This window comes from Phoca vitulina, unplaced genomic scaffold (genome assembly GCF_004348235.1).
Source record: "Phoca vitulina isolate PV1807 unplaced genomic scaffold, GSC_HSeal_1.0 scaffold37, whole genome shotgun sequence".
Lineage (NCBI taxonomy): Eukaryota > Metazoa > Chordata > Mammalia > Carnivora > Phocidae > Phoca > Phoca vitulina.
Window position 1 is genome coordinate 3,672,090 of NW_022589740.1, and position 72,089 is coordinate 3,744,178.

Genomic DNA, 72,089 nt, shown 5'->3' on the forward strand with positions numbered 1-72,089 from the left:
GAGCGTGCTGACATATTCCCTCTCTGGAATATCAGAACAACTGAAAAACAAATCAATAGAAAAATGTTCAAGGATAATTTGATTCTTTCCAAATATCTGAAGGTATTTTAAAATATCTGTTACTGTAGCTTTCTCTAATACTTTAAGCGTGTACACAATGGTCACAGAGCAGGGGCTTTGGGATCTGGCAGGTATGACTTCATGTTCAGCCCACGTATGTACAAACTGGGTGCGTGGGTAAAATGAAGTTCATAGGTTAATGAGGTTGACTTAGACTTTACCTGAAGATTAGAGAACACTGGTTAGTGTCTAGGATATAACAAATTTAAGTAAATATTGGTAAGTCTTATTGTGGAGAATATTTTCTTTTTTTAATTTATTTTTTAAATTTTAATTTATTATGTTATGCTAGTCACCATACAATACATCATTAGTTTTTGATGTAGTGATCCACAGTTCATTGTTTTCATATAATACCCAGTGCTCCATGCAGTACGTGCCTTCCTTAATACCCATCACCGGGCTAACCCACGCCCCCAACCCCCTCCCCTCTAAAACCCTCAGTTTGTTTCTCAGAGTCCATAGTCTCTCATGGTTCATCTCTCCCTCCGATTCCCCCCCTTCAGTTTTCCCTTCCTTCTCCTAATGTCCTCCATGCTATTCCTTATGTTCCACAAATAAGTGAAACCATATGATAATTGACTTTCTCTGCTTGGCTTATTTCACTTAACATAATCTCCCCATGTTGATGTAAAAGTTGGGTATTCATCCTTTCTGCTGGCTGAGTAATATTCCATTGTATATATGGACCACATCTTCTTTATCCATTCATCTGTTGAAGGGCATCTCGGCTCTTTCCACAGTTTGGCTATTGTGGACATTGCCGCTATGAACATTGGGGTATATATGGCCCTTCTTTTCACTACATCTGTGTCTTTGGGGTAAATACCCAGTAGTGCAATTGCTGGGTCATAGGGTAGCTCTATTTTTAAATTTTTGAGGAACCTCCACACTGTTTTCCAAAGTGGCTGTACCAATTTGCATTCCCACCAGCAGTGTAAGAGGGTTCCCCTTTCTCCACAACCTCTCCAACATTTGTTGTTTCTTTCCCTGTCCATTTTTGCCATTCTAACTGGTGTAAGGTGGTATCTCAGTGTGGTTTTGATTTGGATTTCCCTGATGGCTAATGATGATGAACATTTTTTCAAGTGTCTCTTAGCCATTTGTATGTCTTCTTTGGAGAAGTGTCTGTTCATGTCTTCTGCCCATTTTTTGACTTGATTATTTGTTTTTTGGGTGTTGACTTTGAGAAGTTCTTTGTAGATCTTGGATACCAGCCCTTTATCTGTAGTGTCATTTGCAAATATCTTCTCCCATTCTGTGGGTTGCCTCTTTGTTTTGTTGACTGTTTCCTTTGCTGTGCAGAAGCTTTTTATCTTGATGAAGTCCCAAAAGTTCATTTTTGCTTTTGTTTCACTAGCCTTTGGAGATGTATCTTGAAAGAAGTTGCTGTGGCTGATGTCAAAGAGGTTACTGCCCATGTTCTCCTCTAGGATTTTGATGGATTCCTGTCTCACACTGAGGTCTTTCATCCACTTTGAGTTTATCTTTGCGTATGGTGTTAGAGAATGGTCGAGTTTCATTCTTCTGCATATGGCTGTCCAATTTTCCCAGCACCATTTATTGAAGAGACTGTCTTTTTTCCATTCCATATTTTTTCCTGCTTTGTCGAAGATTATTTGACCATAGATTGAGGGTCCATATCTGGGCTCTCTATTCTGTTCCATTGGTCTATATGTCTGTTTTTGTGCCAGTACCATGCTGTCTTGGTGATCACTGCTTTGTAATATAGCTTGAAATTGGGCAACGTGATGCCCCCAACTTTGTTTTTCTTTTTCAACATTTCCTTGGCGATTCAGGGTCTTTTCTGATTCCACACAAATTTTAGGATTGTTTGTCCCAGCACTTTGAAAAATGTCATTGGAATTTTGATCAGGATGGCACTGAAGGTAGAGATTGCTCTGGGTAGCATAGACATTTTAACAATGTTTGTTCTTCCAATCCATGAACATGGGATATTTTTCCTTCTTTTTGTGTCTTCTTCAATTTCTTTCATAAGTGTTCTGTAGTTCCTAGAGTATAGATCCTTTACCTCTTTGGTTAGGTTCATTCTGAGGTATCTTATGGTTTTTGGTGCTATCGTAAATAGAATCATTTCTCTAATTTCTCTTTCTACAGTTGCGTTGTTAGTGTATAAGAAAGCAACTGATTTCTGTGCTTTAATTTTGTATCCTGCCACATTACTGAATTGCTGTATGAGTTCTAGTAATTTGGGGGTGGAGTCTTTTGGGTTTTCCACATAAAGAATCATGTCATCTGAGAAAAGAGTTTGACTTCTTCTTTGCCAATTTGAATACCTTTTATTTCTTTTTGTTGTCTGATTGCTGTTGCTAGGACTTCTAGTACTATGTTGAACAATAGTGGCGAGAGTGGTCATCCTTGACATGTTCCTGATCTTAAGGGAAAGGCTCCCAGCTTTTCCCCATTGAGGATGATATTCACTGTGGGTTTTTCATAGATGGATTTTATGAACTTGAGGAATGTTCCCTCTATCCCTATACTCTGAAGAGTTTTGTTCAGGAAAGGATGCTGTATTTTGTCAAATACTTTTTCTGCATCAATTGAGAGGACCATATGGTTTTTTTCTCTCCTCTTATTAACGTGTTCTATCACATTGGTTGATTTATGAATGTTGAACCACCCTTGTATCCTGGGGATAAATCCCACTTGGTCGTGGTGGATGATCTTTTTAATGTATTGTTGGATGCTATTAGCCAGGATTTTGTTGAGGATTTTGGAATCCATATTCATCAGGGATATCAGTCTGAAATTCTCCTTTTTGATGGGGTCTTTGCCTGGTTTGAGGATTAAGGTAATGCTGGCCTCATAGAATGAGTCTGGAAACTTTCCTTCTGTTTCTATTTTTTGAAACAGCTTCAGGAGAATAGGTATTATTTCGTCTTTGAATGTTTGGTAGAATTCCCCTGGGAATCCCTCAGGCCCTGGACTCTTGATTTTTGGGAGGTTTTTGATCACTGCTTCAATTTCGGTACTGGTTATTGTCCTATTCAGGTTGTCAATTCCTTCCTGTTTCAGTCTTGGGAGTTTATAGGTGTCCAGGAAGGCATCCATTTCATCCAGGTTGCTCAGCTTATTGGCATATAGTTGTTGATAATAATTGCTAACAATTGTTTCTATTTCCTTGGTGTTCATCGTGATCTCTCCCCTTTCATTCATAATTTTATTAATTTGGGTCTTTTCTCTTTTCTTTTGGATAAGTCTGGCCAGTGGTTTATCGATCTTATTAATTCTTTCAAAGAACCAGCTTCTAGTTTCATTGATCTGATCTACTGCGTTTCTGGTTTCTAATTCATTGCTCTCTGCTCTAATCTTAATTATTTCTCTTCTAATGCATGGCTTAGGCATCGTTTGTTGCTTTTTCTCTAGTTCTTTAAGGTGTAGAGTTAGATGGTGAATTCGGGACTTTTCTATTTTTTTGAGTGAGTCTTGGATGGTTATGTATTACCCCCTTAGGACTGCCTTTGCAGCATCCCATAGGTTTTGGACCCTTGTGTTTTCATTTTCATTGGTTTCCATGAATTGTTTAAGTTCTTCTTTGATTTCCTGGTTGACCCAAACATTCTTGAGCAGAGTGGTCTTTAGCTTTCCAGTGTTTGAATTTCTTCCAAATTTTTTTCTTGTGATTGAGTTCCAGTTTTAAAGCATTATGGTCTGAGAATATGCAGGGAATAATCTCAATCTTTTGGTATTGGTTGAGACCTGATTTGTGACCCAGTATGTGGTCTATTCTGGAGAAAGTTCCATGTGTGCTCAAGAAGAATGAGTATTCTGTTGTTTTAGGGTAGAATGACAGCCTTGCCAGGTAAAGGATTCTTGGTTGCATGTTCTTCTCGTTTAGTACCCTGAATATGTCTTGCCAGGCCTTTCTGGCTTGCCAGGTCTCTGTAGATACGTCTGATGTTATTCTAATGTTCTTCCCTCTTTATGTAAGGAATCTCTTCCCCCTAACTGCCCTTAAGATAGTTTCCTTGGTTCTAAGATTTGCTAGTTTTACTATTACATGCTGGGGTGTTGGCCTGTTTTTCTTGATTGTGGGAGGGGTCCTTTCTGCCTCTAGGATGCGAATGTTTGTTTCATTCCCCAGATTAGTGAAGTTCTCAGCTACAATTTGCTCAAATATATCTTCTAGTCCTCTCTCTCTCTCCACCCCCTCAGGGATTCCTTTCTCAGGGTCCCTTAGTCCCTTACTCCTCCACCATCTTTTCCCCCCTCCTGGAGAATATTTTCTTAATTACAATGCATTCTAGCTAGCTATCTCTGGTCTGAAATGGGTGGATTAAAATAAAAATTTTTTTAAAAACCTGAGGAATCGATAAAAATAAGGTCCTCAAGTTTGCTTTTACAAGGTAAAGAGAACCCCAAGAACTGTGTCCCATTTTGCAGAATCACTGAAGCTACACAAACATAGACAGTAGCCCAATTTCATAATGGCCACACTTCCCAAGTAGAATTTCCACTTTGTCGGTGACAGAACACACCCACCTTTGCTGGGGAGCAAGATATTTGCTGTGATTTTTTTGAAATCCTCCCATCTCCTTCTTTCCTTTCCACAGCTGTCTCCAGGATAATCCCTGCTTGATCTCCCTAGATCTCCCCACTGCTGACTGCCTTCTTCATTCATCGCATCCTCTCAAAACCCTGCACACACCCCGAGCAAAATTCAACTCCCAGGTAATGTAGAGAAAGCTTCGTACATCATACCCATGCCTGCTTCCTTGCCAGTCTCCATTTGCTCCAGCGGAGCTGATCTCATCTACATAGAGTGGGAATTGATTAAATAAATGGGATATACCCAGACCACAGAATACCTTGTAGCCATTACTAAAATAACTGAATTATGTTAATCTATAAAACAGGCATGTGGGTTTAAGTACCACAAGTAGGCTGCAAGTAGTCTAATGCAGTTATGCTGCATACATATGTGTTTAGAAAGCTAGGTAACTCTCACATTCAGTTCATCTCCTTGGGTGGATTGAAAATGTATTCATTGATTATGTATCATCTACCATTTATTATTATTTCTGTTTGAATTTTGTACAAGTGTATTTTCTATTCACAAACAGTGGAAAATGAATAAATTTATTTTATAAGAAAAATAACATTCTGTAATTTGGTAATACAAAAAGGGAATATATCAAAAATAAAAATTAGATTATGAAATTATTTCCTCTAAAAATGGATTCTTTTTTCTGACAATTTAGTCATCAGAATTTATCTTTTAAATTGTGCTTTATGTTGATGCATCTTTATGTGGGCACAGATATAAACTCCTCACTTGAGATCCTAGGGAAAAAATAATAATAATAATAACAACAATAATGCAAAATCAAAATGTTAGAAGATGCTGTCAGTCCAAACTCTTACCATAATTAATGTAAAATTTCTCCAAAGCTATTATCTGTCAGTGAACATACCCCACCTACAAAAAAAAAAACACTTAGGCCTAAGTTGTATAAAATTCCATCTAGTGTTGCTTTTAATGGAAGATCCACCTGTATTTGCGCTTGTTAAGAGGCCAGCACCTCTCTTTCCAAGACAGCTCCACTCTCTCTCTTTGGAGGCCAGCACACCCTTCAGCCTCTTCCAATTACACTTTCTTACACCACTAAGTATCTGCACAGAAGGGCAGGTGGGAGGGCTCTGGGCTTCTGTTCTCTTCAACATTGTTTCATTGTTGAACGATCTTTTTGCATCTTTTGAGTTTTTGGCCCCCTCTTCTGGACAATCTGTTTCACAACGCCAATTTGCTTCCTGAAAGCGCAGCACATAGATGACTGAATGTTCTGGGCCAAATGAAATCAAAAACATAATTTCTAACAGTTAGAAGTAATTCTATTTCTGACGCCTGAGGTAAGTTGTTTGCTGAGTTCCTACAGGAATCAGAGAAGGGCTTGTGGGCTTTAACAACAAAAGCATCTGAAATTACAGCATGGTTTTTCAGCCCAGACCTGAGTACCCTCAGCTTGAGGCTCTGTGTCTAAGCATTCTGCTCTAAGTAACACAGAGAGACCGCAAAGGGGTTGCAAAGGCAACGTATCCAACATAGCTGCTCCTAAGGGACATGAGGTCTGGTGATATAAACAGGCTGGTGAAATCCAAATTCATCAGAGCACTATGGACTGTTTAGAGCCCTTACACACGTACTCTGTTATTTTACAATCACACAGGGGCTTCCCAGTAAGCCCAACAAAGAGAGGCATTGTGTCTGAAATGCCAGGGTAATGAGGCTTGGGGGAAATGGTTGGGGGTAGGGGTGTACCCTGGGTATTGCCGTTAGAGCTCTGGTCCCCAGGTCAGAGGGCTTGATTCCCTTTCAGGCTCTGCCACCAACAGGGTGCTAGACCCTTGTGGATCTATGCTTCTTCACGTGTAACGTAAGAGAACGGGGTCAAGAGTGGTACCTTCGGCTGTTGCTGGCTGCAGCTGTCTACAGGCTGCCCAAGCCGATGACGGAGATAAAACAAGTTCCTCTGTCTGAGAAGCTGGACTATACGAAACGTCTGTCCCGTTTTCACATGGCTCCCAGTGACTGGGTTCATCTGTAGGAACAAGCTGAAGCAACATAGGCAAACACAGGACATCTCACTGCATGATGAAAAGTGTTCACCACCAAACTCTTAGTAAAAAAGTTTGGCTTAAATATAGTGTGGAAAAAGCAAGTCTTGTTAACAGGGTAAGGAGGAGGCCAGTACTATACTTTGGCTCTTCTGATTTTGGCAGATGTTCCCAGACATCAGAAGTCCAGTGGGGATGTCATAATGCCAACACCACATTTTCATTGACAGCTTCATTATAAGCAGGCTCATTGTTCTTGTCAATGGATGATGGCCGTTCCAATGGGTGTGAAATGAATCTCATTACGGTTTTGATTTGCATTTCCCTAATGACTAGTGATACCAAGCAACTTTTCATGTACCTGTTGGTGATTCATTGATATTCTTTGGGGAAAATGTCTATTCAGGTCCTTTGCCAATTTTTTAATTTGATTATTTGGGGTTTTTTGCTATGTGTTGTATGAGTTCTTTATATATTTTGGATATTAATCCCTTATCAGATATATAATCTGCACATTTTTTCCCATTCCATAGGTTGTCTTTTCATTTTGTTGTCTGTTTTGATACCAATGTCATACTCTTTTGATTAATAAAGCTTTATAATATAGCTTCAAATCAGGAAGTGCAATGCCTCCCACTCTGTTCTTTCTCAGGATTGCTCTGTTTATTCAGGGTCTATTCATGATTCCATATACATTTTAAGACTTTTTTTTTACTTCTGTAAGATATGCTATTGGAATCTTGATAGTGATTGCACTGAATCCATAGATGGCTTTTGGTAGTATTGACATTTTAACAATATTAATTCTTCCAATCTATGAATGCAGGATACCTTCCCCTTCATTTGTATCTTCTTCTCTTTTTTTCATCAATATCATACAGTTTGCAGAATAGAGATCTTTTACCTCCTTAATTAAATTTATTCCTGAGTATTTCATTGATTTTGATGCTATTATAAAGGAGATCATTTTCTTTATTTCTTTTTCAGATAATTTGTTGTTAATGTATAGAAATGCTACTAATTTTTGTATGTTAGTTTTGTATCCTACAACTTTACTTAATTAGTTGATTAGATCTAACAATTTTTTGGTAGTCTTCAGGATTTTCTGTATATAAAATTATGTCATCTGCAAATAGAAAAAATTTTACTTCTTCCTTACCATAATTGGCATCTTTTATTTCTTTTTCTTTTCTGATTGCTCTGGCTAGGACTTTCAGTACTATGTCCAATACGAGTAGTGAGAATGGGCACCTTTGGCTTGTTCTTAATCTTAGAGGAAAAGCTTTAAACTTTTCTGCATCAAGTATGCTCTTAACTATGGGCTTGTCAAATATGGCCTTCTGTTATGTCAAGGTATATGCCCTCTATACCCACTTTGTTGAGAGTTTTTATCATGAATGATTGTTGAATTTTGTCAAATAAATTTTTTGTGTATTGGAAATATCCTATGATTTTTTTCTTTCATTCTATTCATGTGATGTATCATATTGATTGATTTATGTGTATTGAATCATCCTTGCATTCCAGGTTTAAATCCCACTTGATCATGTAAATGATCCTTTTATGTGCTGCTGAATTTGGTTTGCTAGTATTTCATTGAAAATTTTTGCATTTATATTAATGAGGGATATTGGCCTATGGTTTATTTTCTGGTGATGTCCTTTTCTGGCTTTGTTATCAAAGTAATGCTGGCATCAGAAAATGAATCTGAGAGTTTTCCCTACTCTTAATATTTTTTTTTTTAGAATATGAGAAGGATTAACATTAAATCTTCTTTAAATGTTTGGTAAAATTCACCAGTGAGGCCATTTGGTCCTGAGTTTTTCTTTTTGGGGAGATTATTGATTACTGATTCAATCTCCTTACTAGCAATTGTTCCATTCAGATTTTCTATTGCTTCCTGATTCAGTCTTGGTAGGTTGTATGTTTCTAAGAATTTTTCTATTTCTAGATTTTCTATTTTGTTGATGTATAGTTGTTCATAGTAGACTCTTATGATCCTTTGTATTTTTGTGATATCTGTTGTAATGTTAATTTCTCATTTATAACTTTATTGATTTGAATCCTCTCTTTTTTCCTAGGTTATCTTAGCTAAAGGTTTATCAATTTTGTTCGTCTTTTCAGAGAACTAACTCTTGGTTCTCTGATTCATTAGTCATTCAATAGAGTGTTCATTTCCATGTATTTGTGAATTTTCCAGTTTTGCTCTTGTAATTGACATCTAGTGTAATGCCCCATCACAAAGGATAATAGCTAGATTTTAATTTTCTTGGATTTGTTAAAACTTGTTTCATGGCCTAACATAAGGTTTATCCTAGGAAATGTTTCATGTGTACTTGAGAAGAATGTGTATTCTATTATTGTCAGAATATTTTGTATGTCTGTTGGGTCCATTTACTCTATAGTGTTGTTCAAATCTGCTGTTTCCTTATTGATTCTCTGTCTGGATGATGTATCCACTTTTGAGAGTGGAGTATTAAAGTCCCCAACTGTTATTGTATTGCTGTTTATTTTTCCTTTTTAGTTCTGTTACATTTTGCTTTATATATTTAGATGCTCCAATTTGGGGTACATAAATATTTGCAACTATTATATCTTCTTGATGTGTTGATCCTTTTATCATTATATAGTAACCTTCTGTACCTCTTTATTATTTTATTTTAAAGTCTATTTTGTCTTAAGTATAAGCTACCTATACTTTTTTTTTTTTTGGTTATTGCCATTTGCTAGAAATACCTTTTTTCATCCCTTCACTCTCAGTCTGTGTGTTTTTAAAGCTAAAGTGAGTCTCTTGTAGGCAGCATATATTACATCTTGTTTTTTAAACTTCAGCTGTTCTATGTATTTGAATGGAGGATAATCTGTTTATATTTAAAGTAATTATTAGTAGGTAAGGACTTACTATTGCCATTTTATTAATTTGTTTTCTGTTTTTTTGTAGATCCATTGTTCTCTGTTTCTTAACCTACTGTCTTTTTGTGTTGTGTTTTGTGGTTTTTTGATGTCTTTAGGTATCACTCTACTTGATATCTTTATCATGTTTTTTTGTGTAATTTCTACAGGTTTTTCTTTTTGTAGTTACCCCAATATCGTAAAATTATAACACCCTATTTTAAACTAATAACAGCTTGTCATTCTGGGATGCATTACTTTCATGTCTTTTGTTCTCTTCAAAATGTTGCAGGTTAAGGAGTGAATCTTAAATATATTGATTACATCAAAATACTCTTGGAGTAGGGAAGCCAGAGAAGTAGTATTCATTCAAAAACCTGTTAGTTCCAACTTATTTCTGTCTAGGAGGGCAAGACATTACCCTTTCACATATATTAGTTCATTTGGTCCATCCAACCAGGTGATATTGCCCTTCTTTTATGAAAAGAGATATTTAAGCTTACACATAATAATAAATAATTTATTATTCAGCATTTCTCAGACTGAAATGTCACTGGAACATGGATCATCTACTCCTAATTCAGTGGATACAAACAGTGCCTGGAACAGTGTTTTATGACACTCTGAAAACATTTGTTAAATATATTAAAAATTAATAAAGTGGACAATTGCTGCTCAACATTAAAAACTAAAATAAAATTTCAAAACAAATGAAAATGAAAAATAAACTAATAACAACTTAACTTCAATAAAATCCCTAAGCTTTACACTTCTACTTCTCCTTCCCCTCACATTTTAGGTTATTGAGTTACAATTTACATATCTCTTTTATTATGTAACTAATAACAGTTTATTGCTGTTATGGGTTTGTTTGTTTGTTTGTTTTGCTATGTTTGTTTTCTAAGTTTTAAACTGGAGTTATAAGTGAATTACACAACATCATTATCATGTTATAGATTCTAACTTTGACTGCATGTTTACCATTACCAAGGAGTTTTACACTACCTTCTAATGTTTTTATGAAGTTAGTTAGCATCATTTTACTTCCACTCAAAGAACTCCCTTAACATTTCTTGTAAGGCAGGTCTAGCAGTGTTTAATTCCCTCAGCTTTGGTTTGTTTGAGAAAGTTTTTAACCCTTCTTCATTTCTGAAGGACTGTTTCACTGAGTGTAGAATTCTTGATTGACAGGTTTTTTGTTTCTGCATTTTGAATATGTCGTCCCATTCTCTCCTGGCTTGAAAAGTTTCTGTTGAAAAATTCATCTATAGCTTCGTGGGGATTTCCTTGTATGTAACTTCTCTCTTTTCTCTTGTTGCCTTCAAAATTCTTTCTTTGTATTTGACTTTTGAAAATTTAGTTCTAATGTGTATCTGGGTAGCCATATTCAGGTTCAACCTATTTGGGTCTCATGGATTTTGATGTCTGTTTCTCTCCCCAGGTTTGGGAAGTTTAATTGCTTTAAATATAGTTTCTATCCCTTTATCTTTCTCCTATCTTTCTGGAATTTCCTTAATGCAGATGTTGTTGGTTTAGTTTTGTTTTTTGTTTGTTTGTTTTTTCATTGTGTCTCATAAATCCCATAGGCTTTCTTCGCTCTTTTTCATTCTTCTTCCCTCTGTCTGGATACTTTCAAATGCCTTCTCTTCCAGGACCTGGATTCAGTCTGCTTTTGAAGCTCTCTGTTGAATTCTTCAGCTTAATCATTGTATTTTTCAGCTCTAGAATTTCTGGGGGTTTTTAATGGTTTCTATTTCTTTCTTGAATTTTTTGTTTGTTCATGCATTATTTTCTTCATTTCATTTAGTTGTCTCTCTGTGTTCTTGTAGTTCACTAAACTTATTTAAGAGGATTATTCTGAATTCTTTGACAGATCATGGGTCTCCATTTCTGTAGGGTCAGGTATTAGAGCTTTATTAGTTTCATTTGGTAGTGTCATGTTTGCCTGATTTTTTTGTGATTCTTGATTCCTTATGTTGGTATCTGTGCATTTGAGAAAGTGGGCTCCTCTTCCAGAATTTACAGGTTTGCTTTTGCAGAGATAGTTCTTCACCAGTCAGCTCAATTTGGATATCTGGACATGTCTGCCGGTAATATTCTTGGACAGGGGGGGCCTGCTACTAAGGTTTATTTGGGGTAAGCTCAGTTTGGGGGTGATTGTGCCATTGGTTGACAACAGCTGGATTCAACGGCTGGCTTGGTTGCCTGCCCACATGAGGCTAGAGGACGGCCTCCAAAGTTATCCGGATTTGTAGATCAGGACTGGGTACTATACTTAGCAATAGGTGGGGCTATGACTTAACTTCGCAGGCCTGGCAGGGTAGCAGGATAAAACCAGGGCCTACGTGACTTGTTGTTTAGGGACCTGACTCAGGCAAGAGTGTGCCTCGAATTCCCGGTCAGATGAAGCCATGAGTTTTGTTCTGCAGAAAGAGAAAGCCACAAGTTGTGCTCTCTGTTCAAGTGGCACTGTAAGCAGGGCTGATGGATGGGCTACACAGCTTCTCATATATACTCTGGTTAGGTTGCCTAGGTAGGCAAGCTGAAGGCTATATTCTAGTCAGCAATGGGTTGGTCTACAGATTAGTTTTTCTGCCCATGTGCAGTGAGAGAAGCAGCTTCAAGACCGGTAAGACTCTTTGCTTGTGGTCTTAATTCAAGCTCAACTGTGCCCTCAAGTTCTCTGGCTAAAAAGTGCCACTGACTTTGCTCTGAGGGTGATCAGCTCTGTCCATCTACCTCTTGGCTCAAGCTTTGCTGAGTTACACAGCTTCCAGGTATTTTCAACTGCTCTCCTATTTAGATGGGGACAGGAGCCATGCCCTACTGCAGGTGACTCTATGACTCAGATCCCCTACCTGGACATGGGCAGACTAGGTTCCAGGCTAGCAAACTGCTCATTCAAGGACCTGAATCAGGTAGACCTGCACCCAAGGTCACACTGCACTATTGACTGGTTCTTCAGGGGAGCAAAGCCACTGATTGGAAATACTATTTAGGCTCTGCAGGTAGGAACTCAGTCTGCCAATATGAGTGCAAGTTGCTGGAAGCCCCTCCCCCTTCTCTGTCACAGTCAGATTCCCAGTTGTTGACCTGAAGATTCCTCTGCAATTCCTGTGAGGCCAGACCAGAAGAGAGGCCCCCACAAAGTGACCACAACACTGGAGGGTCTGGATATCACCCTTGGGCTCTCTTTTCCCACTGGAGGTGTAGGCTCAGAAGAAATCTCCGTGCTTGGTGCTGTGCCAGCCTGGGGGAGGGACAATACAATCAGTATGTATCCCTTTCCCTCACCCCTCTAACACAGTCTCTCTTGTTCTCTGTGGTTCAGGGAGTGCTTCAGCCTCACTCCCGTGTTCTAGAATTCTCTCAGTGGCATCTTGTTCATGAATAGTTGTTAGTCATTCTTCTTTTGAGAGGAAATGAAGTCAGGAATGACACATATCACCATCCTGGTAACATCGCTCTTCTGGTTATGAATTCTCTCTTTTTTTTAATGATTTATCTATTTATTTGAGACAGAGACAGAGATAGAGGAGGAAGGAGATAGCAGAGGAGCAGGGGGAGAGAGAAGTGTGGGGCAGAGGGGCAGAGGGAGAGGGAAACTTAAGCAGACTTCACACAGAGTGTGGAGCCCAATGTGGCCCTCAATCTCATGACCCTGAGATCATGACCTGAGCAGAAACCAAGAGTCAGATGCTTAACCAACTGAGACACTCAGGTACCCCTGGTTATGAATTCTTAATGGAAATTGGTTTTCTTCTTATTTAGCACCAAATTGAAGATATACATGTTTCATTCTGTCTCCTTCTGTGCAGTAAATTTAATTATTGTTCACATTAAAGTTTCCTTTTTTATGTGGGGGTATCATTTTAGACTCCCCGCATTTACTGTGCCCTAGATTTTATATTTTTGTATTTCTCATATAAAGAAATCTTCAATAGCTACCACATTTGCATTGATTCAACAGAGCCTTTAGGAAGAAATCCATGTATACTACTTGCATATATCTCAGAGACCTCACCTTCACTCATCTTTGGTCTCTCTCTGCACTTCCACCAACTGAGCAATATAATGTTTAAATGTCACAATTTTTAAAAAAGATTTATTTATTTACTTACTTACTTACTTATTTACTTATTTATTTGAGAGAGAGAGAGCATGAACAGTGAGAGGGACAGAGGGAGAGGGAGAGAGACTCTCCAGCAGACTCTCCGCTGAGCGAAGAGCCCAACTTGGGGCTCAATCCTATGACCCTGAAGTCATGACCCAAGCCAAAACCAGGAGTCAGAACTCAACCAACTGGGCCACCCAGGCGCCCCTTAATGCTAGTTTTTTCAGCAGTAGAGCTATTTTTATTTTACTAAGAAGATTATTCAGAGGCCCTGGGTGACTCAGTCAGTTAAGCATCTGCCTTCAGTTCAGGTCATGATCCCAGGGTCCTGGGATCAAGTTCCGCATTGGGCTCCCTGCTCAGCAGGGAGTGTACTTCTCCCTCTCCCTCTGTCTGCAGCTCCCCCTGCTTGTTCTTTCTCTCTCCCTCTCTCTCTCTGTCAAATAAATGAATAAAATCTTAAAAAAAAAAAAAGATTATTCAGACTGTAAGTCTGACTTTAACATGTTTATTTAGGCATATTAAACACATTTTTACTACATGATATTCCCATTATCTACAGTTCCAATAGTGTAATATCTGTTCTAATTCTGCTATTATTTTCATCTTGTAATTTTCATCACAAAGGTTTGTTTCATGGTATGTTTTGTAGAATTTGACTGTTAAAACAGATTCCTTAGAATTTTATCTATGAAAATTCTTTCAGGGGGCGCCTGGGTGGCTCAGTCGTTAAGCGTCTGCCTTCGGCTCAGGTCATGGTCCCAGGGTCCTGGGATCGAGCCCCACATTGGGCTCCCCGCTCAGTGGGAAGCCTGCTTCTCTCTCTCCCACTCCCCCTGATTGTGTTCCCTCTCTCGCTGTGTCTCTATCAAATAAATAAATAAAATCTTTAAAAAAAAAAGAAAATTCTTTCAGTATTGCTTTTAAATTAAATTATTGTGCAAAGGAATTCCATTCATTTTTACCAAGCTCCTGGTGAACAGATTTGAGGTTTGTTGTTTGGCACCATGTATGTTGTGTGAATTATACTCATATGTGCATATAATAGTGGGTTTGTGGTTTGGAATGCTGTTTGAGACAAACTAGGCTGAAATATCTATGTTTGTACTATGTAGGATAAAATATTTTTTCATTTCTCAACTGCTAAAGCTATTTTCTTAAAGAGAGGTATTGAATTTATAAAGAATCTCATATTGAATGGCTCACCGTTTTGGAGCACCACCAGGCTTCATCTCTGTCTTCCTCAAACATATGCCCCATAAACTTCAAACTCTAGTACACCAGACATGTGCAAATTCTCTAAATAGTGAAAGTGGCTTCAAAGCTTATTTACATTCCTATACTCATTCTTTATAATATCAGAATTTCAATTAATTTACTGCTAGTTTATACATAAATTTAGGAGTAAATTTTATTTTATCTAAATTTTTTATGTGTTCTGCATTTGGAGAATGTTTCTGAACACATAAATTCTGTCATAATGTGGGGAATAGAATCCAAAATCATATTTTAGATTTTAAAACATGTTCATCAAAAAATTATCCATTTGTACATGTTTTTTAATTTCTTGGCATACCATTTTCTACATTATTCTCTTATTAGTTTTGAATCTGTAGTGATCATAAAATTTTATCACTGTATGTTATTAATATTGTTTGTTCTTTTTCTATTTTTCCTAGTCTTATAAAACACTTGTCTTACTCAATTAAATTTTATTGGCAAACACTCTTTGATTTTTTTATTTGTTTTATCCTTTATAATTGTTTATTCAAATTTCATCACAGCCTACCATTTATATTCTTTGGTTGACTCTGTTCTTTTTAACTCCTTATTTTCAAATGTTTATCTTACTTAACACATTTTGTTTTTAAATATGAAACATTATGGATATGAATTCTCCCCTAGGAAAATTCTATTTTAGTGGCAGTTTAAATATAAGTGTCAACTTTCTAGTTGCCCAACATATAGCACAGTACATTTACTGAGTTTTTAGAATTAATTTATAATTTTATCACATTACATTCATGTAACATATTCTTATAGTACAGATTACTTGAATTTTGAGACTTTATTTTTATATTATTTTACAGACATTAAGTAAAAATGTAATTATTCATTGCAGGTATCTGCATTTTATTTTGATTATCATATATTTTTCTTTAATATTTTACATATTATTTGCTTTATTTATTCATAAGACAGTTTTCTGGTGCAGCCACTAGAAATCAGTATGGAGGTTCCTCAAAAAAGTTCAAAATAAAAAGTTTTATTAATATCTCCATAAATATGTTTGGGAATTTTTTATTACTTTACTATTTTTTAACATATTTTGAGTGCACATTCTCAAGTCCATAGACATTTTGGGTAACTATTGCTTCTTTGAAAATTGAGAGCTTTACTGTGAATTGACCTCTGTGTTATTTCCAATTTGGGGCTATTATGAAAAATGCTGCTAAGAAAATTCTTGAACATTTCTTAGGTAAACATATGTCTGCATTTATGTTGTGTATATGCTTTCACATTTGTGCTTTGAGCCCTTTGCCTGGGAAATTAGACTGCCAAGGCTTTCTGGTTAGGATTACTTGTAACTAGCACGCCTTCAACAATTTCAAGGCCTTTCCAGTTTTACTAACAATTATTGCTTGTGGGGAACTGAGAAATTAGATGGATTAGATGGTCTGAGACAGTACCTTCCTCCTCCCTGCTTTTCACATTCCAAAGTCTCCTCTCAGCATAACTCACCTTAGAAAGGGAATCACTTCTCACCTACCTACTCACCTCCCCTTATTGCTCCACATCCATTACGAGAGTGAAATCTTAGCAATTCACAGAGGAATTGATCTTCTCCAGAAAGAGAATGCACCAGGAGTTTTGATCCTTCAGAATCTTGCCAGATAATAAAGACAAGTGTCATGTGGCACATTTGAGAGTGGCTTCTGTCGTAATCATGTTATTTAGTAATCATGTTATGTAGTAATCATATTATTTAATCTGATAGCAATGCTATTCATGGTTATGATTCCAGATATGGTATCTTTAGACAATTTGGCATTGTACCTGCAAGCTACTCCTTAGCAAGTGTTTATTCCTCTGTCTTTATTGATATAGAAAACCAGAAGCTGTTTTGCTTTTATAAAGGACAACTGAGCTTGATCACTGTTTTAAGCAGGTCTATACCCACTCTCCTGCTTTATGGTAATACAGTCTGGAGGGACCTTGATCCTCTTGATATTCCAGAGAATGTTACACTGGTCTATAATAGATGACATTATGTTAATTAGAAAACTGGTGAACAGGAAATAGGAGCCCATTAGATTTCTAAGCAAAAAGCATTCATAACAGCCAGTGGAAAGTAGGATTTAAAAGTAAAAGAACTGTTATAAAAATGAAGTCTCTAGAGGTTCAGTAGTCTAGAATACATTTGAATAGCTCCTCAAAAGTGAGAAACAATTTGTTGCATTTTTGCTATCCACCACATAGATGATGCAAAGGCTTGATGGACATTGTTAAATTCTGGAGGCAAGTTAAAACACTTTCGGACAAACTACTCTGACCTATTTGTTGGATAACCCATAATGCTGTCATTTTTTAGTGGGGCTTGGAGCAACAGAAAGTTCTGCAGGTAGTCTAGAACATGATGCAAACTGTGTTATCCTGTGAACCTTATGACCCACTAGACCCAATGGCATTGTAAAGGTCTGTGTAGTCTGAGATCAAGTGTGGAACCTCTAGTAATGCCCACAGAAGGAACACAGTCCAGACTTCTAGAGTTTTCAAGTAAGGCATGCTTTCTGCTGCTAAGTATTCTCCATTGAAACAAGCAGCTTCTACTTTGATACTTTGATATACTTTGATAATTTGGTAAATTACTGATTATGAGATGGTGAGAGACTATGTGACCAAAATTGTCCATCATTAACTGCTATAATCTGTGTGTGATGCTAGTATTCTGTTAAAATGAATGGTAAATACAAAACTGACCAAAACAGGAGCAGAAGATATAAGTAAACTGCACAAGCGAACGGTGTACATTTGAGTGGTAACTACTCCTACTCCTCAACTCCTTGTCTGTCAACTCTCCTTATGGCCCTACGGAGAGTTCACTATACTAAGTTCACAAAGGAGGGAAAAACTGGCTTCTAGATGTGTCTGCAAGGTATGGTGACATCAGCTATAAGTGAAATCCTGCTTCCTTACAGCCACACTTAGGGGTCACCCTGAAAGGGCATGGTGAAGGCAAATCCTCCCAGTGCACAGAGTTTGGGGAGGTATTCTGGCTGTCTATATTTGCTGAAGAAGGAATGTCTTAACTTTAGATTAATGCTGATTTATGGTCAATGGCTCTTTATTCAATGGCAATAGAGAACTAGGAAAGAAAAGACTGGAAATTTGTTGATAAGGAGGTCTAGAGTAAAGGTGTGTAGATAGACATCTAGGAAGAGACACAGAATGGAGAGAGAGAAATATGCATCAAGGAATAGGAGATTAGGAGATGGATGAGGATCAGATTTGCTCCTGCCTCTCCCTGTGCTAAGCCACCGGCTAGCCATGCAGAGCTCTGCAATGTAAGATCATTGCTCTGGATGGGGAGGCTTTTACCGCTAGATTCTGTTAATATTCTCTCCTTTCTTTCAGGGGGTGGTAATGTCTTCCTCTTGTCACCAGTTAGTGCTTCACCATCCCCTCTTGGTTTCCCTTAACCCTTTCTATGCTTTGTCAAGAGTGACTTTGTTAAATTTTCTCAATTATCCTATATAAGGATAATATTTAATTGTCGCTCAGATCCTGATTAATAGATTCCCTTCACCAACTACAATCATAAATTCCACTGAAGTAGATCTTTATTTTATCCCCCCCCCCCCGCCCGTTACTCTGGCATGTAGGATGATGTGTGTCATATAGCAGATTGCCAATAAATATGTTGAATGAATGTATGTATTGACCACTTTCCATTAGTGATCTGTATGTTAGCTCTATTATGACTAATTTACATAGTCCCACCAGCCTTTCTGTGCTTAACTATTTTTAACTCATTAAAGAATGACAAATAATCATAAATATTGGGGGGAAAGCAGCCAAATTTTTCATTATGAGCATGAAATCCAAGATAACTAGTAGAAAATCTAGTGAAACAATAATAGAGTTCTGCAAGAAATAATGTTAAAGAATAAAAATAAATAGCTTTCCTATATGTAAATAAGTATTCTTGTTAGAAAATATTTGAAAATTTCCATTTGTAATCATATCAAAAATCAAACAGAAAATATATAAACACCCAAATTAACATCTATAAGAAAAGTTATTAACTCATGTTAAGAGATTTAGGGAAGATAAAAAATTATATTAATCTTAGATTGGAAGGTGTCATTGCAATTATGGAAATATCATATCTAACCAATTAAGTCATAAATGTAGTCTGTTGCTAATTAAAATCTCAACATAAGTTTTTTTAGAGGTTTGACCCTAAAAAATTTTGTTAAAGTTTAGATGAATAGCATGTGAGAACAGTTAGGAAAATTCTGAAAAGTACTAGTCATGAGAGGGGATTAGCTTTACTTAATATTAAAAGTCATAATAAAGCTACAGTAATTCACACAGTGTGATATATGGTACAATGATAGACAGACCAGGGAATAGAACATAAAATCCATAGAAACATCTGAGTAAATAATGAGTTACAAGTAAAAAAAAAAACAAAAATACAAATGTAAAAAGTAATACATTTCACATTTATATGGAAATGTTGAGTTATTAAATTATGTCACACTTTGGATCATAATCAATTCAGGGGATAAATCTGCATCTTTCTTTCAACTTTCATCTCAAAGATTTAGATACAAAAATATATGAATTACTTGAAAAGAAAATTAAGTTGGGACAACTTTTCAAAACCTGACACAAGTCCCAAAGGCCAAAAAATAAGGCTGATAAATCTGACTATGTAAAACTTAATATTACTTTATGGGCAAAAACAAGGGTTTGGTGGGGCCTCTGGCTGCCGAGCATCAAGGTGTGGGTGGAGGATGAGCATTTTCTGAGAAAAGCGCTGAGGTTACATATGTGTGTGTGTGTGTGTGTGTGTGTGTGTGTGTGTAAAACAATTCCATGAAGAACTTTGAAATTTTCTTTAAATGTTCATATTTTGAATCCCTATAAAAGTTTTTGGTGATGTCTGAGCTACAGATGTAGCTTTCTTTTTATTCCAGATGCCTAATGCCAAGTCCTAAGGAGGTTAATTGAATATTCCACTCTTCTCCATTGCTTTGCAACACCATTTCTCCCACAATAAAGTTCTTAAGTTCCCTTGTTCTGTGCCTGTACATATATCCTGCAAAGTCCTTTCTAAAAGATGCATGATTTGCATTTCCCTGAACATTTGCTTGATTATTTCATTTTGCTTTGTGTCATTTTTTATGCATTAATTACTTTTGAAAAGTGTACCTGCACTTCCCCTACTTTTTTCTTTCCTTTGGTTAAAAGATTTTTTACTTTCACTGGAGTTCCATTTTCTAGTAACATATAAATGTCACAACCTTAATCCTAGGAGATATTTTTATGTCCCTTGACTTCTCTTAGCCACTTAGAGTTCAATAGGCACACAGGTGAATAAGATCCCATTTAAAATTTTGTTTTCTACTTTGCACTACTTTCCACACAGAAAATTAGAATACAGCAAAATAAGCATCCATTCTTCGATTTTAAGTTTTCCTTGCCATATATGTTTTTTCTTTTAAAAGGTAAAGCCAATTTACAAATGTATAATTTCAATCCTAAATACTTAATTATTCGTGCCATTAAATAAATTACTATATTTCCTATGTGATTCCCATATTAGTTTCACACCAAACAAGAGTAATCGTGTGTTCCTTAATATTCCTAATTCCCAGCCCATGTTTAAATTTCCCAAATTATCCCCATAGTCTGTGGTAGCTGCTGTCTTTTCAGTCGGGATCCGATCGAGAGGCAAGCATAGCACTGGATTGTAAAGGCCACATTAAAACTAGAACATCTGGGGGCTCTAAAATAACGTGGGCAGAAAGATGGTCACCAACAGTATTTTACCAAACGTCTCAAAAAGCGTAAAATACCGCGAAGTCAAGAAGCGAGCGCAGAGGACAATGGGAAATGTAGTCGATTCCAGAGGGACCACCGCGCAGCACTCTGGGAACGGGTCCTCTGGCTTTCTTCTGCGCATGTGCTGTCGCCGCCCGCCTCGTCCTCTCTGATCCCCGTCCTAGGAGGAGGTGCACACGTGGGGCGAGAGCGCTGAGTGGCTGGGCTCAGCGCGTGTGGGGAGCCAGCGTGGGGGGCTGGGCTTGTGCGGGGGCGCTGAGTAACACCTGGGAGCAGCTGGGGCGGGGGGGGCTTCCCGAGCCCGGGACGCGCGCCAGGCCCTGCGGTCAGCGTGGGCGGGTGGGGCTGAGCCCGGTCAGAAGCAGGTGCTCGGTGCGGGGCGGGCTGTGCGGGGACCGTGAGCCCGACCCTGCCGGCAGCTCAACCTGGGAAAACCCTTCCCCGCAGCGGGAGGGGAAAGCCGAGGGAAGTGGGTGTGCGGTGGAGCCCGAGTGGGGGAGCCGCAAAGACCAGGTAGATTTCAAGTCCGCCACCTGTAACCGGGGGAAGAGCCACACTTCTGGAAGTGAGGATGGTAATAATAAGGTCAGCTTCTTGGCGCTTCTCTGAGTTAGGTAAGAGGTCACCTGTGAAGCCCGTAGCTGGGTGCCAGGTCCAAGTAGCAGCACACGCTTTGTCCCTGGGGGAAATCTAAGTCTCAGATTAGTGAGATACTAGAGTCTGAGAGGGCCAGCAGGGTGTCCACCGTCCTGTCCCGTTTACTTCGCTCTCTGGGTTCTCTAACGCAAGGAGTAAAATGATACTCCTAGCACAGTGGGTAAAGATGGAGCCTGAGTCTTTTTTCTATGTTAATTTTAATGAAAGAGCAGTGCTTTGTCCGTTCCTATACTCGAATCATTTGTTGTTGTTTTTTCTGTTATTTTTTTAAGTTGATTTAAAAAAAAAAAAAGTGTAGTAACCTGCAGGTTTATGTCCCCGTAACCACTTCAGGGACTCGTGTGGACAGTTTTTGTTGGCTCCGCATGGTCAGTCCATGTCTTTTCAAGGGCCCAAACGCCCTATTCCTGTAGGGAGCCTGCGCCCCATCTGGGATGCTGAGACTTTGTGGAACTGAATGGAGGAGCTGTGAGGCACGCCAGCTCTCTTGACTCCCTCCCCTTTCTTTCCACCCAGCTGAGCCTGAAAATCTCCCAAGAGGTGCAGAAAATGAACACATCTCAGGTGAGCATTTTACTCATTCCTCACTTTGTATTAGGATGGATTTAAGAAGTTTATGAAGAGTCCATACATTCAGAAAAGTAGAAATAGATTTAGATCAAATTAAGCTTTACTTTTTTACAGTTTTACACTGTTTACCATTAATCCTGATTTTTAATGTTAGGATGCGAGTAGGCACCCTTTATCAGTATAAGCAGAGTCCTTCCTATGACAGTTTGCTAAGATGTTGTTTTAGTCATCAACGTGCAAAAGTTATGTTCTAGTTGGCCCAAATGTGGAACTAGAATTTCAAGGTCTGAGGGTGGGCTCAGATTTTATGTTGACAGTGTGCACTAAATCCTGTGAGTTCAGGGAACATATACCCAGTGTTTTGGTCCTTTTGCTTCCGTATATCCAGCTGTCAATTTTTTTTTAATTTTGGATAAATAGTGTATTCCTATGGCCCAGGATACATGCTGAGAAGCCCTACTCCTGCTCGCATCCCTGTTCCTATCTATATGATGTCCTCTGCTGTTTTCGTTGGAACCAACAGTTATGCATACCGTATATTCTTGCTTTATAGTTTGTTTTTTCATAAATACAATTTGGACATTTTTCCATATTGATACTTAAAAAAAATCTTCATTTTTTATATAGCTGCATAGTATTCCATTATGTAAAATACTGATTATTTAGCCAGCCTTCTCTTGAAAGAGACATTTGGGTTGTTGATAATTTTATATGTTTGTATGGGTGAAACTATAGGCTAAGATGGTCAGAGGTTAAATGCTGCTTCATTTTGTTAAATACTGTAGAATTGTCCTCCATAGTGGTTGTTGTATTTGTTTTGCTGCATGTGAAGTGTTTATTCAAAATTGGTATGTTGATAGTAGCAATGTCCACAATAGGCAAAGTACAGAAAGAGCCCAGTTGTCCATCGACAGATGAATGGGTAAAGAAGATGTGGTATAGATATATATATATATATATATATATATATATATATATATATACACACACAATGGAATATTACTCAGCCATCAGAAAATTGAAATCTTGCCATTTGCAACGACGTGGATGGAACTAGAGTATATTAGGCAAAGCGAAATAAGTCAATCAGGAAAAGACAATTATATGGTTTTACTCATATGTGGAATTTAAGACACAAATCAAAGGATCATAGGGAAGGGAGGGAAAAATAAAATAAGATGAAACCAGAGAGGGAGACAAACCATAAGAGACTCTTAACTCTAGGAAACAAACTGAGGGTTGCTGGAGGGGACATGGGTGGGAAGATGGGGTCACTGGGGGATGGGCATTAAGGACGGCACGTGATGTAGTGAGCACTGGGTGTTATATGCAACTGATGAATCACCAAACTCTGCCTCTGAAACTAATAATATACCATATGTTAATTTAATTTAAATTTAATTTAATTTAATTTTTAAAAATTGGTATATTGAGCACCTGTAGTGCTCACTGTGGTAGTTAGTGCGTGAACAGCTGACAAAGATGTCTGCCCTCATGTCACTTACATTCAGGTGATGGGAGGTCGTAAACTTAAGAGACTTTGTTTTTTGATAATTGATACAGAAGAAATAAAACAAGGAACATGTTGTGAGGACCAGTTTTAATTTTAAATAAGTTGATCAGATAGGCTTCTCTGAGAAAATACTTGAAAAAACATTTGACAGTTGTGAGGAAAGAAGACTTTTGGGTATCTACAGAAGAACACTGGAAGCCAAGCGAGCTGCCAGTGCAAGTGCCCTGGGGCAGGGTGGACCAGAGGTCTACAACCAGCAAGAACAGCAGTAGGCCAGCATGGCTGCAGCATGGCTGAATAGGTAAAAGAGGGCAGATCATGTGTGGAATTGAAGGCCATCACACTTTTCACCCACATAATACACTTGAGACCCATCCATGCTGTTGCATCTTTCCGTAGGGTGTCCCATTGTCCGATGATTGGATCTATCACAATTTGTTAATCCATTTGCCCGTTGGTGGACATCTGTGTTCCCACCTTTTGGCTTTGTGAATAAAGCCGCAGTGTGTTCATTTTTCATTCTTTTTTGCATGGACACATATCTTCATTCCTCTTGAGAAAATGATTAAGAGAGCGTGTGGGACACTGGGTTTTGTAGTAAGTGCATGTTTAACATCGTAAGATGCTGCCATACTGTTTTTCAGAGTGGCCGTGCCATTGAGATTTCTAGATGCTCTGAATCCTTGCCAGCATTTGGTATTGTCAGTTTGGGATGAGGAAACAGTGTTGGGTTTTTTTGTTTTTGTTTTTTGGGTTTGTTTTTTGGTTTTTTGGTTTTGGTTTTGGTTTTGGTTTTTTTCAATTTAAGCCACTCCGCTAGGTATGTACAGGTATTTCATTTTGTTTTTAGTTTAATCTGATGTCTGATGATGCTGAACATCATTTCGTTTGCGTATTTGCTATCTTACCTTCCCTGTGGTGAAATATCAGATCTTTTCTCAAATCTTTTGTTGGTTTTTTCTCATTGAGTTTTTCTTATTCCCAGATTTTGAGAGTTGTTTAGATATTCTGATACAGGTCCTTTATTGGGAATGTTTTATGGATGTATTCTAATCCATGACTTATCTTTTCATTTGCTTAATGCTGTCTTCCAAGAACAGACATTTTTAATTGATCAATTTAAAATTTATCAAAATATCAGACTTTATGGGTTGTTTGTTTTTTCTTTCTTTTTTTTGTTTGGTCCCATCTAAGGAATCTTTGCCTAATCTGGGTCACAAATATATTCCTATGTTATCTGTTAAAAGTTTATAGTTATGGATTTTACATTTATGATCAGTTTGAGTTTTTTTTAATTTAAAAAAAAATTTTTTTTAATTTTGTTTATGATACAAGTTGTAGCTGTTCAAGGAAAGTTTTTTTTTTTTTTCTCCCTGTCTTACAGAGCTTTATTACTTCCAGGACCATTTGTTAAGAAGAAGGTACTTTATCTCCATTGAATTGCTTCGGCATCTCTGTTGGAAGTCATTTGACTATGTGTCCCTCTATTTCTGGACTCTGTTCTGTTGTTTTGTGTATCATTTTGCCTTTATCACACTGTCTTGGTTATTGTTTTAATTACATGTTTTAATTAACATGTAATTGATTAATTACGTATCTTGTAATGTAATGTGAGTTCTTCAACTTTGTTCTCTTCAGAATTATTTTGGATATTCTAGGTCCTATCCTTTTCCTTTAAGAATCATTCTATCTCCTAAAAGTTTACTGGGATTTTTGCCTGTGATCATATGAGATCTACAGATCAACTTGGGGAGAACTAACAGAACTGACATTGGAGCATACTGAGCCTTTCAATCCCTGAACACACAATAGCTTTTCATTTAGTGATAAGGTGGGTTAGGAACTATGAAAGTACATGATCTGTTTTACATTTTAGAAGAATCAGTCGCTCCTGTTTAAGAATTGATTCTAGTGGGGCACTGGTTGAAGCAGTGACAATTTAGGAAGCTATTCAGGTGATTCAAGTAAGAATCCATGGTATTAAGTTAGCACTGAGGAGTAGCTTTGCAAATAGAGTGTGCTACCAAAGGTAGGAGTTTTGACAATGGGATAAAAACTTGTTTTTATATCTCAGTTTAGTTTGATGAACATTTTTTTTATGATTTGGGTCCATTTCACTCCCTTTCTTTGAATTGTTTATTCTTTATCCTGATTCTATTTTGTATTTTGATCTTTTACTTATATTTTGAGATTCACCTCTGCCTGTGATGCGGATTGCAGATTTTTCTCTAATATGTTATATTTTGGCCCTGCTTATAATTTCTATCTTTGCCATAAAGAAATTTAATTATTATTGTCATCAACTTTAGCAGCCTTTTCTTTTATGAATTCTGAATTTTGGGTCCTATTTAGGTATTTTCCACTTTCCCCACCAGTCCTGCTAAGATATGATTGATGTGTGATATTGCATTAGTTTAGGATATGCACCAAAATGATTTCATATATGTATATATTGCGAATTGATTGTCACAGTAAGTTTAGTTAACATCTGTCACTTCACATAGTTAGAATTTTTTCCTTGTGATGAAAACTTTTAGAATTCATTCCCTTAGCAACTTTCAGATATACATGCAGTACTGTTAACTATAGTCACCATGCTGTACATTACATGTCCAGAACTTACCTTGTACCTGGAAGTTTGTACCTTTGACTGCCTTCACACAATTCCCCCAGTTACCACTAACCCCCACACCCCGCCTCTGGCAACCACCAGTCTATTTTCTGTTTCTATGAGTTTGGCTTTTTTAGATTCCACATGTAAGTGAGATCGTACAGTGTTTGTCTTTCTACATGTGACTTATGTTACTTAGTACAAGGCCCTCAGTGGCCATCTGTGTTATTGTGAATGTCAGGATTTGTTTCTTTTTTATGGCTGAATAATATATATATGTAATATATATATTATACATATGATATATATGAGATGTATATATATATGATGTTTGTATTATGTATATTACATATATATATTATGCCCCCTTTTTTTTAATCCATTCATCCATTGATGGATGCCTACATTATTTACATGTCCTGGCTATTGTAAATAATGCTGCAATGAATAGGGGTGCAGGTACCTCCTTGAAATAGTTATTTCACTTCCTTTAGATATATATATATATATATTTATATCTCCAGCTACTGCTGGGTCATATGGTAGTTCTATTTTTAATTTTTTGAGTAACTTCCGTATTGTTTTCCATAGTAGCTGCACCAGTTTACTTTCCCACTCACAGTGGACAAAGGTTCCCTTTTCTCTGTATCCTCACCAACACTTGTTGTCTCCTGTCTTTTATATGATAGCCATTCTAACAGGTGTGAGATGGTATCTCATTGTGGTTTTGATTTGCATTTCCCTGGTGATTAGTGGTATAGAGCATCTTTTCATATACCTGCAGGCCATTTAGATTTCTTCCTTGGAAAAATGTCTATTCAGTTCCTCTGTCCATTTTTTTATCAGAATGGAGGTTTTTTGCTACTGAGTTGTATGAGTTCTTATATGAAGAGTTTTGGTTATTAACCCCATATGAGTTTTTCATTTGCAAATATTTTTTTCCCATTTAGAAGGTTACCTTTTCATTCTGGTGATTTTTTTTTTTTTTTTTTTTTGCTGTACAGAAGCTTTTTAGTTTGATGTAGGCCCCCTTGTTTATTTGTGCCTTTGGTATAAATCCAGAAGTCATCACCAAGACCAATGTCAAAAGCTTAACTCTACATTTTATACTAGGAGTTTTATGGCTGCAGGTCTTACATTCAAGTGTTTAATCCACTTTGATTTGATTTTTGTGTATGGTGTAAGAAAGTGGTCCAGTTTAATTTTTTGCCTGTGGCTGTCCAGTTTTCCCAACACTTTAATTGAAGTGACTATCCTTTTACCACTGTATAGTCTTGTCTCTTTTGTCATAAATTAATTGGCCATATTTGTTCTTTTATTTTCGGGCTCTCTGTTCTGTTCCGTTGGTCAGGGTGCCTGTTTTTATGCCAGTACCATACTGATTTGATTACTGTAGCTTTGTAATATCATTTGAAATCAGGGACTGTGATGTCTCCAGCTTTGTTCTTTCACAATATTGCTTGCACTACTTGGGATCTTTTGTGGTTCCATACAAATTTTAGGATTCTTTTTAAAAATATTAATTTTCCCAATACATGAGCATGGAGTATCTTTCCACTTACTCATGTCCTCTTCAATTACTTTCACCAATGTCTTATAATTTTATTGTATAGATCTTTTACCTCCTTGGTTACGTTTATTCCTAGGTTTTTATTCTTTCTGATGGAATTATAAATGGGATTGTATTAATTTCCCTTTCTTATAGTTCACTGTGGTGTAGAGAAACTCTTGATTTTTGAATATTGATTTTTACATACTGCAACTTTACTGAATTTATTAGTTCTGGCAATTTTAGTGGAGTCTTTAGAGTTTTCTATATCTAACATTATGTCACCTGTAAATAGAAACAGTTTTACTTTTTCCTTTACCATTTGGATTCCTTTTTTTTTCTTTCTTTTTGTTTTTCTTACCTAATCGCTCTGGCTAGGACTTCCAGTACTGTGTTGAATAAAAGTGGCAAGAGGGGACATCCTTGCTTTGTTCCTGATCTCAGAGGAAAAGTTTTCAACTTTCCCTCATTGAGTATGATGTTAGCTGTGGGTTTGTCATATATAGCCTTTGTTATGTTGAGGTATATTCCCTTTCTACCCACTTTGTTGAGAGTTTTTATCATGAATGGATATTGGATTTTGTCAGATGCTTTTTCTGCATCTATTGAAATGATCGTATGATTTTTATTCATTTTGTTACTGTGGTGTATCACATGGATTGATTTGTGGGTGTTGAGCCATCTTTGCATACCTAAAATAAGTTCCACTTGATCATGGTGTATGATCCTTTTAATGTATTACTGAGCTAGGTTTGCCAATTTTGTTGAGAATTTTGCATCTGTGTTCATCAGGGATATTGGCCTGTAATTTTCTTACAGTGTCCTTGTCCAGTCTTGGTATCAGGAATGCTGGCTTCATAAAATTAGTTTCAAAGTGTTCCCTCCTCGTGTTATTTTTTGGAAGAGTTTGAGAAGGTTTGGTATTCTTCTTTAAATGATTAGTAGAATTCACCAGTGAAGCCATCTGGTCCTGGGCTTTTGCTTATTGGGAGGTTTTGATTACTGATTCAGTCTTCTTGCTAGTAATCAGTCTGTTCAGATTTTCTAGATTATCCAGTTTGTTGGTGTATAATTGTTCATAGTAGTCTCTTGTGAACCTTTGCATTATTTTGTGTTATCAGTTGTAATGTCTCCTCTTTCGTTTCTTTTTTTTTTTAGATTTATTGATTTATTTTAGAGAGAGAGTGTGCAAGCAGGGGGGAGGGGCAGAGGGCGAGGAAGAGAGAGACTCCTCAAGCAGACTCCCCACTAAGCACAGATCCCGATGTGGGGCTCCATCCCAGGACCCTGAGATCATGACCTGAGCCAAAATCAACAGTTGACACTTAACTGACTGAGCCACCTAGGTACCCCTCTCCTCTTTCATTTCTAAATTTGTTTATTTATTTGCATCCTCTCTCTTAGTTTCCTGAGTCTAGCTACAGGTTTGTCTATTTTGTTTGTCTTTGGAAAGAATAGCTCTTGGTTTCCTTGGTCTTTTCTATTGTCTTTTTAGTTTCTATTTCATTTACTTCCACTCTGGTCTTTTTATTACCTTAAAGTGTAAAGTGAGATTGCTTATTTGAAATCTTTGTTTATTAATGTAGGCATTTATCACCATGAATTCCCCTCTTAAAACAGCTTTTGCCATGTCTCGTAAGTTTTAGTATGTTGTATTTCCATTTTCATTTGTCTCAAAATATTTTTTGATTTCTCATTTTATTTCTTCTTTGACCCATTGGTTGGTTGGTAGCATGTTGTTTAATATCCACATATTTGTGCATTGTCTGGAGTAATTTCAGTTTATTTCTAGTTTTATACCATTGTAGTCAGAGAAGATGCTTGATATGATTTCAGTCTTCTTAAATTTATTAAGATTTGTTTTGTGGCCTAACATATGATGTATCCTGGAGAATGTTTCCAAGTGCACCCAAAAAGAATGTGTATTTTCCTGCTTTTAGATGGAATGTTTCTAAATGTCTGTTAAGTCCATTTGGTATAACATGTAGTTTGTCTTATGTTTCCTTACTGATTTTCTTCCTGGATGATCTATCCATTGTTGCAGGTGGTATATTGCAGTCCCAGCCTATTACTGTATCCCTGTCTATTTCTACCTTCAGATCTATTAATTTCTTTATAATATTAGGTCTTCCTGTGTTGGGCATAAATATTTACAAAGGTTACATCCTCTTGTTGGATTGATCCCTTATCATTATATAATTGCCTTCTTTGTTTCTTGTTATAGTCTTTGTCTTAAAGTTTGTTTTGTTTGTTGTAAGTATAGCTATCCTTGTTTTCTTTTTAATTACATTTGCATGGAATATCTTTTGCATCTCTTCACTCTCAGTCTATGTGTCCTTAAAGCCGAAGTGAGTCTTTTGTAGGTGGCATGTAGTTGTAACCTTAAAAAAAAAAAATCTATTTGGCCACTTTCTTTTGATTAGAGAATTTAGTCCATTTATATTAAAATAACTATTTATAGTTATGTCCCTTCTGTTGCCATTTGTTCATTGTTTTTCTGGCTTTTGGTAATTCCTTTGTTCCTTTCTTCTCTTTGTCCATTCCTTGTGATTTGGTGATTTGGTGTAGTGGTATGCTTTGATTTATCTTTTGGTTTTCTAAAGGTTTTTGCTTGTGGTTACCATGAGGGTTATGTGAAACATGTTACATTTATAACAGTCTGTTTCAAGCTGATAACCAATTAATTTTGAATGCATACCTCAGCTCTGCATTCTTATTTTGACCCTGACATTATGTTTTTGATGTCACAATTACATCTTTTTACCTTGTTTATCAGTAACAAATTATCATAGTCATAGTTATTACTATTGTCTTTTAACCTTTGTTGTAGATTTATAAGTGATTCACCCACCACCATTACATTATTTCTTTGAATAAGCTTTCTGCTCCTTTCCAGTTCTCTTCTCCTTCTGGGACCCCCTATAATGCAAATATAGTCTACTTGAAGGTTTCGCATAATTCCTTTAAGCTATTTTCATTCCCTTTCATTCTTTTTCCTGTACTGCTTCTTAATTGTTGAATTCCACTGCCCTGTTACTGAGTTCACTGATCCTCTGCTTGACCGAGGCTACTGTTAAACCCCTCTATTGAAGCTTTTAGTTCAGTTACTGTATTCTTCAGCTCTATATCTGCTAATTTCTCATATTTTCTATCTCTTCCTTAGAATTTTCACTTTATTTATGCATTGTTTTCCTGACCTCAGTGAGAATCCTAATGACCATTACTTTGAACTCTATCAGGTACCTCACTAATCTTTTTTAATTATTATTATTATGTTTAGTTAGCCACTGTATAATACATCATTAGTTTTTGATGTGGTGTCAGTGATTCATTAGTTGTGTGTAACACCCGGTAGTCATCACAACACGTGCCCTCCTTAATGCCCATCACCCTTTTACACCCCCCCCGGCTCCTCCCCTCTGAAACCCTCAGTTTGTTTCCCAGGGTCCATAGTCTCTCATGGTTCATCCCCCTCTCTGATTTCTCCCCCTTCAGATTTCCCTCCCTTCCCCTATGGTCCTCCAAGCTATTGCTCATGTTCCACATAGGAGTGAAACCGTATGATAATTGTCTTTCTCTGCTTGAATTACTTCACTTAGCGTAATCCCCTCCAGTTCCATCCATGTTGATGCAGATGGTGGGTATTCATCCTTTCTGATGGCTGAATAATATTCCGTTGTATATATGGACCACATCTTCTTTATCCATTCGTCTGTTGAAGGGTGTCTCAGCTCCTTCCACTGTTTGGCTGTTGTGGACATTACTGCTATGAACACTGGGTGCATGTGCCCCTTCTTTTCACTACATCTGTATCTTTGGGGTAAATGCCCAGTAGTGCAATTGCTGGGTCATAGGGTAGCTCTATTTTTAACATCTTGAGGAACCTCCATACTGTTTTCCAGAGTAGATATACCAGCTTGCATTCCCACCAACAGTGTAAGAGGGTTCCCCTTTCTCCACATCCTCGCCAACATTTGTTGTTTCCTGTTTTGTTAATTTTTGCCATTCTAACTGGTGTAAGGTGGTATCTCATTGTGGTTTTGATTTGTATTTCCCTGATGGCTAGTGATGTTGAGCATTCTTTTATGCATCTGTTAGCCATTTGCATGTGTCTGTTTGGAGAAGTGTCTGTTCATGTCTTCTGCCCATTTTTTGACTGGGTTATTTGCTTTTTGGGTGTTGAGTTTGAGAAGTTCTTTATAGATCTTGAATATCAGCCCTTTATCTGTAGTGTCATTTGCAAATATCTTCTCCCATTCTGTGCAGTTCAGCAGTGTGGCAGGATACAAAATCGATGCACAGAAATTAGTTGCTTTTCTATACACTAACAATGTAACTGTAGAAAGAGAAATTAAGGAATCGACTCCATTTACAATAGCAACAAAAAACATAAGATACCTAGGAATAAACCTAACCAAAGAGGTAAAGGATCTATACTCTAGAAACTACTGAACACTTATGAAAGAAATTGAGGAAGACACAAAAAGATGGAAGAACATTCCATGCTCATGGATCGGAAAAATAAACATTGTTAAAATGTCTACCCTATGTGGAGAAAGGGGAACCCTCCTACACTGTTCGTGGGAATGCAAGCTGGTGCAGCCACTCTGGAAAACAGTATGGAGTTTCCTCAAAAAGTTGAAAATTGAGCTACCCTATGATCCAGCAATTGCACTATTAGATATTTACCCCAAAGATACAAATGTAGTGAACCAAAGGGGTACATGCACCACAATGTTTATAGCAGCAATGTCCACAATAGCCAAACTATGGAAACAGCCTAGATGTCCATCAACAGATGAATGGATAAAGAAGATGTGGTGTGTATATATGATGGAATATTATGCAGCCATCTAAAAATGAAATCTTGCCATTTGCGACGATGTGGATGGAACTAGAGGGTATTATGCTAAGTGAAATAAGTCTGTCAGAGAAAGACAGTTATCATATGATCTCACTGATATGAGGAACTTGAGAAACAAGACAGAATCATAGGGGAAGGGAGGGAAAAATGAAACAAGACGAAATCAGAGAGGGAGACAACCATAAGAGACTCTTAATCTCAATAATCAAACTAAGGGTTGCTGGAGGGGAGGGGGGTGGGAGGGATGGGGTGGCTGGATGATGGACATTGGAGAGGGTATGTGCTATGGTGAGTGTTGTGAATTGTGTTAGACTGATGAATCACAGACCTGTACCCCTGAAACACATAATACACTATATGTTAATAAAAAAAAAAAATGTCTATCCTGCCCAGAGAAATCTACACTTTCAATGCCATCCCTGTTAAAATACCATTGGCATTTTTCAAGGAGGTGGAACAAACAATCCTAAAATTTGTATGGAACCAGAAAAGGCTCTGAATCACCAAGGGAATGTTGAAAAAGAAAAACAAAGCTGAGGGCATCACGTTGCCACCTGATTTCAAGCTCTATTACAAAGCTGTGATCACCAAGACAGCATGGTATTGGCAGAAAAACAGACACATAGATCAATGAAACAGAATAGAGAGCCCAGGGGCGCCTGGGTGGCTCAGTCGTTAAGCGTCTGCCTTCGGCTCAGGTCATGATCCCAGGGTCCTGGGAACGAGCCCTGCATCAGGCTCCCTGCTCGGCAGGAAGCCTGCTTCTCCCTCTCCCACTCCCCCTACTTGTGTTCCCTCTCTCACTGTGTCTCTCTCTGTCAAATAAATAAATAAATAATCTTAAAAAAAAAAAAGAATAGAGAGCCCAAAAATGGACCCTCAACTCTGTGGTCAACTAATCTTTGACAAAGCAGGAAAAAATATGCAATGGAAAAAAGACAGTCTCTTCAGTAAATGGTGCTGGGAAAATTGGACAGCCACATGCAGAAGAATGAAACTGGACCATTCTCTTACACCACACACAAAGATAAGCTCAAATTGGATGAAAGACCTCAGTGTGAAACAGGAATCCATCAAAATCCTAGAGGAGAACATAGGCAGTAACCTCTTTGACATTGGCCACAGCAACTTCTTTCAAGACACGTCTCCAAAGGCAAGGGGAACAAAAGCAAAAATGAACTTTTGGGACTTCATCAAGATAAAAAGCTTCTGCACAGCAAAGGAAATAGTCAACTAATCTTCTTTTCATTAAGGACATTTTTGAGGTTTTATCTTGTTCTTTCATTTGGACCATATTCCTGTTTCTTCATTTTCCTTCTCTGTGTTGGTTTATGCACATTAGAAAAAACAGCCACTTCTTCCAGTCTTGACAGTGGCCTAGTGTAGAAGATGGACCTTATCATTCAGCCCAGCCCACACCCTTGGTTGTCTCTCAAATCTTTGTGATGGTCCCACCTGTTTCCTTTGTTCTTAGTGGTTACCAGTAGCAGAGGGTGTACCAAGATCCATTTTGATGTGGGTATTTTCTTATTCACTCAATATATAGGAGTTGGCTCAGCTGTTCTCTTGATTTCTTTGTGAGGAAGCTGCTCCATGTGTAGCTGTAGATTTGGTGTGTCTGTGGGAGGAGGTGAGACAGGAACTTGCTATGTCACCAACTTGACCAGAACCCTCCATTTCCCAGTCTTACATTATAATAGAAACTTTCCATGTTGTGTTCTAGAACTCGATTAATTTTATTTTTTACATTTATATGTTTGGTCCACTCTAATTTTACCTTGTTCAGTGGTATGAGGTATAGATCTAACTTTCTTACCCCTCACTGCTATTTAATTATCCCTATGCCATTTTTGAAAGTTTATATTTTTTCCAAAAATAAAAGATGCCATCCTTTTTCTCCTTCAAAAATCACCTGTATTTTAGTCATTTTTAACTTTCTCTTCTGCTCCATGGTCATTCAAGCTCATCATCTATTAAAACTTGACAAAGTTTGAATATCAAGTACAACAAATACATCATCATTGTTCTTAAACATTTTCTGGCTATGTATGCTTTTTTAGCTTTCCATATGAATTTTCAAGCCAAGATAAGTAAGCTGTGTGTGTGTATGGTTAATAAATAATGAAGAAGATACATTTATTTGAAATTCTAGTTTGAATTAACAATTTAAAAAATCAACATAATTCATTGTATTAACACCAAAGGAAAGAAAGCATGATCATACTGTTGGATGTAGGAAATAAATTTTAGAATATTAAAATTTCCAGAGCGCCTGGGTGTCTCAGTCAGTTAAGCGTATGACCGTTGATTTGGGGTCAGCTCATGATCTCAGGATCATGGGATCGAGTCCTGCATCAGGCTCCATGCTCAGCATGGAGGCTGCTGCTGCTTCTCCCTCTGCTCTCCCTGCTCACACACTCACACTCTCTCTCTCTTTCTATCAAGTAAATGAAATCTTTTTAAAAAGAATATTAAAATTTCTAGCATTCTAGGAATGAAAGAATCTTCCTTATTTTTATAAGCTGTATCTATCAAAAACTTTTAAAAAATATTTGTAATTCATAGTTCACTAGGAAAACTTTTCCTGGGAAGAAAAATGTTGGCAGTCTTAGCCAGTGAAATAAGGCAAAAAAAAAAAAGAAAAAAAAATTCAAAGATCGGAAAGCAAGAAATAAATAATTTCCCCAGTGTTTATAGATGATATGATTGCTGATGTAGAAAATCTACATGTATCTATAGGTAAATTATTAGAATTAATGATACAAGATCAGTATGAAAAATTAGGAATTTATGCAGATAAAAATTTATATCTGTGTCATCAAGAAACACTTAGAAAATGAAATTTCTAAATTTGATGTCTTTAAATATCAAATGCCAGAAAACTCTCTTCTCCCTTTGACTGTCTTATCCACACTGATAGCCTCTGAATTATTTCTCCCACCTGATGTAGATTTTCTTCATATAGTCTGCTCCAAACACAAATCGAGCATCTTCAGTATTGTCTCATTGTTCTTCGATGAATTGCTCTGCCAAGCGTTCACCCCAGCATCCTGATGATTCTAAGTGTTGCCGAATTTGACCCTGGTCATTTCTCTGAGTCTGCTTTGTCCATTTTCTCTTACCACCAATAATAAACTTTTCCCCTGCCTTCTTGGTTTATTCTTCTTCTGGTAAATATTGGTATTCTCTCAAATTCAGTTTTGTATCTTTTTTCCCCTCAACTTATATGTCCTGTCTGAGCCAGCAGATTCTGTATTATGATTTCAGTTATCACCTTAGTGACTAATGTCCTTTACAATCCTTATCTTTATTGTAGACTTCATATGCTACAAAATCACGTAACCAGCTATGCAGTGGATAACTTTTCTGTGTGTCCTCACGTATTTTGAGTACAACATAAACAAGATGTGCCTCGCTGTGATCCTCTACCCAACCCTCTTTACCTCTTTTTCCAGTTTCAGTATATAGCATCAGCATCTGCCCCTTTGGTTATGCTGCTTCTCTGTGGAACTGACCAAGAAATCAGTGTTTCTTTCTCTTGGAGAATTAGTTTCCTATGTTTCTTTCCCATTGCTTTGCCTTAATATAGGTGGGCTGCTCTTAAATTGATCTCTTCTGTTTTGCTGCTTAAAACACTCCACTCTTCCCCTAGATCACTTCTAAAATAAATATGTAGTTATGTGTAGATATATCCAAGGCTCACATTAGCCCCTTCATTGATTCCCCGTTACCCTAGCAGAAGACTCTGAGTAGGAGTGTTGTATACCCTAGAGAGGCTTAGGACAAAACATTAGTATAGGATAAAATATTAGAAAGATCTTTTTTTTAGTAACTTTATCTAAACAAAAAAATCCCACTAAACATTATAAGTATCAAGTTAACAGATGGTGCATGTATATAATTTATAAGTAATAGCAAATGAATGAGGGCATGAGAATATTTGTATTCATTATGTATCCCCAAAATGGAAGACAGAGTTAAGGCCATGACAGGCATCCTTTGTAACATGTTGTTTTAAGCTCTACAGTAAACATGATAGAATTAGTTGCAAAGGTATTTTCCATGTCCCCTGTTCAGATTGAACAGAAATGTGCAATTACAGGTATCCGTGTCATTCAAGGATGTGACTGTGGAGTCCACCCAGGAAGAAGGGCAGAAAATAGGCCGCACTCAGCGGACTCTGTACCGAGAGGTGATGCTGGAGAAATACAGCCACCTCGTCTCCATGGGTGAGTTTACCTTATTTGTCTGACTCTCAGATACAACCTGTTTCTTTCTTTTTTTTTCATCACTTTATTGGGGTGTAATTAACCAAAAATTAGACTCAGCAGTTCTCTAGATATAATTTGATAAGTTTTGAGGAATGTATTCAGTTGATTGTCACCACCCACATCGTGATATGGACTACTTCCATCACCCTAAAATGTTTTGTTTCCTGTTCCAGCCATTTCCCTCCTCCTGCTTTCACCACTTAAACTACTGATCCACTCTCCGTTGTAATAGTTTTGCCTTTTCTAGAGATTCATACAAATGGAATCATACAGTACATATTCTTTTTCCTTTACTTCTTTCACCGAAAATAATTATTTTAAGATTCAGGCATGTTTTGTGTGTCAGTTTATTCTTTATATTAGTAGTATCCTTTTGAATACATATTGTCATTTTCAAATTTGGCGCCATAGGAGTAAGGCTTCTACAAACATTCCAGTACAAGTTTTTGGGCAGACATGTTTTCATTTCTCTTGTGTGAAGACATAGGAGCGGTTTTCCTGGGTCTTACAGTAAAGGTATTTGTAACTTTTTATAAGTAACTGCCAAATGTTTCCGAAGTGACTGCGCTATTTTCATGCCCATCAGCAAGATACGAGAGTTCTAGCTGAGCCACATTCTCACCTAAACCTTAGGTATTATAATTTCAACCAGTTCAGTTGGGTCAGGTTACATCTTACTGGATTTTAATTTACAATTCCGTGGTGAAAAATGATGATGGGCATCTTTTCATGTGTATTTTGGCTATTTGCATATCTTTTGTGAGGTGTCTCCTCAAATCTTTAACTCACATCTTTTTCTATCTTTTTTTTTTTTTTTTTTGGTCTTAACTGGGTTGAAAGAATTCTTTATGTAATAGAGGTGACCATTATAAGATAAATGTTTTCTGAACCTCTTTTTCCCCATCTGTGGCTCACCTTTTTCTTAACAGTGTCTCTTGAAAGACAGATTTTCATCTTGAAGTCATATTATTTTGTGTTCTTTTATGTCTTATGCTGTTTTCCCTCCTTTTTAAGACATCTTTGCCTAACAAAAAGGTCAGTGAGATTTTTTCTGCTATGTTAAGTTTTATGTTTTCCAATTAGGTTTTCTATATGGTGTTAAGTACGATTGTGCTACTTTTGTGCATCTCATGGTCCACTCCAACAGCACTGTTCGCTGCAGAGATTACCCTTCCCCTGTTCAATTGCCTTGGTAGCTTTTCCCAATTAAATTGGCCATATGTACACATATTTATTTCTGGAATACATTCTATTTCATTGAACCTACTGTCTAGCTTTATGGTAACACCACACACTTTTCATTAATATACCCGTGTGTTAACTATTGAAATAAGTTAAGGTGAGTCTAACTTAACTTTTTTTCAAATTTATATTAGTAGTTACTTGTTCTTTGCCTTTCCACATCAACTTTAGAAGCACTTACCATTTTTTTCTTAAAAATTGCTGAGATTATGATCAGGATTGCCCTGAATCTATAGATCTCTCCTTTCATTTGGCTTTTTAAATTTTCCTTCCCATTATTTGTTTTCATCTTACACTTACGCTTTACACTTCATGATTAGATATATCAATAGCTTTCATGATTTTAATATTTTAAGTGATATCTTTAATTTCAATTACTAATTTTGGGGAAAATGTCAAAATACAAGTAATTTATTTGTATTAACATCATATCTCATAATATTATCAACCTCATTATTTGTAGTACATGTTTTGAAAATTCCATGATATGTTTTATGTATATAATAATGTCATCTATGAATAAAGATTTTTTCCAGTCTTTATGCTACTTATTTCTCTTTATGAAACTGGTTAAGACTTGCAATATAATGTATACTGAATATAAATGATGAGAGAAGACAACTTTGTCTTGTTCCTAATCTGAAGGGCAAAACATTCAGTCATTTACAAAGTTTTCTTTTTATTATGCTTTCTTTTCTTTTTTGTTCCCCCAATCACTTTAGGTTTTTTTTTTTTAATTTTTCAAATATTTAATACCCCCTTCACCCATTTTCCCCAACCCCCATCCATTACCACTGACAACCCCCAATCTGTTCTTTGTATCTACAAACTTGGTTTTTTTGTTTGTTTGCTGGGATTTTGTTTTGTTTTTAAGATTCCACATATATGTGAGATTGTATGGTATTTGTCTTTCTCTGATTGCCTAATTTTACTTAGCATAATGCCCTTGAGATCCAGCCATTTATTGCAAGTGGCAAGATTTCATTTGTTTTTCTGACTGAATAATATTCTGTTGTGTATATATATCATGATTTCTTTAACCATTAATCCATCAATGGACACTCAGGTTATTTTCATATCTTCACTATTGTAAAATAATTCCTCGAAGAAAAATGGGGTGCATGTATCTTTTTGAGTTAGTGTTCTTGTTTTTTTCGTATAAATACCCAGGAGCGGAATTGCTAGATCATATGATAGTTGTATTTTCAATTTTTTGAGAAACTCCATACAATTTTCCCCAGTGGCTGCACTAATTTACATTCCAACCAACAGTGCACAAATGTTCCCTTTCTCAGTATCCTCACCAACATTTATTATTTCTTATCTGTTTGATACTAGCCATTCTAACAGGTGTGAAGTGATATCTCATTGTGGTTTTGATTTACACTTCCCTGATGATTAATGATATTGAGCATCTTTTCATATGTCTGTTAGTTATCTATAAGTATTCTTGGAAAAATATCTATTCAGATCTTCTGCCCGTTTTTAAGTTGGATTGTTCGGTTTTTTGCTCTTGAGTTGTATGAGTTCCTTATATATTTTGGATATTAACTCTCTATCAGATGTATGATTTGTACATATCTTCTCCCATTCAGTACATGGCCTTTTCATTCTGCTGATGGTTTCCTTTGTTGTGCAGAAATTTTTTAGTTTGATATAATTCCACTCTATTTCTGTTTTTGTTCCCTTCGCTTTTGGTGTCATATTAAAAAAAATCTTTACCAAGCTCTGTGTCAGCTTACTGAGTATGTTTTCTTCAAGGAGTTTTTTGATTTCGGGTCTTACATTAAATCTTTATTCCATTTAATGTTAATTTCTGTGTATGGTGTAAGATTGTGGTTTGGTCTCATTCTTTTGCATGTGGCTGTCCAGTTTTCCCAGCACTATATATGAAGAGACTGTCCTTTTCCTTTTGTATATTCCTGGCTGCTTTGTCTTAAATTAATTGACCATATATGTGTGGGTTTATTTCTGGGATCTCTATTCTGTTCCATTTCTCTGTGAGTCTGTTTTTATGCCAATATCATACTATTTTGAGTACTATAGCTTTGTGATACAGTTTCAAGAAAAGGAGTGTTATGCCTTCAGCTTCGTTTTTCTTCCTCTAGATTGCTTAGCCTGTTTGAGATCTTCTGTGGTTTCATACAAATTTTGGGATTGTTTGTCATATCTCTTTGAAGAATGCCATTGGACGCATGTAAAACTCCCCCCGGGAGACACAAGTGCTCTGGAGAATGGCAGAGGGGCAGCAAGATCGTGTCTGCCCCCCGAGGTTTCTGAAAGGGAGTAGAGTCAGCCTTGGATGTGTGTTTCATGAAGAGCCTGCCTCTCATGTCACAGCCGTGATGATTAGCTAATAAGCTTCTTTCACAGAAGGATTGAGCTTCTGGGTGTGTTGCCTCATGCTGTGCCCTAGGGGTGGTGACTGTTTAAGAAATCTTTGGTGGTGACAGTCCTGTGGGACCTATGGGTTTAAGCCCCACCACACCTGGGCCTGGAGATGTGAGGTGACCCAGGCAGCAGCCGCACAGTTTGGTGGGCCAGCAATGGTGTGAGCTCCTTGCTGGGTGGCACCAATTCTTATATCCCCATGGAACCAGGAACACAAGCTTTTCTGGTCTGCAGAGCCATGTGATCAGGAGGGATCCCCTGTGTGGCAGCTGTAAAAATTAGGGCACCAGATGCATATAAAAGTTCCATCCTGGGAGATGCTGGTGCTCTGGAGCACCATATAGGGAGAAGGCAGAGGTGGTGTCTATCAGTCTCCATTCTCAGAGAGTTCCAGCCCGCTCCTAGATGTGTGTGCTCAATTAGGTGCCTGTCCATTAGGACAGTGCTTTAATATAAGTAGGTGAGCCTCCTTCACTTGAAGTCTAGGCGCCATCGACTGCCTCTGTGCTGCACCCTGGGGTGGGTGAATCCAAGCACAAGGGCCTTTTCTAAAGAGCCATTTCTCAGGTCACCAGATTCGTGGGTCTCAGGACACAGTCCCCCATTGATTTTCAAAGTTCTGTGTATCAAGGGCTCATCTCTCTGGTGCAGATCTTAAAAGTCAGAGTTCCTCATGTAGGATTTGAACTGTTTGCTTCACAGGGAGAAGCTCTAGGTTTTGAGTTCCCTCACACTTGAGGGTCACCAAAGTGTTGGTGGGATTTATGACCAGATTGTGTCCCAGCCTCTCCTCCCTGCTTTGATGTGGTTTTCTTCTCTTTGCACCATTTGTGCTCATCACTCAGCCAGCCCTGAGGTTTTTTTTTAAGAGGATATTGTTCTATATGTAGCTGTAGACTCAGTGTGTCCTTAGGAGGAGGTGAGCAGGATCTTCCTACCGCACTGTCTTGAACCGGAACCCATAAAGTACTATGTTCCTCTAGGTTTTTCATACCTGTCCTTTATCGGGTTAAGGAAGTTCCCCTCCCTCGTTTTGTTTCTTGTTTTTTTTTTAAAGATTTTATTTATTTATTTGACAGACAGACAGCGAGAGAGGGAACACAAGCAGGGGGAGTGGGAGAGGGAGAAGGAGGCTCCCCGCCGAGCAGGGAGCCCGATGCGGGGCTCGATCCCAGGACCCTGGGACCATGACCTGAGCCGAAGGCAGACGCTTAACAACTGAGCCACCCAGGCGCCCCGCCCTCCCTCGTTTTTAATTTAATCAATAGGTGTTAAATTTTTCAAACTCTTTCTTTATAGTGACATCATCTTATGGTTTTTCTTTTTCAGTTAATATTGTGAACTCTATTTCTTTTGGAATCTTAACCTTGCATTCCTAGGATGAATCCCACTTGGTCATGATGTATCATCCTTTTTACCTATTGCTAGATTTACTTAATAACGTTTTCTTAAAAATTACATATTTGTAAAATATTTTTTTAAAGAGATTTCTTTTCTCATAGTGTAGTAAAGCTTGCCTCATGAAATGTGTTCTTCTGTTTTCTAGAAGAGCTTGTGTGTGTTCACTATCACTTGGTACTTAGTTATGTAGTAGTTTTTATCATAGAAAACCTCATGATTTCTTTGCATTTCCACCAGCAGTATCTGAGAGTTCTTGTTGCTCCACATCCATACCAGCATTTGGTGTTGCCAGTGTTTTGGATTTTGGCCATTCTGCTAGGTGTGTGATGGTGATCTCATTGTTCTTTTAATTGCAACTTCCTAATGACATAGGATGTTGAACATCTTTTCATATGCCTATTTGCTATCTGTGTATCTTCTTTGGTGAGGTCTATTAAGGTCTTTTGCCCATTTTTAAATAGGGTTGGTTGTTCTCTTACTGTTGAGTTTTAAGAGTTCTTTGTATATTTTGGATAATAGCCACATATCAGATGTATCTTTTGCAAGTATTTTTCTCTCAATCTATGGCTTATCTTATTCTGTTAATCTTGTCTTTTGCAGACCAGACGTACTTAATTGTAATGAAGTCCAATTTATCTTTTTCTTCTTTTTCTTTCTTTTTTTTTTTTTTTTTTTTTTTTTTTGCTGATTGTTCCATTATGTTGTATCTAAAAAGTCATCACCACACCCAAGGTCAGTTGGGGTTTCTTCTCTGTTACCTTCTAGTTTTATAGCTTTTCCTTTTACATTAGGGTCTAATCCATCTTGAATAAATTTTCTTTTCATTTTGAATAAACTTTTGTGAAGGATGTATGCATGTCTGTGTCTAGATTCACTTTTTTGCATGTGGGCATCCAGTTGTTCGAGCACCAGTTTTTGAAAAGACTATCTTCACTATATTGCCTTTGCGCCTTTGTCAAAGATCAGTTGACTGTGTGTTTGTGGGTCTATTTTGGGGTTCTTTATATTGTTCTGTTGATCTGTTTGTCCCACTGCTCCCCGTATCACACTGTTGAGATTACTATAAGGTTATATTAAGTCTTAAAGTTGGGTGGTGTCAGTCCGACCTTTTTCTTCTTCAGTTTTATGTTGGGTATCCTGCATCTTTTACATCTCCAAATAAGCAGGTTCACTTAGTAGATATCCATAACTTGCTGAGATTTTGACTGGAATTGCATTGAATCTATAGATCAAATTGTGAAGAACTGACATCTTGACAATATTAGTCTTCTTAACCATGAACATGGAATAGTTCTCCATTTATTTAGTTCTTTATTACCTTTCATCAGAGTTTTACAGAATTTTTCTCTCATAGTTCTTGCACATATTTTGTTAGACTTATACTTAATTATTTCATTTTGGGGATGCCAGGTAAATGACATTATGTTTTTAATTTTAAATTCCATTTGTTCATTACTGGTATATAGGAAAGCAATTAATTTTTTTATATATTAATCTCATATACTGCAATTCTGCTATAATTGCCTATTTGTTCCAGTCTTTTTGTCTGTTTGGATTTCTGCATAAATGATCATGTCATCTGTGAGCAAAAACAGTTTTTTCCTTTCTTCCCAATCTGTATGCCCCGTATGTCCGTTGTCTTATTACATTAACTAAAACTTCCAGTATAATGTCGAAAAACAGTGGTGAGAAAAGACATTTTGCTCACCATTTTGCTCAATATAAAGATTATTTCTGCTCTTAGCAGGAAAATTTCAAGTTTCTCACTATTAAGTGTGATGTTAGCTATCAGTTAAGATAGATATTTTTTATCAAGTTGAGAAAGTTCCCTTTTTTCCTATTTTACTGAGAGTGTTTGTCATGAATTGTTGAATTTTATCGAATGCTTTTTCTGCATCTGTTGCTATGACTGTGTGAATTTTTTTCCTCTTTACCTTCTTAGTGTGATAGATTACATTAATTGATTTTTGAATGTTGGACCAACCTTGCATACCTAGGATAATACCACTTGGTCATGGTGTGTAATTTTTTTATATACACTGTGAATTTTGATTTGCTCATATATTTTTTTAAAGATTTTATTTATTTGACAGAGAGAGGGCACACAAGCAGGCAGAGCAGCAGGCAGAGGGAGATGACTGAACCACCCAAGGGCCCCTGATTTGCTCATATTTTGCTAAGTATTTTTGCATGTATGTTAATGAGCGATACTATTGCTTTGTTATCTTTTCTTATACTGTCTTTTTCTGGTTTGGGTATTAGGGGATGCTGTTCTCATAGAGTGAGTTAGGGAGTATTACCTCTGCTTCTGTCTTCTGGAAGAGATTGTAGAGAATTGGTATAATTTCCTTCTTAAATGTTTGGTAGAATTCACTGGTGAACCCGTCTGGGCATGATGACTTCTGTTTTGAAAGGTGGTTATTTCTTGATTGAATTTCTTTCATACATATAGGCCTATTGGTACTCTTTCTTCCTGTGTGAGATTTGGCATATGCTGTCTTTCAAGGAATCATCTAGATTATAGAATTTGTGGGCATAGAGTTGTTGATAGTATTCTTTTTTTATATTTTGATATCCACAAGATCTGTTGTGACGTCCCCTCTTTCATTCTGATGAAACAGGGAGATAATTTTCTCTCTCCTTTTCATTTGGCCTGGTAGAGGCTTGTTGATTATATTGATCTTTTCAAAGATTCAACTTTTGGTTTCATCAATTTTGTACATTAATTTCCTGTTTTCAATTTCATTGATTTCTGCTCTAATTTTTAAATTTATCTTCTCTTTACTTTGGATTTAATATCTTCATCTTTTTCTAGTTTCCTATAGTATAATCTGAGATTATTGATTTTAGATCTTTCTTCTTTTTAATTTCTGCATTCACTGCTATAAATTTCCCTCTAAGTAGTGCTTTCACTTATCTCACGATTTTGAATAATCTGTATTTTCATTTCAGTGAAAATATTTCCTAATTTGTCTTAAGATTTTCTTCTTTGGCCATGTGTTATTTAGAAGTGTGTGTTTAGTTTCCAAGTACTTTGGTTTTTTTCCATCTGTCCTTTTGTTGAGTTCTAGTTGAATTCCATTATGTTCTGAGAGCATACACTGTATGGTTTCCATTTATGTAAATATTTGTTAAGGTGTGCTTTATTGCCCAGAGTGCGGTCTGTCTTAGAGAATGTTCCATATAAACTTGAGAAGAATGTGTAATTTGCTGTTGTTGGATCAAATAGTCTATAGATGTCATTTATATCCAATTGATTGATGGTGCTCTTGGATTCAGCTGTGCCCCTGTTGATTTTCTACCTGGTGGGTCCATCCATTTGTGATAAAGGGGTGTTGAAATCCCCAACTATGATAAATAAATAATAGATCTATCTATTTTCTCATTACAGTTCTATCAGTGTTTGTCTTATGATTTTGATATTCAATTATTTGGCACATACACATTAAAATTGTTGCATGTTTTTGGACAATTAACCCCTTTATCATTACATAATTCCCCTCTTTATCCTTGATAAATTTCCTTGTTCTGAAAGTTAATATTACTGCTCCCTTTTTTTTTTGATCAGTGTTAGTGTAGTGTATCTTTATCCACCTCTGTACTTTTAATCTATATGTGTCTGTATATTTAAAGTGGGTTTCTTGAAGGCAACATATGTTTGGGTCTTGTTTTTTGATTCATCTTGACAATCTGTCTTTTAATTAATATATTTAGACCATTGACATTCAAAGTGATTTTTTATGTAGTTGGAGCAATACCTACCACGTTTGCTGCTGTTTTCTATTTTTTGCCCTTGTCCTTTGTTTCTGTTTTTGTTTTAAAAGTAATCCAAGGGGCGCCTGGGTGGCTCAGATGGTTAAGCGACTGCCTTCAGCTCAGGTCATAATCCCAGGGTCCTGGGATCGAGTCCCGCATCGGGCTCCCTGCTCAGCCGGGAGCCTGCTTCTCCCTCTCCCTTTGCCTCTCTCCCTGCTCATGGTCTCTCTCTCTGTATCTCTGTATCTCAAATGAATAAATAAAATCTTAAAAATAAATAAATAAATAAAAGTAATCCAAGTCTGCTTCAAATAACATTCTACAGTTTCTCAGCTAGTATAGGTAGGTACCTTAACAAAATATTCCTAATTCTTCTCTTCCACTCCTTTTAACATGACTGTCATTAATTTTACTTATATGCATACAGGCATACATAATAGTATATATTATTTAGAGCAAACTTTTTCTGTTACATCAATTCAGAGTAAGAAAAATAAAAGCTTTTATTTTACCCTCACTTATACATTCTCCAACGTTCTTCCTTTCTTTGTGTAGATCTGAGTTTGAGCTATACCATTTTCCTTTTTTATTTTAAAGATTGTATTTATTTGTTTATTTGAGAGAGAGAGTAAGCGAGTGAGCCCAGAGGGGGAGGGAGAAGCAGACTCCCCACTGAACAGAGAGCCTGATGCAAGGCTTGATCCCAGGTCCCCGGGATCATGACCTGAGCTGAAGGCAGATGTTTAACCAACTGACTCACCCAGGCGCCCCTGTACCATTTTCCTTTTTTATGAGGAACTTCTTTTAACACTTCTTGCAAGGCAGGTCTAATAACAAATTGCCTCAATTTCTATTTTTCTGAGAAAGTATTTCTTCTTCACTTTTGAAGGATAATTTTGCAAGGTACAGAATTCAAGATTGGTGGATTTTTTTTCTCCCAATACTCTAAATATTTTATTTCACTCTCTCCTTACTACCTGGTTTCTGAGAAAGAAAAACTGGATCTAATTCTTATCTTTGCTCCTCTCTGGGTAAGATTTTTTTTTTCCTTTGGCTTCTTTCAAGATTTTTTCTCGGGGTTGCCTGGGTGGCTCAGCTGGTTAAGCATCCAACTCTTGGATTTGGCTCAGGTCTGATCTGAGGGTCATGAGATCAAGCCCTGTGTCAGGCTCCACACTGAGCATGGAGTCTGCTTGAGTTTCTGTCTCTCCCTCTCTCTGTCCCTCCGCCCCAAATAAATCTTTGAAAAGAAGTTTTTTTCTTGACTTCTGATATTCTGAAGTTTGAATACAATATTCCTAAGTGTAGTTTTGTTTGTTGCGTTTGTTGTACTTGGTGTTCTCTGTGCTCCCAGATCTGTGGCTTTGTGTCTGACATCCATTTGAAGGAAATTCTCAGCTTCAGATATTGCTTTGAATGTTCCCCTCTCTCTTTCTCCTCTTTCTAGTATTCCTATGACACGTATGTTACATTTTTGTAGTTGCCCCACCGTTCTTGGATATTCTGGGGTTTTTTTCAGTCTTTTTTCTTTGTTTTTCAATTTTGAAAAATTTCAATGTCAGATTCTCAAGCGCAAAGATTCCCTCAGCCGTGTGTAGTCCGCTGATGTGTTCATCAAAGGCATTCTTCATTTGTTCGTGTTTTTTTATCTCTAGCATTTCTTTTTGCTTTTTTGTTACACTTTCTAACTCTTCACTTACATTATCCATTTGTTCTTGTGTATTATCTAATGTTCTAAAAAAGCCTATAGCATATTGATCATAGTTAAAAAAAAAAAAAATCCTGGTCTGATAATTCCAGCATTCTTACCATCTCTAACTCTGATTCTGGCATTTGTTCCATCCTTTCAAACCGCGTTTCTTGCCTTTTGGCATTTCTTGTAATTTTTTGTTGTAAGGTGGATGTGATGTGCTGGGTAAAAAGATCTGCAGTGACAGGCCTTTAGTAATTTAATGGTCAGCTGTAGGGCAAGAGAAATGTTCACAGTCCTGTAATTAGGTCAGTCTTTTGGTGGACCTGTGCCCCTAGACCCTGAACTTCACTAGTGCTTTTAAATTTTTTAAGATGTATAAAGAGCAGGGCACCTTAAGCGTCTGCCTTCGGCTCAGGTCATGATCTCAGGGTCCTGGGATCGAGCCCCACGTCGGGCTCCCTGCTCAGCGGGGAGTCTGCTTCTCCCTCTGCCCCTCCCCCTGCTTGTATGTGTGCATGCGCGCTCTCTCCCTCTCTGACAAATAAATAAAATCTTTAAATAAAAAAAAAAAGATGTGTAAAGAGCTAGCTAAGGTGGGACAGGAAGGCTAGAGGGACTTCTTTTAGGGTTTGTGGACCCATTTCCAATGTGGGGAGTTCCCTCCCACACAATACCAAGCAATTTTCTGACATCATAGGGTGTCTGGGAATTTAACTCAGTTTTGATATTGTCTACCTGGAGATAGCATTGGATTCCAGAGGTTAAGGGCTCAGTCCTGCCAGACTGCGCCACCCCCTCACTTCACGTGCCAGTCACAAGCCCCAGGCTGTTACTTGTGCTTCTGACCAACTGGCTACAGATTGGAGGTTCCAAAGACGACCTCCTTAGGTTTGATGGACTCAGGGAAACACGTAGGTTTACCCCTTTACTAAAGGATATGAATCCATAGTGAGATGAAGAGTGACATAGAGCAACGTCCCCAACAAAGGAGCTTCTGACCTTGTGGCAGTTGGGGCCTGGCTCAGTGGCACATGGAAGCCCATTCCCCATGTGGAAGATGACAGAGAACTGGAGTCAATATTCCCTTCCCCCCAGTTTGGCTAGGCTCTGGTCAGCCCTCAGCCGGTTGGGCTCTGGGTCAGTAATTCCTTTTGAGAGCACACTTTGTTAAGAATAGTAAACTCTGGCCTATTTCAGATGGTTTCTTTTCTTCAGCCAGAGACTCCAAGCGACCCTCTTACAGATGCCAGTGGGTCTCTGTCAGTCAGCTCTGTCTCCAGTATTTTACACCACAGATGGTAGTTATGCTTGACCTCTGAATTTCTGGTTCTGTCTCCTCAACTTACTGAGACCTCCTCTGGTTCTGCTATGTGGCCTGAAACTCCATTTTTCCTTTTTCCTGGGATCCTTGCCCTGCAGTGCGTGTCATCTGCTGCTGCTTCATCATGGCATGAAGTGGAAAGCCCATGCAGTCCCTTTGTAAAGCCTAAAGCATGTAGATCCCTGTTGAGTTCAGTGTCGTGTATGCTTATGATTTAGCTCAAGGAGTTTAATACTTCTGAGCATCAGAAAATAAATGTTTTTGTTGTCAACTCTGCAAAGAAAGCTTCAAATGAGCATCTTTGTTGTGCCGTCCCTGAAAATGTGTCTTCTTTTATGTTCAGAATCCTAGAAGCCCATGCAACAGGCCCAAGTCTTAAATTATTTCCCATTTACAGGGTATTGCTATACAAAACCAGAAGTGATCTTAAGGTTGGACCAAGCAGAAGATCCATGCTTGTTAGAGAAAGAATTTCTAATCAGGAGATCCTCAGGTGAGTTATTAAGTACTGGTAGAAAGTATTCAGGGTAAATTAGATCCAGAGTGGTCAGTTAGAGATGTCTACTGTGAAATAATTTCAACACTCTTTTATAGAGCCCCTATCCATGTGGATGTTGAGGAGGACTATATCATATCCAGTAGTATATGGAAGGAGAAGGTCTGACACAAGGGATGGATGCAATCTTGATCATTTTCTCATCTTTAAGAGCTGGGAGCCTAAGTGTATATCATTTAAAATTGACAAATCAAGTAATAGAGTTATACTGAACAGTAAAAAAAATAAATAATAAAAAATAAAAACTAAGAAATGAAAGCATATTAAGACTGGAGGTTAATGAATGGGAAGAGAGAGAAGAAACTAATGTTATTATTGATTATGTGTTAGGGAATTACTAGATACTGTCTTACTAGATAGATGATTAAGGAACTACATAAGATTATAAAGATAACCATGAGGGGCAAAATACACCCTTCATAATTATTAGAAGAAAAATTCACTTAATAAAACAAACATGCCTGTTACTGAATGCGTTTTTTTATAAAGGCTTTGTTAAGCACACTGTACAACGTGAATTAAGAGAAACCTAGCTGCCATAGCAAGTAATGAAAATGGGTTAAAGCCAACTATTGTGAAAATACATTATCAGATTTTATCAGAGATAGACCTGAAGGATAATTTGGAAAGTTTGATATTAACAAATGGTAAAGTGCTTTGCCAAAACAAAAAGTGTATGCTGGGATCATGCATCTTAATTTTGGTCAAGACTGAATTCAGGTTAAAAACCATGAAATGAGGAAAAAGGTACTTTTATCATGTTAAAGAAGACAATAAAGAAGGAGCTATGAGAGTTTTAATATAAAGAGATTATCAAGATTCACTCCAAACAAAACAAAACTGAGAGATATAAAGTGATCTTGAAACACATTAGACAGGTGCCAGCGTGGCTAGTCAGTTAGCATCTGACTCTTGATTTCAGCCCAGGGCATGATCTCAGGGTCATGGGATCGAGCCCCGCGTTGGGCTCTGCTTTCAGCGAGGAGTCTGAGTGAGATTCTCTGATTCTCCCTCTCCCTTTGCCCTTCCCCCCACTCATGCTCACTCAGGTGTACTGCACCTCTCTTTCTAAAAATAATAATAATAATAATGAAACACATTAGACATGGTAGCCACAGTGTATCCTCTGATTTGTTACAGATCCACTGGAAAACAGCGGGGGGCGTGGAACATAGAAATAATACATTTTACAAGAAACTAAGATACAATTATAAACGTTTGTCAGACTCTGAAAACAAAGAATAAACTCTTTAATTGCCCTTTAATTGCCAGTGGAAGAGTCACAAAATATGAAAGAACTTTAGGTAAAAAGGAAACATCGTTAAATTTCAAAACAATAGAAAAACCAAAGTTCAACAGAACTAGAAATTGCAAACAATATAGGGAAATTGAAACCTCCTTCTGGGAGTTAACCTGTTGGCATGAGATCTGAAATTGCAGTATATCCAGAAAACTGTAACAGTGGAAAGCATGGTATCAGAACCTCTGGGCTTCAGGTAAAGCACTGCTTACAGGAAAATTTGTATTCTGACACACTTATTTTAAAAAACAAAGTTTAAAAAAGACTAAACAGGATGCCTGGGTGGCTCAGTTGGTTAAGCGTCTGCCTTCAGCTCAGGTCATGATCTCAGGGTCCTGGGATCGAGTCCCGCGTGGGGTTCCCTGGTCAGTGGGAAGTCTGCTTCTCCCTCTGCCTGCTGCTCCCCCCGCTTGTGCTCGCTCGCTCTCAAATAAAATCTTTAAAAAAAAAAAAAAAAAGACTAAGCAAAGCAGAAGAAATAATTTAATGAAGATAAAAGTAGAAACCAGCGAGTTGGAAAACTACAGAGGTGTAAGTAATAACTAGGCAAAAGGTGTTTCTCAGACAGTCCTTTCTAAGAAGTAACTACACAGACATACCTAGCAATACAATAGGGTGAACATTTAGAAATATATGTAAGACAGAAACTTGAAAAACCATGAGAGATATTGAATAGACTTTAATTAGAGAGATAATTCTGTGTTCACAGATTGGGTAAACAATTTTAAAACTCTTAATAATACTCTCAGTATATGTAAAGATGTAGTATAATACCAAGTGATCTCATTTGATTTGTTTGTTTTTGTAAAACTTGGCAAGCTGATTCTAAAATTTATATGGAAATTAAATAAATACATACATAAGTAAAAATAAAATTTCTATAGGAATAACAAAGGCCCAGGAATAATTTAAAACATCTTTGAAAAACAATGTTGTGGAACTTTCTCTGCCTGGTATTGAATGAAACTCTTGTCAATACAATTAATTGTACTCATGTAACTATAATTAAACAAGTCATTGAAATATAATAGCCCAGGAATAAACACGTTTTAAACACTTGACTTCTTGTACCCCTACTTTATACACACAGCAGAAATCAATTTGGGGTGGAATTGTATAAGGTGAAACAAAATATTTTAGAAAATCATATAGGAGAGAATCTTTCTCACTGTGGGTGGGGAAAAACATAAGAACAAAATCACTTAGCCATGTAGGAAAAATTTGATAAATTTGACTGCATTAAAATTCACAATTTCTAGATGTTAAAGGATTATATAAAGACTATGAAAAGACAGGTCACAGAATAGCAGGTCACAGAATCTATTTGCAGTGCGTGTAAGCAAGGTAAAACTGGGACCTACAATCATAAAGTGCTTCTGCAAGTCTGAGGAAAAAGGCAGGTAGCTTAGTGAAAAATTGGGCAAAAGACTTAATCAGAACCTTCCCCCAAAAGGAAATTTAGTTACCCAGCAAACATGGGAAGAAGTATTTAATCTGATTAGTTTTGAGAGAAATATGAAGACGGTATCATATTACCACTCTACATTTATGAAATTGGCAGAGAATAAGAACTCTGACCACATTGAGGGGTGGGGAGCATTCAAGACCTGCATCCACTGGTTATGGAAATGTAAACTAGAGCAACTGCTTTCGAAAATGGTGGGCTTCATATGGTAAGTGTAAACAAGCCAAACGCCCATCAACAGATGAGTGCAGAAGTAAAATACATTTATTTGATGGAGTGTTACACATCAGAGATAATGTACTAACTTAAAAACTACAGCAAAATCATGGGGGAATCTTGCACACAATATTGAACAAAAGAGCAAAACAAAAATGATTGCAGCAAGCTATAGGATTCAATTTTTATAAAGCAGCTGGTAAAATTAAATTGTATGTTTTTAGGGATGTATGCTCAGTCTGTAAACTAAAGAAAAGTCAGGAAAGTATTGCTGTGAATTTTACAAGTGATGGGATGTGTAAGCATGAAGAGTCTTGCTCCAGAAACAATACGTGGGTCTTACCTGATGGGGTCCTGCTCTGCTCTTGGATGTGGATGGTGACTCCAAAGATGTTCATTCTATGTCCTATTTTAAACTGCACAGAGGAAGTTTATGGTTTCAGAGAGTTTGACGGTTACGAGATAAACCATGGGAGATAATACTTGCTACAAATATCTGTCACCGAGGGTTTGCTTCAATAAATAAAGGATCCAGGACTTGTCTCTTCAGTACAGCGGCCCGTGCTGAACTCAGGCAGTCCGTTTCTCCCCCTTTTTTTCCTTCAAAGCACTCGTTTTCTAATACACTGTATATCAAGTATGTATTACATTTTGTTTACTGTCTGCCTGTTTGGACTGGAGCAAATGCTTTCTGAGAAGGGGTGGGTTTTTTTTGTTTTTTTACTGTTTTGCTCACTGGCTCATCTCCTGGTATGTAATTTGGCATTCAGATAGGCTTACGTTATTGAACTTCTAAGAATTGCGAATATAAAGTCAGACAATTCATTAGAAAGAAAGGACAAACAGTGTAAGAATGGCTAATAAACATGAAAAATACGTAACATTATTGGCGGTCTCAGGAATGCAAATTCAGACCACAGTACAATGATTTTGGACTCATTCCATTACCAAGAATAATTAAGAGATAATGCAAGAGAAATGTCCACAGGCAGGCAGTGGTGTAAATTGGCACAATTACTGGGAAAAGTTTTAGCGTATTCATAAAGTTGAGCATGCACATTCCCTATGACAGCTATCCATTCCAGGTTTATTCTCCAGAAAGACTTGAATATGTTTAGCAGAAGACATGAATCGGATTTTCCATGGCATCAAGACTTCTAAAAGTACAAACCTAGAAATAACTTCCATATTTATTTATGAAAAAACTTAAAGGTATTTTCAGACAGTGGACCATTATATAGCCATAATGTGCAATGTGGATGGATCTAAGAAACCTGGCAAGAAGAAGCACATTCCAAAAATCTACATAAAGGAAGATATCGTATTAATAATACTTGGACACAGTAAAAACTAAATGTGTGTGTATGTGTGTGTGTGTTCTACCAAGAAGAATATTCTTTCTTACTTTCCCTAGTCTGGAATGTAATATATGATATTTTGTAATTACATTGTGATTGACACTAATGCTTTTTAGAGGAAAGGTATTCCATATTGGATGCAAATGCCCTAGTCAGATTTCTGTGACTTGTGAGTTAACCGGTATACATTGGCAGTACGTCTGAGCTGATGTGTCACAGAGAGGACTAGGTAGCTCCAGGCACACTGTATTTCAAGGACCCTTCTCTGTATCCTGGAGGGGTGCAAGGAAAATCAGAGAATCTGTGTTCTGTTTTAGATAAAGGAAAGCAAAACTGCACAAAATATATTTCATAGCATTTAAAATACCATCAGTTAAAAGATAAAATAGAGGGCGTCTGGGTGGCTCAGTCGTTAAGCGTCTGCCTTCGGTTCAGGTCGTGATTCCAGGGTCCTGGGATCGAGCCCTGCATCGGGCTCCCTGCTCCGCGGGAAGCCTGCTTCTCCCTCTCCTACTCCCCCTGCTTGTGTTTGCTCTCTCACTATGTCTCTCTCTGTCAAATAAATAAAAATCTTTAAAAAATAAAATAAAATAGATCTGGCTAGGAAAGAGAAAACGGATGTGATATCAATTTTAAGATGCACTGTGATTGCAATGATAGTAATTTACTTGAAAAAAATTGTGTCCCCATATATGTAACTGCTCTTCATGTATCCATTGTTCATATGAATGGAGTAGGCGTAATTGCTTTCAGATTTAAAGTAAATGGTGCTTAATTGCAATGATAGTAATTTACTTGAAAAAATTGTGTCCCCATATATGTAACTGCTCTTCATGTATCCATTGTTCATATGAATGGAATAGGCGTAATTGCTTTCAGATTTAAAGTAAATGGTGCTTAAATTCATGGAGAGATGTAAGAAGGCATTTTTTTTTAACTTGAGGAAATAGTCTTGCCCTGAAGATTATGTAGAATTTGAGCTAAAAAAGAAATAATATAGGGCAAGATTTTTTTGGAATGACTCATTTAAGGGGTGTCAAATAGTCTGGCCAGACTATACCCCAAAAATATGGTGGACTTATGTAATGCTAGCTTAAACAGCTAATGTTCCAGAATTGGTGTAAAACGTTGTTTTCCAGAGGACTCTTATCTGATGGAACCTGGGGCAGTGGTTTTAGGGACCACGTTAAATTTCCAGCATAGGCCTGATATTGTTGCTGGAATGTGGGTAGCCACTGCGTAATAGCAGTCAAGCATACCAAAGATAAAAGTAAAGGCTTTTCTGTTAAATGAATATAAAGAATATCTAAAGTTTCTAGACGCAGGATGAAACATAGTCCTTAAGGTTCTAGAAGCCAGTAGAAACTATGTATGTTGACCCATAGATGGAATGCTGACTTACGGATTACTTGGGGATGGATTTGTTGCAAGATAGTAGGCATGATAGAAAACTTATAATGTGATGGTCAGGAGAGTATTGTTACTGAACAACCCTGGTACAATATACCCAGGCCCCAGAGCCAACATAGAGCAGGGGACTCAGCCAAGGCTGAGAGATGGCTCTTCTCATTAGTGCATTTCATTGCCTGTGAATAACAACCAGGAGAGTTTGAGTTTGAGGTATAGGCCTGTTTTTTCAATTGGAAGGAAATTGTGCTATTTTAAATGTATTTGGTGTTGATGTATAAACTAGGGGGGAAAAAGAAAAAAAGAAAGCTTCAAATAGAAACATGGAGACTAATGAGTTTCCTGCACTGTAATCTGTATTTGGCAGTGTAAGAACATAGACCCGGATATTCATCCCTGATCCTACCCTCTTTCTTACGTATACCTTGAAAGCCTTACCCACTGATAGTCCTGTCCATACTTACTGCCTGTAATCTTTGTTGAATTTATCTTATTCTTAGATGTTTCCAGTTCCCGAACTCATTGTACCTTCCTGTACTTCCTTTCTATGTAATTTTGAAAATCACATTTTTTAAATGTCATATGTACGTATGTATTCATTGCCGGTTTGTTTTCTTTTTTTTTTCCACTCCAGCAATTTCTTTTCAAATGAAACCAATGTAGGGGATACATCCTTCAAATTAATCAATCAAGAGTCAAAATACATAACAGACTATACATATATGGGCTCCTTCCCATAAGAAATGGGTCTTAAAATTCATAAGGTATTTTTAATTTTCTCATTTTTAGAAGACTGCCAACATGATAACCTCGTAGAGAAGAGCCAAGAAATCCAAGACAGACGTTTGTGGCAAGTTTCATTTGCTCCTTTTCAGAGAACTGACACAGGAGGGCAAAGTTTCAACCAGGAGTCACGCTTAAGAGTAAACCAGGGAAATCACGCAGACGTGACACCCTTTGAATGTGGACAAAACTTCAGCCATAATTCAACTCACACAACAGAGAAATTCTGTGATCATAATATATGCAGGGGAACCCTCCGCCCCCAGTCGCCTGCAGCGTATGAGTGTATGTCAGAGGACTCACACGAGGTTGAAACCCTGTGAGTGTAGTGAATGTCGAAAATCCTTCCGTAAAAAATTGTGCCTCCTTATGCACCAGAGAATTCACATGGGAGAAACCTTACAAATGTAACGAATGTGGGAAGGATTTCAGCCACAAGTCAGGCCTACGGAAACATGAGATAACTCACACAAGGGAGAGACCTTATGAGTGTGTTGAATGTGGGAAAACTTTCAGCCAGAAGTTAGGCCTGAGACTACATCAGAGAACTCATACAGGTGAGAAACCCTATGAATGTAGTGAATGTGGAAAAACATTTGTCCAGCAGTCAGCTCTCAGAACACATCAGACCATTCACAAAGGGGAGAAGCCTTATGAATATAATGAATGTGGGAAAACCTTTGCCCAGAATTCAACCCTCAAAAAACACCAGACAATTCACACAAGGGAGAAGTCCTATGAATGTAAGGAATGTGAAAAAGCCTTCAACCAGAAGTCAAGCCTAGGAATGCACCAGAGAATTCACACAGGAGAAACCATACGAATGTAATGAGCGTGGGAAGGCTTTCAGTCAGAAGTCAAGCCTAGGAAAACACCAGAGAACTCACACAGGGGAGAAGCCCTATGAATGTAATGAATGTGGGAAGGCTTTCACTGCAAAGTCAGGCCTAAGAGTACATCAAAGGGTTCACACAGGAGAGAAACCCTATGAGTGTAATGAATATGGGAAAGCTTTTAGCAAGAAATCTAGCTTAAGGTTACACCAGAGAACTTACACAGGGGAAAAAACCCTATGAATGTAATGAGTGTGGCACTTCACTTCACCTATAAATCAATCCTCAGAGGACTTCAGGAAACTCATAAAAGGGAAAAACTCTCTAAATATACAAATGTGAGAAAGTTTTTAGTGAGAAATCTGGCTTAAGGTTACACCAGAGAACTCCTGCAGGAGTTCTGTGAACCTAATGAGCATGGCAGAGCGTTCGCCTATAGATCAGTCCTCAGAGGACATCGGGGAACTCATAAAGGGGAAGATCTGTATTAATGGGATAAATGTGGGAAAGCTCTCAGTCGTAAATCAGGCTTAAGAAACCCTCAGGGGATTCACACAGTGAAAAGGAACCCTATGAATGTAAGGAATGTGGAAAAACTTAGATCTTGAAGTCAAACCTCAGAGATCACACACAGGAAAGCCTTATGTGAACATACTGAGCAAAGGAAATCATTGATTGCAAATCCAATACGCAAGAGAACTATAGCTGTTCTGTGTTACAGACTTCAGACTGTTTTCCTGTAAGTTTTCCAGGGCCGGCCATTTGCATGAATATTTGCCCAGCTTGGCCTGCCCCTGCTCATGTATGTGTACGCCTGGCCCCACAAAACCTCTGACATGTGTTTGCTAATACAAGAATGCTTTTTGAGACCTTCCAGAGAGTATGTGTAAACATCAGCCCTCCCTGGATCCCAGAACCCCGATAGAGAACCAGGAGTTCAGTGGGTCCGTGCAAACCTGTAGTCCCAGGTTGGAATCCTGACTTAGCTACCTCCTGGGCCAGTGATCTCCTCTCCCTGAGTCTCCGTTCCCTCATTTGTGAAATGTAACAGCCGCTCCCGCCTTGCGTGGTTGTGGTAAGGATTAAGGTGCACGTGGTGGAAACAAAGCAATGTCAGTTCCCTTCTGTGTTCAGATAATGCACACCTCTCAAGAGATGCTTACGGATAAAATTAGGGGAAAGAAGAGGCAGGAGTGTGGAGATGACAGCAACTCGAAGGGAAAGGGAGAGATCTGAAGGAGGGATGGCATCCGAGCGAGCGGAATCCCTGCAGTGCTCTGAGCTCCTGGCTCCACTCCTTGGCCCTTTTCCAGGACGGTCCAGGTATCGCCCCCTGGTGTTCACAGATGCAGGCTCGGGGCCACAGCAACCGTCTTGAGATGTGTGTCGACTGGAAATGGGCGAAAGTGGGAGTTCTGTTGCCAGAGCACATTTGGGGACCCTAAGGATTTGGGTGAAGTCTGGGTTTCTCGACCAAGCCTTCCTAGCAGTTTCTTTATAATCCTTAAAATATGTAAAGGCTAACTACGTTATTTGATTTTTACTTAAAGCAACTCATAGTTTGATTTACAAATGCATTTCTCTTTAAAAGTTTGTATTAGTAACACTAAATGAAACCAGTTTGTAACTTGCCATCTATAGAAACTAATTGAAAAAAAAATGTACAAAAACAGAACAGCAATTTAAAACTTGTGAATGTATGATCTAATCAGTTTTTTTTTGTTATGTTATGTTAGTCACCATCCAGTACTTCATTGGCCTTTGATGTAGTGTCCCGTGATTCATTATTTGCGTATAACACCCAGTGCTCATTAAAAATCATCTCTGACATTAGAAAAATGACTTGAAGGAACCTCCTACGTGGAGGAAAGACTATCAGCTCTTGGGGTCTTTCAGTCACTAAAATATCTCACTGTCTCAAGGTTCAAAGGGCTGACGTGGCCTAAGCTAATTTCCATAAGGTGGAAGGAAGGATGCGGCTCAAACCAGTTGTGGTGGAGACACAAAAAATTGAAGTGTACAGTTTCTAGATTACAGGAATGATCACAAGCAAAGAACTATTGCAGATCAGCACTCATTCACCTATCAAAGCAAGTGATTTTCCCATGTTTAGAAGTGGAGTTTGGGATACCTAGTTTGTTTGGAATGGCCTCAGCACCATTTCAAAAAGTTCCCAGTCTGAGGAAAACATGCTCATGCTTGGTTTTAGGGGCCCAAATATGGCACCTGGCTCCGGGTCCCCCTGTCATGTTATGGACAAATCAAGTTCTGAGGAAGAAGAAAGGTGTAATTCTTTCACACAGTCTCGTCCTTTCCGTTCCCAGCACCAGAGTTGTAGTTCAGACTCTTCTTTCTAAGACACTGAAATGTTGCACATGAAGAGATAATGTGGGAAACATGCCACGTTGTAGAGTATAATGGAATGTGTATCTATGAACCCACCCCCTAACAGGAGTAACAGTATTGGTCATGATGGTGTATCCACGGTATACTTACCCTACGGACTAATTCCAGATGTGTGCACTCGTGTGTGTGTGCATGTGCACGTATGTGGGTCAGTGATTTGCCTTTTAAAAAACAGCATTATGAATTATGAATCTGTAAACAGTAATTGTTTGGTTCTACTGATTTCGAGATTAATTAGAATGGTCATATGTCCTGCGTTTTTTGATTCAATGTTACGTACATATTTACATATGTAAATTCAAATATATAATTATATAATTACATACGTAAATTCAATGTTACGTACATATTTACATACGTAAATTCAAATATATAATTATATAATTACATACGTAAATTCAATGTTACGTACATATTTACATACATATGTACATACGTACATTCATACATATTGATTTATATGGTTGTGCTTCATTCCGTTTCAGTTATGTATAGCTTGATATTAAAATGTATTCATTCGTGGTTTTGCCCAGGTATTTTGGAATAGAGAAATGTATTTCTAAATTCTAACTTCTTGAAGGAAGAGAAAAAAGAAATGGAAAGGTTGGGTTGCAGTCTTATGCCAGGATGTTGATAGGAAACTTTCTGACTCAGTTTACCTGGGCTGCAGGATCTCAGCTGAAACTGTCCCATAGTCTAAAAGATGGTGTACAGTTACCAAGCAAGACTTGCAAAGAAGTGTCCAAAAGCTATTCTGTGACTGATAAGTTCAGAAAACGTGATTGGGTAGTTATGAAGTGTTTTCTTCTTGATATTTGTTGGTAACTTCTTAAAATTTTTTACTAAGGTAAAGTATGCATAACATAAAATTTACCATTTTAATTATTTTTGAAGTATCTTTTCAGTGGCATTAAGTACATTCACAGTGTTGTGCAACCATTTACCACCATTCATCTCCAGAACTTTCTTCATCTTCCCAAATTGAAATTCCGTATCCATTAAACACTAACTCCCCAATCTATCCTACTTCCAGCACCTGGCAAACACCATACTGCTTTCGTCTTTACCAAATTGACTACTGTATATACATCATACACATGGACTCATGCAGTATTTGTCCCCGTGTGGCTGACTTATTTTACTTAGCAAAATGTCTTCAGGGTTCATCACTGTGTGTAAGAATTTCCTTCATTTTTTAAGCTGAATAATATTCCATTGTGTGTATATACCAGATTTCGTTTATCCATTTATCTGTGGGCACTTGGATTGCATCTACCATTTGGATATTGTGGATATTGCTGCTGTTAACATGGATGTATGAATAATTCTTCAAGATCCTGCTTTCAGTTCTTTTGAGTACATACCTGGAGGTAGAATTTCTGCATCACACGGTAATTCAATTTTTAGTGTATTGAGGAACATTGCACCATTTTCCATAGCATCTGCATAGCATTTTACATTCCCACTAGCAGTGCACAAGGGTTTTGATTTTTTTTCACAGTCTCCCTGATGTTGTTATTTTCTGTTACTTTGATAATAGCTATACTAATCCTAATGATTAGTGATATTGAACATCTTTTCTTGTCCTTATTGACATTTGACTATCTTCTTTGGAGGACTGTGTATTGAAGTTTTTTACCCATTTTTTAATCAGGTGGTTTGTTTTATTGTTGTTAAATTGTAGTTCTTTATATATTCAGGACATTACTCTCCTGATGGATATATGGTTTCCAGATATTTCCCCAGTTTTGTGGCTTGCCTGTCTATTCATTCTGTCGATAGACTCTTTCACATATTTCAGTTTATTTTTTTTCTTTTGTTACCTGTGCTTTTGGCATATTCAATAAATCATTGCCAAATCTAATGTCATGAAGCCTTTCCCCTATGTTTTCTTCAAAGAGTTTTAAAGTTTTAGCTCTTACGTATAGATATCTGATTGATTAATTTTTTAAATATGGTATAAAGTTAGGGTCCAACTTCATTCTCCTGCATGTGGATATCCAGTTTTCCCAACAGTATTTGTTGAAAAGACTGTCCTCTCCCCACTGAATGCTCTTGGCACCCTTGTCAACAATCATTTCACCTTATACATTGAGGGTTTATTTCTGGTTTACTCCATTGATCTATATGTCTGTCATTTTGCCATTACCACACTATTTTGATTACTGTGGCATTTTTTTTTTTAAGATTTTATTTATTTATTTGAGAGAGAATGAGATAGAGAGCATGAGAGGGGGGAGGGTCAGAGGGAGAAGCAGACTCCCTGCTGAGCAAGGAGCCCGATGCGGGACTCGATCCCGGGACTCCAGGATCATGACCTGAGCTGAAGGCAGTCGTTTAACCAACTGAGCCACCCAGGCGCCCGATTACTGTGGCTTTGAGTAACAAATACGAAATCTGTAGATTGCTTTAGGTAGTATAGATCTTAGCAGTATTAATTCCTGTAATCCATGAGCATAGAATCTTTTCTCATTTATTTGTGTCTTCAGTTCCTTTCATCAAAGTCTAATAGTTTTCATTGCACAGATGTTTTATCATCGAGGTTAAATTTTGTCCTAAGTATTTTCTTGGTTTTGATGCTATTGTAAATAGCACCGTGTTCTTAATTCTCTTTCTGGTAGTTAATTGATATCTGTAGAAATACAGCTGCTACTTCCATGTTGATTTTGTGTTCTGCAACTGTACTAAATCCATGTATTCATTTTAACAGGTTTTTGGTGGATTTTTTGTAGGGTTTTATATTTAAGATCACATAATCTGCAGACAGTTTACTTCTTCCTTTTGGATTTGGATGGCTTTTATTTCTTTTACCTGCCTTAATGCTTTGGGTAAGACTTCCAGTACTGTGTTGAATAGAAGTGGGCACCCGTGTCTTGTACCTCACCGTAGAGGAAAATCATTCAGCTTTTCACCATCAAGTATAATGTTAGTTGTGGGCTTGCCAAATATGGCCTTTATTAAGTTGAGTTACTTTCCTTCTGTCTCTGCTTTATTGAGCCATTTGTCGTGAAAGGATGTTGAATTTTGCCAAATGCTTTTTCTGCCTCTATTGAGATGATTGTATGTTTTATCTTTCATTCTATTAATGTAGCGTATTGCATCTGTTGATTTGCATGTGTTGAACCACCTTACATCCCAGGGATAAATTCCCCCTTGATCATGGTGTATGTTCTTTTACTATGCCTTTGAATTCAGTTTGCTAGTATTTTGTTGAGGGTTTTTACATCTGTGTTTATCATGGATATTGGCCTGTAATTTTCTTTTCTGGTAGCGTCCTTTATTATTTCTTCTTTGACCCATGGTTTGTTCAAGAGTGTGTTCAATTTCCATATATTTGTGACTTTCCATTTGTGACTTTTGGTTTTGGTATGAAGGTAATGCTCACCTCATAAATGGAGTTTGGGAGTCTTCCCTTATCTTCAGTTTTTTGGAAGAGTTTGTGAACAGCTAGCATTATTTTTTCTTTAAATGTTTTGTAGAATGCACTGGTGAAGCCATCTAGTCTTATATTTTTCTTTGTTGGAAGGATTTTGATTATTGCTTCAATCTCACTCATTTTTGGACTACTGAGATTTTCTTTCTCATAACTCAGTCTTGTTGGATTGTATGATTCTAGGAATTTACCCATTTCTTCTAGGTTATCCAATTTGTTGGTTATTAATTGCTAATAGTTGTCTCCTATGATTCTTTTTATTTCTGTGGTATTAGTTGTAATGTGCCCTCTTTCATTTATAATTTTGTTTATATGAGTCCTTGTTTTTTCTTGGTTAGTCTAGTTAAATATTTGTCAGTTTTATCTTTTTAAAACTAGCTCAGTTTTATGGACCTTTTTAAAAAAAATTTTTAAGACTTTATTTATTAGAGAAAGAGCACGAGCAGGGAAGGGGGAACCAGGAGGGCAGAGGGACAAGCAGACTCCCCACTGAGTGTGGAGCCCACCATGGGGCTCGATCCCAGGACCCCGGGATCATGGCCTGAGCCAAAGGCAGATGCTTAACCAACTGAACCACCCAGGCGTCCCTAAAGTTGTTTTTCTAGTCCCTATTTGATATATTTCTGCTGATTTTTATTATTTACTGCTGCTAACTTTGGGCTTAGTTTTTTTTCTTCTTTTTCTAGTTCTTTGACCTATAAAGTTTAATTGTATATTTTTCTTTTTTTGTGATTTAGACATTCATCAGTATAAACTCTTCCTTAGAATTCTTTTTTCTTTATTATTTCTTCTTTGACCCGTTGTTTAAGAGTGTGTTCAATTTCCATATATTTGTGACTTTCCAGCATTCTTCCTATTATTCATTTCTAGATTCATACCATTGTGGTTGGAAAAGATAATTTGATATGAATTCTTTTTAAAGTTGTTATTAACTTGTTTTGTAACTATCCTGGAGAGTGTTCTGTGTGCACTTGAGAAGAAGGTGTATTCTGCAACTATTGGATGGAATATTTCCTGTATATATCTGTTAGGTCGATTTGCTCTGTAGTGTTATTCAAGTCCAGTGTATCATTTATTTTCTTTTCAGATGATCTATCCTCTGATATAAGTATGATACAGAAATACACTACTGTTACTATATTGCTGTCTGTTTCTTTCACTCTTGTTAATATTAGCTTTATATAATTAGATGCTCCTATGTTAAGCACATATATACTTACAATTGTTATATTCTCTTAATGAATTGACCTTTTATCTTTATAATAGTGGTTTACTTCTGGCCACATGGACTGGCGTTTCTCCTGTTAGGTCCCTCATTTTACAGTTTCCCACTGGATCCCAAAACTACAAAGGCACTTTTGTACTTTGATGGCTGCCAAATTATTGTTAATGAGGGGTGATAGGCTAGAGGACCTCCTATTCTGCCATCTTACTGATGTGTGTCTTCATTTGGGAATTCTTCTGGTAGTAAATTTTGAAATAAGGTAGTGAGAGACTTCAGCTTTGTTCTTTTTTAAGATTGTTCTATCTTCAGGGTCTCAGGAGATCTGTACAAATTTTATAAGGTTTTCTATTTCTTTCTTTTTTAAGATTTTATTTATTTATTTGTGAGGGAGAGCACAAGCATACATTTGTATCTTTGGGGTAAATACCCAGTAGTGCAATTGCTGGATCATATGGTAGCTCTATTTTCAACTTTTTGAGGAACCTCCATACTGTTTTCCAGAGTGGCTGCACCAGCTTGCATTCCCACCAACAGTGTAGGAGGGTTCCCCTTTCTCCGCATCCCCGCCAACATCTGTCATTTCCTGACTTGTTAATTTTAGCCATTCTGACTGGTGTGAGGTGGTATCTCATTGAGGTTTTGATTTGGGTTTCCCTGATGCCGAGCGATGTTGAGCACTTTTTCATGTGTCTGTTGGCCATTTGGATGTCTTCTTTGGAAAAATGTCTGTTCATGTCTTCTGCCCATTTCTTGATTGATTCTTTGTTCTTTGGGTGTTGAGTTTGATGAGTTCTTTATAGATTTTGGATACTAGCCCTTTATCTGATATGTCATTTGCAAATATCTTCTCCCATTCTGTCGGTTGTCTTTTGGTTTTGTTGACTGTTTCTTTTGCTGTGCAAAAGCTTTTTATCTTGATGAGGTCCCAATAGTTCATTTTTGCCCTTGCTTCCCTTGCCTTTGGTGATGTTTCTAGGAAGAAGTTGCTGCGGCTGAGGTTGAAGAGGTTGCTGCCTGTGTTCTCCTTTAGGATTTTGATGGACTCCTGTCTCACATTTAGGTCTTTCAACTATTTTGAGTCTATTGAACACGGATGTTTTTATTTGCATTTGTATCTTCTTTAATTTCTTACAGCAATGTTTTATAGTTTTCCGTGTACAAGTCTTTGAGCTCTTTAGTTAAATTTATTTCTTAGTGCTTTATTCTTTTAAATTCTATTGTAAATTTTTTATTTTTATTTTCTGATTTTTCATTACTAATGTTTAGAAAGACAGCTGATTTTTATTATTGATTTTTGCTGAATTCATTTATTAGTTCTAACAGGTTGTGTGTGTTTGTGTGTTTGTGCATGTAATCATAAGGGATTTTTACATTTAAGATCATGTCATCTGAACAGAGATAATTTTGCTTCTTCCTTTCCAAATTGGCTGTTTTTTATTTCTTTTTCTTGCCTAATTGCTCTGGCTAGGACTTCTAATATTGTGTTGAATAAAAGTTGCATGAGCAGCCACCTTTGTTTTATTCCTGATCCTAGAGGAAAATCTTTTAGTCATTCCATGTCTAGAACAGTGTTAGCTATGATTTTTCGTGGATAGCTTTTATTATTTTGAGATTCTTTCCTAATTTTTTTTTTCTTGAAGGGGTATTGAATTTTGTCAAGTGTTTTTTCTTCACCAAGTTAGATGATCATATTCTTTTCATTTTATTGTTAATGTTGTGTATTACATTGATTAATTTTCACATGTTGAATTATCCTTGTATTACGGGAATCGATTCCACTTGGTCAGTGTACAATCCTTTTAATATACCGTTGAATTCTGTTGGCTAGTGCTTTGTTGAATAGTTTTACTTCAGTATTCCTAAGTGATATGGTGTATGGTTTTTCTTGTAGTGTCTTTTCCTATGTTTTATATCAGAGTAATGTTGGCCTCATAGAAAAACTTCAGTTTTTCCATCTTCACTTCTTTGGAAAAGATTGAGAAGAATTGATGTCAAGTCTTCAAATGATGGAATTGATAGAATTCATTAATGAATTTATCTGGTCCTGAGATTTTCTTTTTTGGGTGGTTTTTTGTTTTTTTTTTTTTTTTTAAAGATTTTTATTTATCTATTTGAGAGAGAGAGAATGAGAGAGAGTGAGTACATGAGAGGGGGGAGGATCAGAGGGAGAAGCAGACTCCCTGCCGAGCAGGGAGCCCGATGCGGGACTCGATCCAGGGACTCCAGGATCATGACCTGAGCCGAAGGCAGTCGCTTAACCAACTGAGCCACCCAGGCGCCCCTGGGTGGTTTTTGATTACTGATTTTCATGCACTCACTAGTATTAGATCAATTAAGATTTTCTGTTTCTCCGTGTTTTAGTCTTGGGAGGTTATGTATTTCAAAGAATTTATTAATTTTATCTAGGTTCTCCAATTTGTTGGCATATGATTGTTCATAGTGCTTTCTTATAATCCTTTTTTTTTGCAAAATTAGCAGTAGTTTCCCATCTTTTATTTTTGATTTTAGTTGTTTGAGTATTTTCTTCTTTTTCTTATTTAATCTAAAGAACGGTTGTCAGAGCAAACTTTTGGTTTGGTTGTGTTTTTTTCCTATTGTTTTTCTAAAAATCTCTGTTTTGTTTATCTTGACTCTAATCATTATTGTTTTGTTCCTTCCAGGTTTGGATTTTTGTTCTTCTTTTTCTTATTAAGGTTTAAGGTTAGGTTCTTGATCTGAGATCTGTTTTCTTTTTTAAATGTGTTTACAACTATTGATTTCTCTCAGCACTATGACATTTCTGCCAAGAAGCCTGTTGATAATCTTACTGAGGATCCCTTGCATTTGATGAGTTACTTGTCATTTGCTATTTTCAAGATTAGCTCTGTTCTTTGGCTTTCAACATTTTGATTATAATGTGGCACAGTGTGAAATAAAGTATCTTTATTGTATATAACATCATTGTCTATGTAGAAAACTCTAAAGAAGCTGCAAAAATACTCTTAGTACTAATACACAAATTTGGCAGAGTTTCAGCATATAAATTCAATTTCCAAACATCACTTTTCTATATACCAAATTCAACAGCCAATTCGAATTTGAAATTTAAGAAAATGCCATTTATAATAGCACTAATAAATGAAATACTTAGGTATAAATATACTAAAATATGTGCATAATCTTTATGCAGAAAACTACAAAATGTGTTGAAAGAAATCAAAGATCTAATTAAATGGAGAGCTATACTGTGCTCATGAATTGAATAACTTAACAGTGTTCTGATTTGATCTATAGGTTGAGCACAATCCCAGTCAACAGCAAGGTCTTATGTAGGCATGGACAAGCTGATTTTAAATGTATATGGAAAGAGAAAAGAACTAGAATATCCAAAACAATTCTGAGAAAGAACTTAGAGGACTCAGTATTAGCCCATTTTAAGACTGACTGTAAAGCTACAGTAATCCAGACTAGCAAAGGATAGAGACCTAAATCAGTGGAATAGTGAGCCCAGAAATAGGTCAACTCAGATATAATCAACTGGTTTTCCATAAAGGTGAAGGACAATTCAGTGGAGATAAGATGGTCTTTTCAACAAATCATGTATAATAATTGGATGTCTGCATGCAAAAAAAGAAAAAAGGAATTTCAACCCATTCCTCATACCTTTCACAAAAGTTAATCTAATCAAAATCGACTATACACATATGTATTCACAAGACATAAGTAGAAGAAAACACAGGAGAAAATCTATCATTCAGATTTAGTGATTGGTTTTTATTTATTTATCTTTATTTTTTAGTGATAAGTTTTTAGTTAAACAAAGCAAAAGCACAATCCATGAAAAAAATTGAATTCAATTTTGTGTTCAACTAATGTCATGCATTGTATTATTTTTCTTATGTGGAACTACCCTTGCAATCCAAGGATAAACATTGCCTTGGTCATTGTGTGAGATGGCTTAGGCTTGTAAGCCCCTTGCAACCGAGGTTATTTGAGAACTGCAGTGGGCTTAAGGAAAATCAGGCAGGCCTGGTTTAGGAGGAGAAAATGTTCTCTTCCCCTTTAACTCACGTTGCAAGTTCTCAGTGCCCGGTTTTGCAGGGAGCGGCTCTTGCGTATATTGGATTGTAGGTATTCTTTCTTAGAGGCATGATTGTTCCCAGAAGGAGGGTGGCCAGAATCGTTCCGGGTTTAGGCTTGATCAAAACAGGATATAGTTTGTTCTTGTTTCTTCTTGCATGTCTTAGATTGTTTTCGCTGTGCCTTGTGTGCTTTCTGTCAAAGATGTTGATGTGATCATTTTTCTTAGCTAAAAGTACATATTGTCATGTTTATTTGATTACTGCAAGTATATAGCTGTGTGGGAAATAAACGGCAGTATGCAGTTGCAAGTGCTGCCTTTGCTCTGCATCCCCTGTGTCCTGGTGATTTCGCGACCCTTACCCAGGGACCCCAACGCACTAGACGTTGACAATTGTGTATAATTTTTTTTTGTCTGTTTGTATATTCTGTTTGCTAGTATTTTTTGAGGAATTTTGCATGTGTAATAATAAAGGAAATTAGTCTGTAGTTTTCTTGTGGTGTCTTTCTGGTTTTGATATCCAAGTAATATTGGACTTATGAAATGGGTTAGAAAATGTTTCTTCTTGTTTGGAACACTTTGTAAAGGGTTAGTGTTATTTTTTTTTTTGTCAAACATTTGGTAGAATTTACCAGTGAGGCCATCTGGTCCTGAGCTTTTCTTTGTATGAAGTTTTTTTGTTTTTTTATTACTGCCTTAGTCTCTTTTCTTTTTATAGATTCATTTAGATATTCTGTTTTCTCTTGAGTCTGTTTCAGTAGTTTGTCTCTTTCTGGAATTTTCTCTATTTCTTTTGAATTATCCAGTTTGTTGGTATACAGTCAGATGTAGTTTTCCCTTAACATTCTCTTTCTGCAACTTGGTCATGATATCCCTCCCTTCATGCTTGATTTTTAATTTGAGTCTTCCTTTTTTATTCAATTTAAGTAATAGCCTGCCAATTTTGCTTATCTTTTCAAAGAATCAACTGCTGCTGTTGTTGATTTTATGTATTGTATTTTTATTCTCTATTTCATTAATTTACATTTTAACCTTTATTATTTCATTACTTACGATTGCTTTGGATTTAGTTACTCTTCTGTTTCAAGTTTCTTTTTTTTTTATTTAATTTAATTTTATTATGTTATGTTAGTCACCATACATTACATCATTAGTTTTTGATGTAGTGTTTCATGATTCATTGTTTACGTATAACCCCCAGTGCTCCATGCAGTACGTGCCCTCTTCAATACCCATCACCAGGCTAACCCATCCCCCCATCCCCCTCCCCTCTAAAACCCTCAGTTTGTTTCTCAGAGTCCATCGTCTCTCATGGTTCGTCTCTCCCTTCAGTTTCCTGCCCTCCATTTTTCCCTTCCCTCTCCTAATGTCTTCCATGCTATTCTTTATGTTCAAGTTTCTTAAAATGGAACAGTATATTGATTTGAGATCTTACTACTTTTTAAATGTAGGTGTTTACAGCTATATATTTCCCACTGAGCACTGCTTTTGCTATGTCCCAGTTGTGTTTTTTGGTTTGTTTCAAGTTTGTATTTAAATTCCATTTAGTTAATATATAGTGTATTATTAGTTTCAGGAATAGAATTTAGTGATTCATCACTTACATATAACACCCAGTGCTCATCACAACAAGTGTTCTCCTTAATCCCCATCACCATTTAACCCACCCCCCACCCACCCTCCATCCAGCAGCCCTCAATTTGTTCTCTACAGTTAAGAGTCTGTATTATGGTTTACCTCTCCTTTTTCTTTTCCCCTACGTTCATCTGTTTTCTTTCTTAAATTCCACATACGAGTGAAATCATATGGTGTTTTGTCCTTCTCTGTTTCACTTAGGATAATACACTCTAGCTCCATCCACATCATTGCAAATTGCAAGATTTCATTCTTTTTTATGGCTGGGTAATATTCCATTTTATATATTTATATTTCTATACAGACATGCACACACACCCCACAACTTCTTTATCCATTCATCAGTTGATGAACATTTGGGTTCTTTCCATAATTTGGCTATTGTTGATAATGCTGCTATAAATATTGGGGTGTGTCAAATCAGTATTTTTGCATCCTTTGAGTAAATACCCAGTGGTACAATTGCTGGATTGTAGGGTAGCTCTATTTTTAACTTTTTGAGAAACCTCCATACTGTTCTCCAGAGTGGCTGCACCTGTTTGCATTTCTATCAACAGTGTAAGAGGGTTCCCCTTCTTCACCAACATCTGTTGTTTCCTGTGTTGTTAATTTTCGCCATTCTGACAGATAGGCACATATCTTCTCCCATTCCATAGGTTGTCTTTTAGTTTTGTTGATTGTTTCCTTCACTGTGCAGAAGCTTTTTATCTTCATGAAGTCCCAGTAGTTCATTTTTGCTATTGTTTCCCTTGCCTCCAGAGATGTGTCTAGTAAAAAGTTGCTACCATTTGTTGAAGAGACCATCTTTTTTCATTGGTTATTCTTTCCTGCTTTGTCAAAGATTAGTTGACCATATAGTTTTGGGTTCATTTCTGGATTCTCTCTTCTGTTACATTGATCTATGTGTCTATTTTTGTGCCGGTGCCGTACTGTCTTGAGCACATTTAATGCAATCCTTATCAAAATATCACCAGCATTTTTCACAAAGCTAGAACAAAAAATCCTAAAATTTGTATGCAATCACAAAAGACCCCAAATAGCCAAAGCGGTCTTGAAAAAGAAACACAAAGCTGGAGGCATCACAATTCCGGACTTCAAGCTATATTACAAAGCTGTCCTCATCAAGGCTGTATCCCAGTTTTGATGTGTACTTTGGTTCTCATTCCTCTCAAAGTACTTTCTAATTTGTCTTGTGATTTCTTCTGTCTCATGTCTACATATTTGTGAATTTCCCAAATACTTTTCTGTTAATGATTTTCAAATTTGTATAATTACGGTTGGAAGACATATTTGGATTGTTTCTATTCTTTTGAATTTGTTGAGATTTGTTTTATGGCCTAATCTGTCATCCGTCTTGAAGAATGTTCCATGTGTACTTGGGAGAAATGTGTATTCTGCAGTTTTCAAGGAGTGTGCTATCGGTGTCTGTTAAGTTTAATTTTGATTTATAATGTTCACATCTTCTATTTCCTTACTCATCTTCTGTCTGGTTGTGCCTGCCATTATTGAAATTTAACAATTGCCCAGTTTTTCCTTCAGTTCTGTCAGTTTTATTTACTGTATTTTAAAGCTGTTTGTTGGGGTATAAATGTGTTTATAATTGTTATGTCATCTTAATAGATTGATCCTGTCATCATTTAAAATGTTCTTATAGTAACCTTTTTTGCTTTAAAGTCTATTTTGTAGGATTAATGTAGACACGTCAACTCTCTTTTGCTTACCATTTGCATAGTGTAGTTTTTCCATCCTTTTATAATCAGCCTTTTTGTGTCTTTGAATCTAAAGTGAGCATGTCTTTGGATCATGTTTTCTTTTAAATCCATTTTGTCCGTCTCTGCCTTTTAATTGAAGAGTTTAATCAGTTTGCATTTAATGTATCTCCTGATAAGGTAGGATTTATCTCTACCATTTTGTTTTGTATATATCTTTTGCCTTTTTATTCTTTAATTCTCTCATATCTGCCTTTTTCCATGTTACATAGATACGTTCTACCAATGTTCCAGTATAATACCATTCTAATTCCCTTATTATTTCTTTTGGAAAATGATTACCATAATGCCCTCCCTCGTTCCCCATCCTGCCTCAGGTGCTGAAGTATTCATTTTTTGCTGTCACGTGTTAACAAATTCGTCAGGATATGCTGCCACAAAATATTCCACCTTGGCATTGTTGAACATTTTAATCTGAAAGACTTTGAGAAAACAGCAGAAGCAGGAACATCACTCTGATCTTCCCCCACCTTTCTCCTCAGATATAGTTTTAAAAAAAGAAAAACCCTCACATGAGAGGTGCCCTCCCTATACTTGGGAGAAAAGAGCACTTTTATCTTCAATACAGAGGGACTCTGAGAAGAATTCAAACAAACAGAACTTGCTCTTTCCCTCAGTTTTCTGTCCTTCCCTCATACTCTGACCTGTCACAATTCTCCGTGACTGTCCACTCTTCCTCAAACCTAGCCTAGACATCGCTGGCTGTCTTTGGGTCTTCATTTCCTTATGAAGGTTCCTGTGTCATGTAAAACTAAGATAAATTAGTATGCTTTCTCCTGTTAATCTTCTTTGTCAATTTAATTTTCACACCCAGCCAGGGACCCTAAGAGGATCAAGGAAAACTCTCCCCACCACTACCACATTGTTTTCTATTTAGCTATAATAATTTTACATTTTTTAAATCATCATCTGTTGTAATCCAGACCTTTTGGTCTAGAAGTGTTATATTGCATGACAGACATAAGTGGGTTTTATCATTTTACAAGAAAATCACATCATATTTAAGAATTAGGACAGATTTTTTTCAG

At 37.1% G+C, this 72,089-nt stretch overlaps 1 protein-coding gene across 9 annotated transcripts; it reads left to right on the forward strand.

The window, feature by feature from the left end:
- Positions 1-20,899: 20,899 nt before the first annotated feature.
- On the forward strand, positions 20,900-59,190 carry LOC116646694 (zinc finger protein 782-like). 9 transcript variants are annotated; one of them, XM_032427574.1, is made up of 5 exons: positions 20,900-20,946; positions 21,950-21,997; positions 36,643-36,769; positions 49,013-49,108; positions 55,707-59,190. In XM_032427574.1, the coding sequence occupies exons 2-5, from the start codon at positions 21,983-21,985 to the stop codon at positions 56,021-56,023; spliced, it is 555 nt and encodes a 184-aa protein (XP_032283465.1). In that variant the 5' UTR covers positions 20,900-20,946; positions 21,950-21,982; the 3' UTR covers positions 56,024-59,190. The 9 variants fall into 9 exon arrangements, 8 of the variants coding, with proteins under 8 accessions (XP_032283465.1, XP_032283462.1, XP_032283461.1 ...); XM_032427571.1 differs by having other exon boundaries at positions 20,909-21,390; positions 21,847-21,997; XM_032427570.1 differs by having other exon boundaries at positions 20,909-21,390.
- Positions 59,191-72,089: the final 12,899 nt, after the last annotated feature.

What these genes read in the sequence shown, in the direction of transcription:
- LOC116646694 (XM_032427574.1), top strand. An exon ending in CAGCCACCTCGTCTCCATGG is followed by an intron (nt 36,770 to 49,012) that starts GTGAGTTTACCT and finishes TCCCATTTACAG; the next exon opens with GGTATTGCTATACAAAACCA. An exon ending in TCTAATCAGGAGATCCTCAG is followed by an intron (nt 49,109 to 55,706) that starts GTGAGTTATTAA and finishes TCTCATTTTTAG; the next exon opens with AAGACTGCCAACATGATAAC.